We start from the raw sequence: 72,089 nt of genomic DNA on the forward strand, positions 1-72,089 counted from the left end.
GGAAATAAATTTCGTATTCTTATTCCGATATGGAATCTATAAAAATCGTAATTACAATAAATTTTTATTTTGTAATAAACCATGGGATGCAGGCTCATCAGACTTTTTTCGTAACCTGCTGTTTGTAACTACTTTAGCAAAATTTTGAAGGCACTTGTAAAGGTAAAACCACAGACGGCCAACCACACACCAAGATCAATTGCAATGGCATATAGGTACATTGCCTTTGTTGCAATAAAATTGAAAATTCTCCAAAAAACAAAAAAACAGCAATTCCATGACAACAAACAAAAAATGACAAAGAAGAAGAAGAAGAATACAACAGTAAAGTTAACACTTTACAATTGAACAATGCAGCTCTGTTAAATTTAACAATTCGAAATTTATTGACATCCGCCCCCAAAAACGTTCAAAACTGCTGATAAGATAGACTGCATCGTAAAATATTTGTTAGGAAAGCCCCCCTCCGATTTGTACTTAAACGAAACGGATTTTTTGTTGTTGTTGAGTTTTATTTTTCTTTAGAATTAATCGTCTAAACAGTGAATAAAATTTGATGTGGTATGAAAAACTCATAAGCAACAATGTAGGCGGAAGGCAGTACGTATTAGTGGCAATATGAACTAAGAAGACACGTTAACGTGGTGAAATGACTGGCATGGTCCTTACAACCCTATCTGAATGGTATATTAGTTTAGTTCAGATTAGGTTAGGCCTTGTGGCAGCCCGGTATTTCACGATCACTTAGAATATACAACCAATTGTGATATCACAAGTAACGAACTTCCACTTGCCATGAACGCTTAGGGATTATATGTTTGGCTCAATGGCAAGGCACTTGTCTTTTATAGCCGATTCGGAACGGTGTATCACATTATGTGTGAAACCACATGGCGAATTTTTGAGCAAATTAGTGATGTCTCTAACATTTTTAAGAGAAGATAAACCACAGGCAAAAAGAATTTCCAAATTAATGCTACAAACTAAGTTAGTTCAAATCACCAAATTATCTTAGTTTGTAGGAACTAACCGCTACGTTACTTTTCACCTTCAAATGATTCGTATCAAAATTTGACGTCTGTAAGTCAATTAGTTGGTGAGATAGAGCGTCTTTTGTGAAGCAACTTTTGTTATTGTGAAAAAAAAAAATTGAAAAAAGGAATTCCGTGTTTTGATAAAATACTGTTTTCTGAAGGGAAAAAATACGGTGGAAGCAAAAACTTGGCTTGATAATGAGTTTCCGGACTCTGCCCCAGGGAAATCAACAATTCAAGCGTGGTGAAAGGACCACGGAGGACGGTAAACGCAGTGGACGCCCGAAAGAGGTGGTTACCGACGAAAACATCAAAAAAATCCTCAAAATGATTTTGAATGACCATAAAATGAAGTTGATCGAGGCCTCTGCTATGCCTTAAAGATATCAAAGGAACGTGTTGGTCATATCATTCATCAATATTTGGATATGCGGAAGCACTGTGCAAAATGGGTGCGGCGCGAGCTCACATTTGAGCAAAAACAACAACGTGTTGATGATTCTGAGCGGTGTTTGCAGCTGTTAACTCGTAATACACCCGAGTTGTGACAATGGATGAAACATGGCTCCATCACTACACTCCTGAGTCCAATCGAGAGTCGGCTGAGTGGACGGCGACCGGTGAACCGTCTCCGAAGCGTGGAAAGACTCAAAAGTCCGCTGGCAAAGTAATGACCTCTGGTTTTTGGGATGCGCATGGAATAATTTTTATCGATTATCTTGAGAAGGGAAAAACCATCAACAGTGACTATTATTTGGCGTTATTGGAGGGTTTTGAAGGTCGAAATCGCGGCAAACCGGCCCCATATGAAGAAGAAACAAGTATATACAGCACTAAGTTCGGCCGGGCCGAATCTTAAATACCCACCACCATGAACCAAATATTAGGGTTTCCTTTGAAATTTCAGGAGGGCTTGAGGACTTGAGAACACTTCCCGAAGATAAATTTAAAGATTTCACCTATGAGGACTATATCAGATTCTGGATTTATAAGAACCACTTTTGTTTGAGTTTTAGAGGAATCATTAACATCTCTTGTAAGTGTGCAAGAAAATTATAAAATAACGTCTTGATTTGAAATCTTAAATCTGTAGAAGTAAAATCTGGAAATTTTACATTGAGTTTCAAGCAATTTTCATGATCAGTGCGCCTTCTACACCCTCAAGGAGTGAACTCGGTCTATATGGAGGCATTACCAAATGGACCGATAAAAACTTAATCCGACACACGTTTTTGTGAGCCTAAAATACCAGAATATTTACAATTTCAGGCAAACCAGATAAAAACTACGCTTTCTTGAAACCCAAGGAGATAAATCGAGAGATAATTGTTATGGGGGCTATACTAAAATATGGACCGATACTCACCGTTTTCGGCACACCTCTTTATGACCCGAAAATACCTCTAGATTTCCAATTTTAGGCAAATAGGATAAAAACTTCGGATTCTAGAAGCCCAAGAAGTAAAATCGGGGAATCGGTCTATATGGGGTCTATACCAAAATATGGACCGATACTCACCATTTTTGGCACACGTATTTGTGGTCCTACAATACCTCTAGATTTCCAATTTTAGGTAAATTGAATAAAAACTGCGGTTTCTATAAGAAGTAAAATCGGGAGATCGGTCTATATGGGGGCTATACCAAAACATGGACCGATACTCACCATTTTTGGCACACCTCTTTATGGTCATAAAATACCTTTAGATTTAAAATTTCAGGCAAATTGGATAAAAACTACGATTTCTATAAGCCCAAGACCCCAAATCGGGAGGTCGGTTTATATGGGGACTATATCAAAACCCATCTTCGAACTTGGCCTGCCTGCAGACAAAAGACGAGTTTGTGCAAAATTTCAGCATGATTGCTTCATTATTGAAGACTGTAGCGTGATTACAACAGACAGACAGACGGACAGACGGACATCGTTATATCATCTTAGAATTTCTCCCTGATCAAGAATATATATACTTTATATAGTCGGAAATCGATATTTCGATGTGTTACAAACGGAATGACAAACTTATTATACCCCCGTCACCATTCTATGGTGGTGGGTATAAAAAGTGTTGTTCCACCAAGACAACGCACCGTGCCACAAGTCATTGAGAACGATGGCAAAAATTCATGAATTGGGCTTCGAATTGCTTCCCCAACCACCGTATTCTCCACATCTGGCCTCCAGCGACTTTTTCTTGTTCTCAGACCTCAAAAGGATGCTCGCAGGGAAAAAAATTTGGCTGCAATGAAGAGGTGATCGCCGAAACTGAGGCCTATTTTGAGGCAAAACCGAAGGAGTACTACCAAAATGGTATCAAAAAATTGGAAAGTCGTTATAATCATTATATCTCTCTTGAAGGGAACTATGTTGAATAATAAAAACGAATTTTGACAAAAAAATGGGTATTTCTTTGTTAGACCGGGGACTTATCAGCCAACCTGTTATACACACCTCACTTACATACTCAGCAAAAAAAAGCGTCGCCAAAAAAGTAGTGAAAATATTCTTTTTGGATCCGGAAGTGGTGCAAACTAGGCGCAAAAGCGATGATTTTAACATGGGCTTGTCGATGTCCACCATTTCAACAGCCGTTGCACTGAATTTGCATCACTTCTTAAGGTGTGATGCGAATCCAGTGATTTGGATGTGAATAAAGAAATTTTGTGATATTTTGACGAATAAATAATTTCAAAATATTTTTTTATGATTTTTAATGCATTACAACGCTTGTCTGGAACGTTTGATATCGAATATTTTCAAAAATTCGCAATTTTTTTAGAAAGGATTCAGCTTTGTTTTCGACAAAATTTAAATGATTTGCACTATTTTATTAATTTTTAATCCTTTTTTATAACCTATTTGAAACAATAAAATTTTAAATTTTCTATTAAAAATATGAAAAAAAACGAGTTATAAAAAATTGACTCAAATGAACTTCTTGTGCAGTTAACATAAATAACATATTTGGGAGGTCATTTTTGGAAGTGCTTTTAAAGTTGTGCCTTAAGAAGAACTTCCAAATTTTTTTGCTGGGTATTTCAGCTCACCTTATGTTATCTGCTGAATTTTTTTTTTTTTTTTTTTTTTTTTATAAATATTTCCTTTATTCAGAAATTCATATAAATGAATATGGTTTAGTCTACATAAAATATTAAATTGCCTCAGCGCCGAAATGACTTTATAGAGGCTATTTGGCAACTAATTTAATTTATATCTATGTTAAAAATCACAAATTGATTAATAATTTCATATTTATGTTAAAAGTATTTCCACGTTGTTCAACAAGAATGTCTTTAGATTAAAAGTTGATAAACATTGATCACTTTTTAAATGAGGTGGTAAAAGGTTATACTCTGTAGGTCCCGCAAAACTAATTCGCTGCTTAGTCAATTCTAGTCTACATCGAACTGCAGCTAGGTCCATCGACTGCCTAGTGTCTCTTTGGGTATATTCAATATTTCTTCGGAAATCAATGGTTCGAAATCCTAACATACTTATAGATTTGCGAACAGAGGTAAGTAGTTTTTGGAGATAAAGACCTCTAATTGGAAGTACTTTCTCCCCATATACTTGGTATAAACGCCTTGTCGAATATCTGAGAGGTAAATTAAAAACTATTTTCAATGCTTTATTTTGATAAGATTGTAGACCTTTCAGAGCCAAACTTGATTTCCAGGCATAAACCATAGGGATATACGTTAAATGAGAATGTACCAAAGATTGATATAACAGCATTTTCACGTTGACACTTAATTTATTCTTAAATTTATACAATATTCTAATTCCCGATGAAACCTTCGCCTTCAAACTTTCAATGTGATTCTCCCAGCTTAAGTTTTGACTAAAGTTCATCCCAAGGTATTTAACACAATTTGTTTCCTCTATAACGCTCCCTCCTATGTTTACAGACATTTTTGACTCATTCTGTAAAATGCATGGCCTAAATCGAACAAATTTTGTCTTCTTAGCGTTGAAAACCAATTTATTGACACGCAAAAACTCAGAAAGAATAGATGCGTCGTACTCTATTTGTGTCTGCAAAACCTTTGGGTGATTGTAATTATAAAGTAAGCATATATCGTCCGCAAACATGAATAACTTCCCTCTAAAACCGACATTCTTGATGTCATCTATATATATTTTGAATAATAAAGGCCCAAGAACGCTTCCTTGAGGAACCCCACACAATACCGGGCACTTAGTACTCTTCGCCTCTCCTACCTGTACATATTGTTCCCTACCTTGAAGATATTCCCGAAACAAACCAACTGTGGATGGTGAAAAACCTATACATCTTAATTTCCTTATTAATATTTCGTGATCCACTAAATCGAACGCTTTCGTGAGATCGAAAAACACCCCGGCGACACCCTTATAACCTGCGTCCAATCCTCTACATATACACTCTACTACACTTGCAACAGCCTCATCTGTTCCCGTATTTCTCTTAAATCCATACTGACGGTCAAAAAGTAGTTTGTTAACCTCAAGGTATTCAGAGAGTTGCTCGAATAAAACCCTTTCAATTAATTTGTCAACAGTTGGCAAAACGGAAACAGGTCTAAAATTTTCAATTTTGTTGTTACCATTACATTTTAATTTGAATTTCGAGCAAGACATATTGCAACAATGTTTTCAGACACTTCTTGATATCTAATATCGTAATATATGAATATCTAAATGGTTGTATAAGATTCAAATAAGCGTAAAGATTCAATAAATGTATCTAGTTTACACCCAGTCTCACTACTGTAGCATATTACAAATAGGAGCATATGTTTGAATACCCAGAACCATCTTAAAATATCATCTTGACTGATGAGACCCATTTCCACTACGATGGCTACATGAATAAGCAAAATTGTCTGGGTCTCAAAAAACTCAAGAGATATTGTTTAGAAGCCTCTGGTCCGGCGGGTTACCTATATTATCTCGTGTGATGGCTTTGCCGGCGTGGTGGCGGTTGGCGCGGCTATTGGGCAGGATCCTGCCAACAGCGTGCAAAATTGGAGTACCGTGATCAAAAATCATAACAGACTTTAACCAGAAGGGGTTCGAAAGAAAGGACAAAGGAAACTGAAAGATGAACAATATACAGTTTACTTGGATCCAAAGATTTTGTTTGAGGATTTTGGTATTGATTCCGAGCCAAAGATGCAGCTTCATTAAAATAAAGAAATTTTTTAGCGAACTATCTGGCTTTAAATCTAGGACCAATAAAATTTAAATTAGGGTACATATCTCAATTATCAAATTTTCATTATCTTTTCGCAGTTTATTAATAAAGGTACTCACGTACAAACAAATGCCACCCAGCAAAAAAAGCATCGCCAAAAAAGTAATGAAAATGTTCTTTTTGGATCCAGATGTGGTGCAAAATTGACGCAGAAGCGATGAATTTAACATGGGCTTGTCATAGGACGGAAGTCCTCCATTTCAACAGCCGTTGCACTGAATTTGCATCACTTCTTTAGGTGTGATCCGAATTCAATGTTTTGGATGTAAATAAAGAAAATCTGTGATATTTTGAAAAATAAATAATTTTTAAAATTTTTTATGAGTTTTAATGCATTTTTCCCTTGTTTTTTCAGATTGGATTTAGCATTTTTTTCGACAAAATTTACATGATTTGCACCATTTTATAAATTCTTAGTCCATCTTTAACCTATTTGAAACAAAAAAAGTTAAAATAACCCAATAAAAATATGAAAAAACCAAGTTATAAAAAATTTAATCAAAAGAACTTCCTGGGTAGTTAAAATAAAGAACATCATTGGGAGTGCATCTTCTGGAAGTGCTTTTAAAGTTGTGCCTTTGGAAGAACTTCCAAATTTTTTTGCTGGGCACTTTAAAAATCCAAATTATAACGGATACTTAAAAGTAAAAAATGTTTTCGTAATTCCAAACAAAAAAAAAAAAAAAACTTTAAACCAAAGTCTCAATCCTATAAGTCCTAATAAGTCTTAGCCTATATTTGAAGCATTTTTATCTTAAATCTAAAGTTTCAATATTTCAGTTAATTTAAGGACAATTTATTTAAATCAAAAATGTGTTTTATTTACATTAAAGAAAATTAGCCTTAGTTCAAAGACATGCGACTTTAACGGAGGAACGCAAATTTACAAAATTTGTGTCCTAAATTTAATTAAAAATTTTTTTGAAGCAAAGATTATAAAGTTTATTTTAATTAAAATTTCTTTATTTTAAAGAAATCTTTCCTTAGTATTAGTATTAGTATTAGTAATCTTTAATATTACGTAAATATTTTTTTCAGTGTGCGTACAACCAAAAAGCAAACACTTACAAAACGACTGTTGGGCTGATGTCATGCCAATTTTCTTCCTCTCACTATAAACTTTGAGCCTCCATTTCATGATGTCCCAAATAAAGTTATGAGCATCCCAAAATTGCCTACCACTACACCCCCAAAAAATCGCTTCTGTAACATATACTCCCAAACAAATCCTCTTTCAAGCATATATAATTTCAGGATTGGTCCAAACTAAATATTGTTTGTTTTGCTCAAAAATATTATTATTCACTTTAAGCATATACTGGTAGAAAAAAACTTTTAGTGAAATTTTCTTTGTGTGTATATATTTTAAGGCTCCATTTGTTTACTTCCAATTTGACCGTGGTCGTGGGTTCGAACCCAGCTTCGACCAGACACCAAAAAGTTTTTCAGCTGGGGTTATTCCACATCAATGCAATGTGGAACGCCGTTCGGACACGGCTATAAAAAGCAGGTCCCTTGTCATTTAGCTTAACATAGAATCCGGCAGCACTCGGTGATAAGAAAGAAGTTCACTTCTGTGGTATCACAATGGACTGAATAGTCTAAGTGAGCTGCCGCTATACCTAACCTACTTCCATTTGTCTACTTTTAGCATACTCTCTCGGTCTCTCTTTCTAAACACATATTTTTTATAGACAACTTTGCAAACATGTTATGCTAGCTTATGAACATTATAGCTTGCACTTAAAAATAATGTGCTAACATTTTGTATTCCAAACATATAATTGTTACACCGAAGCATATGAAAAAGTATGAGTAGAAATTTTGGGAAGGGTCAGATCCGCATATCGTCACGTTAGTATATATTTAGCACTTTGCTCTGGCATTTATTTCATCTTTTGTTTTCAAAATATTTACAATTTTTCTTCTCCTCTTCGTTTAGGTTTAACACACGGATGATGGGCGAAAAAAGATTACCTAGCTGGATACGACCTCGGACGCCGGTGGCTAACTCGCAAATTAAACGGTAAGTTATATAAAATATTCAAACAAAAATCTTCTCCTAACGAAAGTTTGGAGATAAATATAGTCTACATTTAGGAGATATCCATTTATATGAGATTAATTTTAATATTGACATAGCAGACGTCTAACGACAACTGTTCACCTTTGAGGGGTGTTCGGTTTTCATAGTGTCCAAGTTTGAGAGTTTTCAATGAATATGTACATTTAGGTGCATTGATTTTAAAAATAATGATGTCGTGTCTTTTCAGGTCGTCCATTTATATCAGATATGCAGCTTACACTGCTGCAAGCCCGGAGGAGAATATTGATTCCTAAGCTCCCACAATGTATTTAAAACACTTTTTCAGAAAATAGATTGGATCAACAGATTTGGTGAATGTATTGCTGTATTGGGAGATAGTTAATGATTTTTGTACGGTCGAAAGACGGCGCTATGTGAAACAAAATCAACGAAACCATTGCTCTTTTACGAGAAAGTTGCCGTTCTACCATATATATCTCTCGAAAATGTGATCACATTTGTCCACCGATATGTTGGGATTTAACATCATGCTATTTCTTCCTTCGACGTCTACGCGAACAGCCCAGCGTTCATCCTAGACAACACAGATAGATAGACTATCGAGGACATAGTTCTGCCATTTTTCAATTTTGTTATACAAAATTTCATAAGAAAGCTATGACCCTGTTAACATGATAATGGACGAATACTTTCATAAAAAGTACATAATTTTATACTGTTACAAATAGTTGGATTAACAAACTATGCCAACATATTTGAATCTAAGGGTCTACCCCGAAATATGAAGATACAAAGTTAAGAACGGTTTTCCGCCTTAACGTTGGTAATTTGCAAACAAAACACAAATATTCAGCGATTCTTATGGAAACATGATAGGAAGGTAGCTGAGCAAGGAGTAATAGTAAATGAATTTGATGGAATATATTAAAATCTCATAAAATTCTCAAAAACAAAAAAAAAAACAATATCATTCACAAGTGGCATATAATAGAATGATTGTAAAGCAAAATCTCAGTTGAAATGTCTGTAGCAAACAATATTCTTACGAGTGTATGCAACTTGTGTAGCAACAGTATGCACATCATTATCAAATAATCACACAAACATATTTACCGACTTACATCAAGTGCTGGTAGTATGTCTGTCATTTCAATTCTCTTTCCATATAGTATATATGCAAAGCCCAACTCACCACCCACCAATATTGTAAATGAGTATATTGATCAATTCTCTGCTTTACTACTCAACTGTGAGAGTCTATGAGAATGATGTTAATGATGTTAATGATGCCTTAAGAATATGATTCCACCCATACCCACCCATCTCTTACACACACTATTAATGAGTTTGAGATTCGATCAACTGAAAATTTACGAGTACACATTCGGCCTCTGATGGCAATACAAATTTATTGACGGTCTTTTGGCTTGAATATAGAGGAAGAAGAACTACATCATTGTTACAGACGACAACAAAAACACAAAAAAAAACAAGCAGAATGTCTGCTAACTCAAAACGACTGGATTGTCGTCATCTGTTAACACGAATGTATAGATTTTCTCAGAGAGTTAACAACATTGGGGTAATTGCATAGAGATGGGAAAAATTAAGTTTTAGTACATTTTTGCTGGGAAATTTGGGTATAACGGTTCAATTTTATTAAGATGAATAAATACAAAAGTGATCTAAAAAGGGTTTTATTAAATCTCTTCGAAAAACCCGTTATTTTTTCCAAAACTGATGGACGGTGTTTTTATGGTAAAATGATCTGTTCAATTGGTAAAAAAGGAAATACATCGTTCAACAGTTTTGATCACTCTAATAAATACCTCACCGAATCGTTAGGAATTTATTAAAAATCGTAGCGTATATCTTGAGCTTTTAGGAAGTCTAAGAATCTGATCTTTGGGGCGGTTCACACACCCAGAGAAGGAATGTGATCACCTCAAATATGTTTCAAAAGCACCATGTTACTTTTTCACAGCAACCATGTAGCATTTTTGTCGCAAACATATTCTTTTCTAGTCAAACATAACATGCTTTCCGAAATCAGATACATAATTTCCAAGAAAAGAACATGGTTTCGACAAACATGCTACATGTTTTCCGTGAAAATGTAGCATTTTGCTCTTGGAACATGGTTGGGGTGACCATTTGATTTGAACGATTATAATATCATTAATAGAGGTTGAATATTAATATTGCGTACAACGATGCTCCCTTTGGAAAACTCCTCGTTTATTTACCAACAGTCTTCGTTTTATACAACACATTTAGCTTACGTATGCTCCAAAATATTAAACCAGTTTGAACAATACTTTTTATTGGGTCTCGCAAATTAGGCCTCCTTGTGGCTTTTGATAATGTCGGGAACGTGACTATATACAGGATAAAAGCACAAATACGAGTCCGATGTGGCTGAAATTTTGCCAGTAGCCAATTGCGAGAATGAAGCCATTTCTCTTGAACCCAGGGCAGCCAATTTTGCCGATTTATCGGCATTTTAACAATTTTTTACCCATAAAATAGCACATGCCGATTTTACGATTTTTGTCCCACACACTGAAAAAAAAGCATACTCGGTTCCAAAGATTGTGTCTTTACTTTAAAAAATTTGGTATTGATTCCGAGCCAAAGAAGCGGAGAATACAAGTAAGGATACTTTTAAGACACAATTCTCTTTTAAATTTAGGTTTTGTGTACTTGCTTCTAGGAAGCAAATTTTAATTTTTCGCTTTCTCAGCATTTTTACTTCATATGCTATCAAAGTCCTTTAAAAACGAGTTAACGGCAACTTTATTTTCCAATTTAGGACTCGACTTCCAGTAGAAATTATGCTATGTTTGAAGTAAAAAACTTCTTTAAAATAAAGTTTTGAAAAACATGTCCTATATTTTAACGATTTTTTGCTTTGTAGTCAAGATGCAAAAAGACAACAAATTTAAAGACAATTTCATTAAATTTAAAGAATTTTTCTGAATTATTAAAGTCAAGTTGACCTTAGCCTATAAATTTTTTCTTTCATGTTAAGATACCCATTTTTAAGTCAAATCACTTAATTATAAGGACAATACGACTTCATTGAAAAGTTTATCGACTTTTGGAGAAGGAAAATAACTTTATTTTAGAGAAATGCGTCTTCTATGCTAAGCAAAATTTGTATTCGTATTTTAAAGACATGAAATCTTTGACCTCACGACAATATTTTTTTCAGTGCAAATGACGATATTAGCTCCGCTCAAAAATTTTAAATAGAAGCACGTTTAGAGCCAGCAAAAGAGATTTTTTGTTAAAAATTTCATACAAGTAGGAGCTATACCTATGGAATTTTTATTTCTATAGAAATTTTTTTCAAAATTTTATTTCTATAGAAAATTTTGTCTAAATGTTATTTTTATAGAAAGTGCAAGTGATGTTGCGATAAAAGTTTAATTAATTAACAAAAATTATAAAACAATAATGTATGTAGTATTCGTATGTTGATTAAATGCATAGTTATGTATGTTAATTTTCTGTTCTTTATATGAAATTATTAAATTAGTTTGTTTTATTATTATTTACATTAAAAATTTCTTGGACGATTTTTCAAATAGAAGTGACGATTTTCACAATTTCTTCGGAAAAAAGTGACGATTTTTATTGAAATTTTATTGGCTGTCCTATTTTTGCCCCTCAAACAAATTTTAATTTAATCGTTTTTTCCATGTGCTTTCGAAGTCTTTTAACGACAACTTAAATTTCCCAATTCAGACCCAACGTTAAGTAGAAATGACGATGTTTCAAGTATAACATCTCCTATTTTTAAATGTTTTAAAGCCCTTCACCATTAATGTGAAAGAAATTTTAAGAGTTATTAAAGCCAAGTTGGCCATACACTGAAAAAATATTTACTTGATATTAAAGATTACGCGACCTAAATTTTAGGATTCGAAATTTACAAAATATTAAGGACAAATTTCTTTAAAATAATGAAATTTAAATTAAAATAAAGTTTATAATCTTTGCTACGAAAATTGTTTTCATTAAATTTAGGACACAAATTTTGTAAATATGCGTCCCTTCGCTAAAGTCGAATGTCTTGAACTAAGGCTATTTTTCCTTGAAGTAAAGAAACGCACTTTTGATTTAAAGAAATTGTCCTTAAATTAACTGAAATATTGAAACTTTAGATTTAAGATAGAAACGCTTCAAATATAGGCTAAGACTTATTTTGAGGATTTAGCGTCTTTGGTTTAAAGTTTTTTTTTTTTTGGAAAAAAAAAAAAAAACATTTTTTACTTTGAAGTATCCGTTATAATTTGGATTTTTGAGATCTGTATCCAAATTTTAATTTTATTGATCCTAGATTCAAAGCCAGATAGGTCGCTAAAAAATTTCTTTATTTTAAAGAAGCCGCATCTTTGGCTCGGAATGAATACCAAAATATTTAAGGGAAGGTCAAAATCTTTGGATCTAAGTAAACTTTTTTTGAGTGTAGACAAACAAAATTTTCTTTTATGTAAAGATACCCAGTTTTAATTCGAATAGCTTAGCTCAGTGAAAAGTTTATCGACTTTTGGACAAGGAAAAAGTTTATATCGCCTTCTTAGCAAAATTCTCAATCGTGTTTTAAGGAAATGAAATCGTTGGCCTCAGGACAATATTTGTTTCAGTGTGTCTTATCTATGTGTATTGCCCGATTCTATGTTTAGCTCAATAATAAGGCATCCACGAAAGGTGTGTCACGCTATATCTGAATCCTCATCCTAAAGCTATGAAACACTCAGAAATGTCACTACACTGCAAAAAATATATACATGAAATTAAAGGTTACGCACCCTAAATTTTTAGGATGCGCAATTTACATAATATTAAAGAAAAATTTCTTTAAAATAAAGAAATTTTAATTACGATAAAGTTTATAATCGCTGCTTCAAGAATTTATTTATTAAATTTTGGATACAAGTTTTGGAAATTAGTTAAAGTCGTATGTCTTTGAAGTAAGGAAAATTTTTCTTAAAAAAAGACAAACATTTTTGATTTAAGGAAATTGTCCTTAAAGTAACTGAAATATTGAATCTTTGGATTTAAGATTTTGAATCATAGATTTAACTTTTTTTAAACGAGATAAAAATTCTGTAAATTTTTTATCTCGTTTAAAAATTCTGTAAATTAGATCTGTATCCCAATTTTTATTAATTAATTTTAAAGAAGCTCGGAATCAATTAACACCAAAACCCATAAGGAAAGATCAAAATCTTTGGATCCAAGTCAACTTTTTTTAGTGTAGCATTATAGAAGAGATACGAGCCACTAACAAAAAAGTAGCTAAATAAACAAATTAAACAAAACAAGTATATACGGCCGTAAGTTCGGCCAGGCCGAAGCTTATGTACCCTCCACCATGGATTGCGTAGAAACTTCTACTGAAGACTGTCATCCACAATCGATTTACTTGGGTTGCGGTTACTTTTGCCGATCTTAAAACTTCATAATACCGTAATATATACCACGTAGTCCATACGTGGTATATATTAAACTTAAAATGGCCGATTAAATACGTATATAAATAAGTTTGACAAAATTTTCTATAGAAATAAAATTTTGACAAAATAAAATTTTGACAACATTTTCTATAGAAGTAAAATTTGGACAAAATTTTCTATAGAAATACGATTTTAACAAAATTTTCTATAGACATAACATTTTGAGAAAATTTTCTATAGAAATAAAATTTGTACTAAATTTTCAAAAGATTTAAAATTTTGACAACATTCTCTATAGAATTAAAATTTTGACAACATTTTCTACAGAAATAAAATTTTGCCAAAATTTTCTATAGAAATAAAATTTGACAAAATTTTCTATAGGAATAAAATTTCCACAAATTTTGCTAGATTATTTTTGCTCGAGTGGCAAGCATGATTATGAACCGATATGGACCAATTTTTGTGTGATTGGGGATCGGCTATATATAACTATAGACCGATATGGAGCAATTTTGGCATGGTTATTAGTGGCTATATATTAACACCACGTTACAAATTTAAACCGGATCGTATGAATTTTGCCCGTCCAAGTGGCTCCGGAGTTCAAATCTGGGGATCGGTTTATATAGGGGCTATATATAATTATGGACTGATATGGACCGATTTTTGAATGGTTCTTAGAGACTATATACTAATATCATGTACCAAATTTCAGTCTTCTCTTAGAGGATCCGCAAACCAAATCTGGGAATCGGTTTATATGGGGGCTATATATAATTATGGACCGATATGGACCAATTTTTGCATGGTTGTTAGAGACCATATACTAACACCACGTACCAAATTTCAACCGGATCGGATGAATTTTGCTCCTCTAAGAGGCTCCGGAGTTCAAATCTGGGGATCGGTTTATATGGGGGCTATATATAATTACGGACCGATATTGACCAATTTTTGCATGGTTATTAGAGACCATATATTAACACCACGTACCAAATTTCAGCCGGATCGGATGGAATTTGCTTCTCTTAGAGCAATCGCAAGCCAAATTTGGGGGTCCGTTTATATGGGGGCTATACGTAAAAGTGGACTGATATGGACCAATTTTTGCGTGGTTATTAGAGACCATATACTAACACCATGTACCAAATTTTAGCCGGATCGGATTAAATTTGCTTCTCTTAGAGCAATCGCAAGCCAAATTTGGGGGTCCGTTTATATGGGGGCTATACGTAAAAGTGGACCGATATGGACCAATTTTTGCACGGTTGTTAGAGACCATATACTAACACCCTGTACCAAATTTCAGCCTGATCGGGTGAAATTTGCTTCTTTTAGAGCAATCGCAATCCAAATTTGGGGGTCCATTTATATGGGGGCTATACGTAAAAGTGGACCGATATGGACCAATTTTTGCATGGTTGTTAGAGACCATATACTAACACCATGTACCAAATTTCAGCCGGATCGGATGAGATTTGCTTCTCTTAGAGCAATCGCAAGCCAAATTTGGGGGTCCGTTTATATGGGGGCTATACGTAAAAGTGGACTGATATGGACCAATTTTTGCAAGGTTATTAGAGACCATATACTAACACCATGTACCAAATTTCAGCCGGATCGGATTAAATTTGCTTCTCTTAGAGCAATCGCAAGCCAAATTTGGGGGTCCGTTTATATGGGGGCTATACGTAAAAGTGGACTGATATGGACCAATTTTTGCAAGGTTATTAGAGACCATATACTAACACCATGTACCAAATTTCAGCCGGATCGGATGAAATTTGCTTCTCTTAGAGCAATCACAAGCCAAATTTGGGGGTCCGTTTATATGGGGGCTATACGTAAAAGTGGACCGATATGACCCATTTGCAATACCACCGACCTACGTCAATAACAACTACTTGTGCCAAGTTTCAAGTCGATAGCTTGTTTCGTTCGGAAGTTAGCGTGATTTCAACAGACGGACGGACGGACGGACATGCTCAGATCGACTCAGAATTTCACCACGACCCAGAATATATATACTTTATGGGGTCTTAGAGCAATATTTCGATGTGTTACAAACGGAATGACAAAGTTAATATACCCCCATCCTATGGTGGAGGGTATAAAAATCTCCGATTTAATATACAAATAACTTTCGGATGTTCTATAGGTTTTCCCAACACTGATATATTCCCATACATTTTACAATTTATCTTTAGGGCTTTCAATGAGTGCCTCATCACTCACCATTAAAATGAAAATTGTAACATCAAATTTGGTTTCGATTTTTTGTTTGCATTCGGCTCATATCAATGCTAGCAAATTTAACATTTTTTGGGTTGGCAACTCAAAAATATAAACATAGCTTGTGTTTATTGAAGTTGGCATAGCAAATTCTTCCAAATGTCTCTGATGCTTATGCATGCCTCAAAATTTCCGTTCGTTGGGCGCCAACGAAACGAAAGAAAATGCAATTGCACACGAATAGCTGCTGCAACAGCAGCAACATCAACATTAACATCATCGTCATTGTCAATAAAACCAATTGGCAAAGGAGCGCGCGCGCATTCGCATTCGCTCAACAATAGAAAGAAATGAAAAATCGAAACGATTTTGAAAAATGTATAAAAGGCAGAGTACTTTGATGTTTGATGGCACATTAGTTTTAACAACAACACTCGATAGACAAACAACAAACCATTCTCGTTCACATCCCTTAGATTATTACAGCGAGTTGTGAACTACGAACTGTAGAAAAGAAATACAATCGCGCGAGATTTCCAAGTTCGATTACGCGATCTTGCAAAACCAGAACATTTGGAAATAATTAAAAGAAAAACACAAAAAAAAAATAGAAAAGATTTTGCAAGTGATGTTGCGATAAAAGTTTAATTAATTAACAAAAATTATAATACAATAACTGGAGTAAAAAGGATAACTACTACATACTCAATTAAAATGGCGCTCACTTATAAAGTGGTGAGTTTACAATGGTGTATTATAAATGGTGGTGAAAAGTGTTTCAAATAAAGAGGACAGTTATATTTAAAAAAAATTAAAAATCAATTATATATCAAACTTTTAAAACTCTTTAAGTGATAATGAGAACAATATTTGTACAAATAATAAAATAATACAGAATCAAATAAATTAAAAGAAACCCATGGAAAACAATTAAATAGAAGAACAATAAAATGATTCTAAAAACAACCATCCATTTCCCAAAGAATGTTCCAAAGCCAGATCACAAAAACATTATGTTATATGTTTTTAAAAATAAATAAAAAAGTGTGTCCAAAAGATAAAATCTCATAAACGAAATATTTTTGCATTGCGAGTAGGGATGACCTTTTACTAACGCATTTATTAAGCGGTGAATACAGCATTTTCCGTTCTGTGAAATGTATTAAAAGCATAAAAATACGTGGAAAATCTGATTGTATGCTACATGGTTTTCATGTACATATGAAAAGTCCGCTGTTAAACTAAAATATTATTTTTATTGCAAGAAAATTATTTTGTTTAAATTAAAAAAAAAATTTTTTGAAAATTTTCCTCAACAATGTGAATAATCTCACAAACAATTTATGAAGAAAAGCTGAAGAAAAATTTCGTATGATTTTCAAAAATATTAACAATGTCCTAAAAATATTATTTTTATTGCAAAAAAAAAATTATTTTGTTTAAATTGTTTAAAAATTATTTTTTGAGAAATTTTCCTCAACAATGAGAAAAATGTCTCAAACAATTTACGAACAAAAGCTGAAAAAAATTTCGTATAATTTTTAAAAATATTAAGAATGAACTAAAAATATTATTTTTATTGCAAAAAAAAATATTTTGTTTTAATTTTTTAAAAATTATGTTTTCCTCAACAATGAGAAAAAATTCTTCAACATTTTATGAACTAAAGCTGAAGAAATTTTTCGTATAATTTTCAGAAATATTAAGAATGAACTAAAAATATTATATTATGGATGTTTTTATTATATTCGACCTGTATATAGACTTTCCAATTGATAATTGTTGATAAAAACAGACCTCGAGCTCGTTTTTATCAACAATTATCAATTCTAAAAATATTATTTTTATTGCAAAAAAAACTATTTGGTTTAATTTTTTTAAAAATTATGTTTTGAAAATTTTCCCTCAACAATGAGAAAAAATTCTTAAACATTTTATGAAATAAAGCTGAAGAAATTTTTCGTATAATTTTCAAAAATATTAAGAATAAACTACAAATATTATTTTTATTGAAAAAAAATATTTTGTTTAAATTTTTTAGAAACTATGTTTTGAAAATTTTTCATCAACAATGAGAAAAAATTCTTAAACATTTTATGAACTAAAGCTGAAGAAATTTTTAGTATAATTTTCAAAAATATTAAGAATGAACTAAAAATATTGTAAAATAAAATAAAAAAAAATATTTTGTTTTAATTTTTTAAAAATTATTGTTTGAGAAATTTTCCTCAACAATGAGAAAAAATGCTCAAACAATTTATGAACAAAAACTGAAGAAAATTTTCGTATAATTTTCAAAAATATTAAGAATGAGCTATAGCATGGTTAATATGGTAACCCAGCAAAAAAAAAATTGGAAGTTCTTCCGAAGGCACAACTTTAAAAGTGTTGCAATTTAAGTGTAACGGCTGGAGGATTCCATCCTATGACAAGCCCATCGCTTCTGCGCCAATCTTGCACCACTTCCGGATCCAAAAAGAACATTTCCATTACTTTTTTCGAGACGCTTTTTTTGCTGGGAATGATTTGGCGACAATGATTTTTGCCTTTACTTTTAGTTCATTTTACAAAAATGAAAAATTTCGTAAATGACAACTAAAAATCCAACAATGTCAATAAACTTTCATTATGGAAATCTCAAAAAACGGAATACAATTTAATTCAATCTTCGCATGAGGTAGTTCAATTTTTTATTAATAAAATGATTCGAAAAATTTATAATAGATTCTTGTTTGGATGAAAAATAAATTTTTAGGATATATAACTTATCATGCAATTTGTCAAAATATTGGTCCATATAATCGTGGTCGTGATGACTCTGGCCATATCCATCCATCATCCGACTTTTGAATTCACGATAACTTCCGAATGAAAGAATATATCGCCTTAAAATTATACACAAGAAATTCTTAGTGCAGTAGGTAGACAGGCATTGCACAGAAAAAAAACTGTTTTATTGCACTGAAAAAAAAAGTGAACTATCTATTTCACTAAAGCCAATTTAACTTTATTTTAGTTTATGGAATTATTATGTTTGGATAAAATAAATTAACTATCGCCTTAAAATTATACACAAGAAATTCTTAGTGCAGTAGGTAGACAGGCATTGCACAGAAAAAAAACTGTTTTATTGCACTGAAAAAAAAAGTGAACTATCTATTTCACTAAAGCCAATTTAACTTTATTTTAGTTTATGGAATTATTATGTTTGGATAAAATAAATTAACTAAATCACGAGCAAAAATTATACGTAAATTAAGCATAAAAATTTACTAATTTCATATTTCTAACAACATACTCGTAGTTCTCATTATTTCTTTAAATTTGTACATTTTACTAGAAATGCCTTCATTATGAACTTCGTATGTCACTAAAGACATTCTTGCAATTTTTAACTGAATTTTTTTCCTTCAAACTACAAAATTTTCTTTAACAAGTGAAAAAACTTAATTATGTCTTATAAATTTTCTTGAATATTTATTTTTTTTTGTGATATCGGCGTGATGCCATCGTTTGTAATACTGGTTAGTTAAAATTTTCTAAAAATATTAAATATATTCTAAAATTAATCGAAAGTTTTCTTTCCTGGTGGGTTCACTGTTTTTTCAGTGTGTATAGCAATGCTTATCAAAACTTTGGAAAGTTGACTTTTGGTTTTTTCCAAGGTTTGAAAATTCGAATTATGGATGCTCATCAGAATCAAAAATTCGACCACTCAATATTTTTCAAAGCATGGAATTTTTCGAATTTTTTAAAATATGGAAAATTCCACATTTTTTTCCCTTTCATTTAGCGTCGATTTTAAGAATTTTTCGGTAAAACTCAATTAACCGATTTTCGCCAACATCGCCAATGTCGATTTAGGGACCTACAATGAAAAAAAAAATGTACGTGATATTAAAGATTACGCAACCTAAATTTTAGAATGCGAAATTTACAAAATATTCAGGACAAATTTCTTTAAAATAATGAAATTTTAACTAAAATAAAGTTTATAGTCTTTGCTTCAAAAATTTTTATACCCTGCGCCACACTGTGGAACAGGGTATTATAAGTTAGTACATATGTTTGTAACATCCAGAAGGAGACGAGATAGACACATGGTGTCTTTGGCAATAATGCTCGGGGTGGTTCCCTGAGTCGATATAACCATGTCCGTCAGTCCGTTCGTCCGTCTGTCTGTGAACACATTTTTGTGATCAAAGTCTAGGTCGCAGTTTAAGTCCAATCGACAAATCAAATTTGGCACATGTTCCTGTTTTGGGTCAGAATAGAACCCTATTGATTTTGGAAGACATCGGTTCAGATTTAGATATAGCTCCCATATGTATCTTTCGCCCGATATGCACTTATATGAATCCAGAAGCCAGAGTTTTGGCCCAATTTGGTTGAAATTTTGCACTTGGAGTACAACTAGTAGTGTAGTCAAGTGTGCCAAATTTGATTGAAATCGTTCAGATTTAGATATAGCTCCCATATATATCTTTCGCCCGATATTCACTTATATGAATGCAGAAGCCAGAGTTTTGGCCCAATTTGGTTGAAATTTTGCACTTGGTGTACAACTAGTAGTTTAGTTAAGTGTGCCAAATTTGATTGAAATCGGTTCAGATTTAGATATACCTCCCATATATATCTTTCGCCCGATATTGACTAATATGGTCCTAGAAGCCAGAGTTTTGGCCCAATTTGGTTGAAATTTTGCACTAGAAGTACAATTAGTAGTGTAGTCATGTGTACCTAATTTGGTTTGAAATCGGTTCAGATTTAGATATAGCTCCCATATATATCTTTCGCCCGATATGGACTAATATAGTCCTAGAAGCCAGAGGTTTGGCCCAAATTGATTGAAATTTTGCACTTGGAGTACAAATAGTAGTGTAGTCAAGTATGCCAAATTTGATTGAAATCGGTTCAGATTTAGATATAGCACCCATATATAGCTTTCGCCCAATTTACACTCATATGACCACAGAGGCCAATTTTTTACTGCGATGTAGTTGAAATTTTGCACAGGGAGTAGAATTAGCATTGTAGCTATGCGTGCCAAATTCGGTTGAAATCGGTTCAGATTTAGGTATAGCTCCCATATATATGTTTTTCATATTTCGACAAAAATGGTGAAAATACCAACATTTTCCTTGTAAAATCGCCACTGCTTAGTCGAAAAGTTGTAAACATTACTCTAATTTTCCTTAACTTCTAATACATATATATCGAGCGATAAATCATAAATAAAAATTTGTGAAGTTTCCTTAAAATTGCTTCATATTTAAATCTTTCCCATATTTTTTTACTATCATTGTGTTTCACCCTAGTGCATTAGCCGACTTAAATTTTGAGTCTATAGAATTTGTAGAAGTCTATCAAATTCTGTCCAGATCGAGTGATATCTAAATGTATGTATTTGGGACAAACCTCTATATATTCAGCACCCAACACATTTGACAGATGTGATATGATATCGAAAATTTAGATCTACAAGGTGGTGCAGGGTATAATATAGTCGGCCCCGCCGGACTTTAGACTTTCCTTACTTGTTTAAAATAGATGGTTTTGGAAAATTATAAAAATAAGCAATCGAAAAGGTCTATCACATTAATATTAAACACACCTTAAAAGTGTATTTTCGCTCTCCTGTAAAATTGAATTTTTTGACTTATGGGGTTTTGTCATAAGTCCACAGATAATTTATGGGGTCTTAAATCAATTCTTCTGGTAGGCACATTTTTTGGCAGATCAAAGATATTATACCCTGACCACTAAACGTGGTATGTGACTAGCAATCAACAAAAAATTGATTCATATAGGTCAACAAAATAATATATTTAGGTTCATATTAGGTATATGTCGATCTACAAATTTATTTGGTTCACTGTCCTTATCGACACACTATTGCCCCTATACAACCGTATCCATCAATATTAACTAACTATCAATTTAGGAAATACTGTTAAATAGTTTCGATCTATTATTGTTACCACAATACATTTAAATCAACTATGGACAACTGCCTTCAGTAACAATCCATTGAGGAGGGTAAATAACATTCATCCTGGCCGAATATGCTTGAATGCAGTTATCGATGTGTATTATGTCTACGAACTGATATAATCTGATAAAATCTCAAACTAAAATTTGCTAAGGATGTTATAAAGTTTTCAAATTCTAAAACCCGAAAACATGACCTAATTATAAGAAAAATTTCCAAACTCACGTTTTCATCATCCACCCATGATGATCAACTCCCAACCAATGCTGTAGTTAATTAAGATCATTCACCGACTAACGAAAGTGAATTAGGCTACAACTCAAATTGCCAATTACCTTGTAAGACAGGTAAAGATGTTACCTGATATAGCTAATCGAGATGAACAAGTTTGTAAACCAAGTGTCTGGAACAACAGAACTATTTGTAGCACAATAGATGAACTGATTTGCATGATTAATGATCTCTTGGTCAGCTTCATTGAGAATCAGTCATTGGAAACTAAAATCCATGAGACTATGTTAACACTGTATCCAACGAACTGCATAAAATTTTATAGAAACTTCTGTTTTACTTGGTCTAATTCCGAAAAAGAGGTGTTACTGGAAAATTGTGCAAAAAAAAAAAATACCACAGCCTTGTAGGCGTAATGCTTTGATGGGCAACTCATTTCACATAGCATTATGTGATTTTTTTAAACCTTAAGTCATACCCAAAACTAAAAGCCACAAAAAATGTTTTCAAAAAGATAGTTACAGGTCACGACTTCAGTGTAGCTTCTTGACTAAAGAAGCTGCAACAGCAGCAGCCAATAGCCTTAGGTATTCTGCCATACCATTGTCTCTAGTACGGGCAACAATGAACACCAACAGCTACGAACAAGAATAGCCTTTTTGGTTGAACATTTAAACCTGATTAAGAGCCTTCTGCCATGCCTAGATACACTGAAGAAATAAAACTTGATGAACTAAAAGTTTTTCGCGTACGCAATTATCGTCAGATTGAAATGTAACACATGAGAATAGTAATACACAAAAGTTGATGTAACATATATCAGTCTACAATTACAGGGTGGTTGGTACGTGATATAACAAATTAAAGTGGTATTTTTATACCCTTAACCATATAACAGGTTGGCTGATAAGTCCCCGGTCTAACAAAGAAAAACATATTTTTTTGTCAAAATTAGTTTTTATTATTCAACATAGTTCCCTTCAAGAGCGATACAACGATTATAACGACCTTCCAATTTTTATACCCTAAACCACATAGTGGTCAGGGTATAATAAGTTTGATCGGCCAAAAAATGTGCCTACCAGAAATATTGATTTTAGACCCCATAAAATATATACCGATCGACTCAGAATCACCTCCTGAGTCGATCTAGCGCTTGGTGTCCGTCCGTCCGTCTGTCCATGTATTTGTTGTTCACAGGATTCCGGTCGCAATTATTAACCGATTTGGATGAAATTTGGTACAGGGTGTTTTTTGGACACAAGGACGAACGCTATTGAATTTGGAAGAAATCGGATCAAATTTAGATATAGCACCCATATATATGTATCGCCCGATTTCGACATATGGAGTCACGTTGCGCTTTTTTACACACCGATTGTCATCAAATTTTGCACATGGTAAACTTTTTCATCACTCTTTAAGTCTGCAAAGTTTTATCGAAATCGGTTCAGATTTAGATATAGCTCCCATATATATGTATCGCCCGATTTCCACAAATTTGGCCATAAAAACCTTATTTATTAAGCGATCTTACTCAAACTTCGCTTACTATAATCTTTGATGGTACTGACAATATGTGCTAAAAATAATCGAAATCGGTTCAGATTTAGATATAGCTCCCATATATATGTATCGCCCGATTTTGCAAATTTGGCCGTAAAACCCTTATTTATCAACCGATAGTGCTCAAAGTTGGCTAAATATAATCTTCTATACCTCTTACTGTATATGCGCAATTTCATCGAAATCGGTTCAGATTTAGATATAGCTCCCATATATATGTATCGTCCGATTTTGCCAAATTTGGCCGTAAAACCCTTATTTATCAACCGATCGTAACCAAGGTTGGCTAAATGTAATCTTCTATAGCACTAACTGTATGTGCAAAATTTCATCGAAATCAGTTCAAATTTAGATATAGCTCCCATATATATGTATCGCCCGATTTTGAAAAATTTGCCCCTAATAACCTTATTTTTGACCATATGGGCCTCATTTATTAACTGATCGTACTCAAATTTTACACAAAGTGACCTTCTGTGGTATCAATCATACCTGCAAAATATTATACAAATTGGTTCAGATTTAGATATAGGTCCCATATATATGCATCGCTCGATTTTGTCATATTTGGCCATAATACTCTTATTTATTAACCTATGTTATTCAAATTTCAAATTTTGATGTACTAGCTGATCGTATTTAGACTTACATGTAGCTCTTACATAAATCTATTGCCCTATTTGCAGAAATTTGGATTTATTAGCCACAACTAATTGACCGATTTCCACTTTTTTAATAATGAACTCAATATTAGTGGCATACTAACTCTTTTGGTGCAAAATAAACTATAGCTCCTAATATTAGACATTTCTGCTCAGATTGTGACAAGACGCCCATAAACATGTACCCCCCTTTATGTTCACCAAAACCTATACCAATGATACCCCACAAATGCTTATGTTTACTAATTCAGTAGGGGTGATTTAGGGTATGATATAGTCGGCCCCGCCCGACTTTCTACTTTACTCACTTGTTTGATACCATTTTGGTAGTACTCCTTCGGTTTTGCCTCAAAATAGGCCTCAGTTTCGGCGATCACCTCTTCCTTGCAGCCAAATTTTTTCCCTGCGAGCATCCTTTTGAGGTCTGAGAACAAGTAAAAGTCACTGGGGGCCAGATCTGGAGAATACGGTGGGTGTGGAAGCAATTCGAAGCCCAATTCATGAATTTTTGCCATCGTTCTCAATGACTTGTGGCACGGTGCGTTGTCTTGGTGGAACAACACTTTTTTCTTCTTCATATGGGGGCGTTTTGCCGCGATTTCGACCTTCAAACGCTCCAATAACGCCATAAAATAGTCACTGTTGATGGTTTCTCCCTTCTCAAGATAATCGATAAAAATTATTCCCTGCGCATCCCAAAAAACAGAGGCCATTACTTTGCCAGCGGACTTTTGAGTCTTTCCACGCTTCGGAGACGGTTCACCGGTCGCTGTCCACTCAGCCGACTGTCGACTGGACTCAGGAGTGTAGTGATGGGTGTATTACGAGTTAACAGCTGCAAACACCGCTCAGAATCTTCAATACGTTGTTGTTTTTGCTCAAATGTGAGCTCGCGCGGCACCCATTTTGCACAGAGCTTCCGCATATCCAAATATTGATGAATGATATGACCAACACGTACCTTTTATATCTTTTTTGTCTCTGCTGTCTCGATCAACTTCATTTTACGGTCATTCAAAATCATTTTGTGGATTTTTTTGATGTTTTCGTCGGTAACCACCTCTTTCGGGCGTCCACTGCGTTCACCGTTCTCCGTGCTCATTTCACCGCGCTTGAATTTTGCAAACCAATCAATTATTGTTGATTTCCCTGGGGCAGAGTCCGGAAACTCTTTATCAAGCCAAGTTTTTGCTTCCACCGTATTTTTTCCCTTCAGAAAATAGTATTTTAGCAAAACACGAAATTCCTTTTTTTCCATTTTTTCACAATAACAAAAGTTGTTTCACAAAAAACGCTCTATCTCATAAACTAATTGACTTACAGACGTCAAATTTTGACACACGAATCATTTTAAGGTTGGTACTATATAAACATAACATGCATTTAATACTAGCGACGCCATCTATGTGTCAGACCGGGGACTTATCATCCAAACTGTTATATCAGTCTACAATTACAGTGTGGTTGATATGTAATATAAAGCGGTATTTTTACACCCTAAACCACATAGAGGTATAATAACTTTGATCTGCCAAAAAATGTGCCTACCAGAAATATTGATTTTAGACCCCTTAAAATATATACCGATCGACTCAGAATCACCTCCTGAGTCGATCTAGCGCTTGGTGTCCGTCCATGTATTTGTTGTTCGCAGGATTCCGGTCGCAATTATTAACCGATTTTGATGAAATTTGGTATGTGGCGTTTTTTGGTACAAGGACAAACGCTATTGAATTGGGAAAAAATTGGATCAAATTTAGATATAGCTCCCATATATATGTATCGCCCGATTTCGACAAATGGGGTTACGTTGTGCTTTTTTACTAACTGATTATCGTCAAATTTGGGACAAAGTAATCTTTTTCATCACCCTTGAAGTGTGCAAAATTTCATCGGAATCAGTTCAGATTTAGATATAGCTCCCATAATTTGGCCATAAAACCGTTATTTATTACACGATCTTATTCAAATTTAGCAAAAGGTAACCTTCTATCGTATCAACCAAACCTGCCAAATATCATCCAAATCGGTTCAGATTTAGATAAAGCTCCCATATATATGTATCGCCCGATTTTCACAAATCTGGCCATAAAACCATTATTTATTACCCGATCTTACTCAAATTTAGCAAAAGGTTACCTTCCAAAGTACCAACCAAATCTGCCAAATATCATCTAAATCGGTTAAGATTTAGATATAGCTCCCATATATATGTATTACACGATTTTGAAAAATTTGCCCCTAATAACCATATTTTTGACCATAGAGGGCTCATTTATTATCAGATCTTACTCAAATTTAGCACAAGGTAACCTTCTGTTGTATCAATCAAACTTGCCAAATATTATCCAAATTGGTTCAGATTTAGATATAGCTCCCATATATATGTATCGCTTGATTTTCCCAAATTTGGCCACAAGTCCCTTATTTATCTACCAATCGTACTCAAAGTTGGCCAAATGTAATTTTTTATAGTACTTACTATATGTGCAAAAATTGACCGTAATCGGTCCAGATTTAGCTATAGCTTCCATATATATGCATCGCCCGATTTTCGAAAATCTGGTCTTAATAGCCTTATTTTTTATCCGATCTTACTCAAATTTGGCACACAATAACCTTCTGAGATATCTACCAAACCTGCAAAATATCATCGAAATCGGTTTAGATTTAGATATATCTCTCATATATATGCAGCGCCCGATTTTGAAAACTTTGTCACCAATAACATTATTTTTGACCATAGTGGTCCAGATTTAGCTATAGCTTCCATATATATGCATCGCCAGATTTTCGAAAATCTGGTCTTAATAGCCTTATTTTTTATCCGATCTTACTCAAATTTGGCACACAATAACCTTCTGAGATATCTGCAAAACCTGCAAAATATCATCGAAATCGGTTTAGATTTAGATATAGCTCTCATATATATGCAGCGTCCGATTTTGAAAAATTTGTCCCCAATAACTTTATTTTTGACCATAGTGGCCTCATTTATTAAACGATCTTACTCCTCAAATTCAGCACAAGGTAATATGCTGTAATATCAACCAAATCTGCAAAATATCATTCAAATCGGTTCAAATTTAGATATAGCTATATGTAGTACCCAATTTTGAAAAATTTGTCCCTAATAACTTTATTTCTACCATAGTGGCCTCATTTATTAACCGATCTTATTCAAATTTAGCATAGTTTGGTATCAACCAAACCTGGAAAATATCCAAATCGGATCAGATTTATATATAGCTCCCATATATGTACATCGCTCAATTTTCCCAAATGTGGCCATAATACTCTTATTTATTAACCAGTGCTACTCAAGTTTAAAATTTTTATGTATTATCCGATCCTATGTAGACTTGCATGTAACTTTTTTTATAATAATATTGCGCGATTTTCCCGAATTTTGATTTATTACCCACATTATTTGAGCGATTACTTCTTTTTAAATAATGGACTCAATATTAGTTATACTCGTGACAAAACTCCCATAAAAATGTACCCCTTAATGTTCTTAAATATGGAAATGCTGTTTATCGCTCAAACTTATACCAATATTACCCTACAAATGCTTATGTTTACTAATTCAGTAGGGGTGGTTTAGGGTATGATATAGTCGGCCCCGCCCGACTTTCTACTTTACTTACATGTTTTAAACTATAGCCTTCTAAGACTAAGAGTCACCGTCCATACTATGCAAATGCTATTCGATTTGAATCATCGCCCGCATATTGCTCTAGAGTTCGTGGACTCTTCTCCTTACACTACCGCTTGTGTAAGGGGGGGAGGTGTCCACGAAAGCAAACCTAAATTCTAAAATTTTGACAGTAGTCGTTTACGAGAGTCTACTACGGAGAATGTATGGCCCCCATCCTCGTATAGCCGACTCTGGCTGACTTTATCTCTTTCTTCTTGTCTTTTATTAATAATTATTTAAATGTAAACCGCATGGATGTATGGATTTATTTAAACAACAAAGTCGTTCTTAGTGCTAGGGAGCCACCGTGGTGCAATGGTTAGCATGCCCGCCTTGCATACACAAGGTCGTGGGTTCGATTCCTGCTACGACCGAACACCAAAAAGTTTTTCAGCGGTGGATTATCCCACCTCAGTAATGCTGGTGACATTTCTGAGGGTTACAAAGCTTCTCTAAGTGGTTTCACTGCAATGTGGAACGCCGTTCGGACTCGGCTATAAAAAGGAGGTCCCTTGTCATTGAGCTTAACATGGAATCGGGCAGCACTCAGTGATAAGAGAGAAGTTCACCACTGTGGTATCACAATGGACTGAATAGTCTAAGTGAGCCTGATACATCGGGCTGCCACATAACCTAACCTAGTGCTAGTTTCATACAAAATGTTATCTTCATTTCATAAAAGTGGATTTCAGTTTAATTAAATCTATTATCAAATGCGAATTTTTCTCATTATGAAAATTCGATCAAAAATTTAATTTTATACAAAATGAATTTTGAACAATTTTGTTTCACTTTCAAAGGCCAAATCGTAAATATTTAAAGTCCTCAAGAAATTTCTCTCAGTATTTTTGCCTGTCAGTACCTTCTTAGGTATTCGCAATTCTTTTGAGATATACATGGCGGGGGTTTCAATGGCCTGAATTGTTATTTTAGTCTTATGGGAATATGGCTCTGCATTGAACTTTTTTCCGTCTCGAATTTAATAAAATCGTTGTTTTCCATTTTTTTAGTTTTATTCATTTCTTCATTTAATATAAATGGGGTTTTAAATGTCATCTATCTATCTATTGACTGAAGAAGCTATAAAAAATATTTCGTGTACATTTGGAGTTTTGTCGCTGCTGTTGCCATCCCAGCCTTTATATGTTTACTCGTCCATTGCAGTATGGTCTGCGGTGAGTCTATATCCCAAAGTGGATTTATTTGTATATCAAAGGTTTTTCTTGTAGCTCATATGCTCGAGGCGTTGCGAGTGTAGGTTCATGTATTTTTTATCACAAAAAAAAAACAAAAACATAAAACTATATAAAATGCAAATTTCCAACAGTTCTTAAGTCCATGCTACTGTACATTCTCTATGATTTTGAATATGTGAGAAAATTAGTTGTTATACGAAATTAATGGTAATGTAGATTTAATTAGTTGTTACATTCAATTAATGTTGCTATATGTTTTCTTCATAATATTCGTGGCATAATTTTTACATTAGCTGTGCTAAGATAAATATTGAAATATTTGCATTTGGGACGGCAAATCTAATCGTGATTTCTTTTCTGGGGATACTTATTAAAATTAAAGAAATTGATGGAAAATCTTCGGACTTCACAGGGAGTTAGACTATCGCCACTACTGAGGGTACCAACTATGCACGCCCTACAAAGGATTATAGCTAAGAAGGGATTTGAACGATGATTTAACGTATCTTAATGGATTATACAAGAGGTCAGAAAGGATTCTAAGAACGGTATATGACTGAGGAAGACCCAATATATCGAACCGAGTTTTGTGGGCAAGACAATTAATTGAAGTTCAGACTACAAATTAATTGAGGTTCAGATTACAAACGAAGCTGCCATGGCAACGATGAGATTGATATGTTGGAAAAATGGACGGAAACCACGCTTGCCCTAGAACCAAAAATAATCTACCAAAATTTGGAAAAAAAAACACCAAACAAAAAACTCTTATTTGTTTCTATATAAAATTTTGTCAAAATTTTATTTCTATAGTAAATTTTGTCAAAAATTTATTTCTATAGAAAATTTTGTCAAAGTTTTCTTTCTATAGAAAGTTTTGTCAAAATTTTACTTCTATAGACATTTTTGTCAAAATTTTTTTTCTATAGAAATTTTTATCAAAATTTTATTTCTATAGAAAATTTTGTCAAAATTTATTTTTGTAGAAAATTTTGTCAAAAAAATTTTTTTTTGTTAACAAAAAACTCTTATTTATTCCTATAGAAAATTTTGTCAAAATTTTATTTCTATAGAAAATTTTGTCAAAATTTTATTTCTATAGACATTTTTGTCAAAATTTTTTTCTATAGAAAATTTTATCAAAATTTTATTTCTATAGAAAATTTTGTCAAAATTTATTTTTTTAGAATTTTTTTAAAATTTTGTCAAAATTTTATTTCTATAGAAAATTTTGTCAAAATTTATTTTTTTAGAAAATTTTGTCAAAATTTAATTTTTTTTTGTTAACAAAAAACTCTTATTTATTCCTATAGAAAATTTTGTCAAAATTTTATTTCTATAGAGAATTTTGTCAAAATTTTATGTCTTTATATATTTTTGTCAAAATTTTATTTCTATATATAATTTTGTCAAAATTTTATTTCTATATAAAATTTTGTCAAAATTTTATTTCTATATATAATTTTGTCAAAATTTTATTTCTTTAGAAAATTTTGTCAAAATTTTATTCTTATAGTAAATTTTGTCAAAATTTTATTTCTATAGAAAATTTTGTCAAAATTTTCTTTCCATAGAAAGTTTTGTCAAAATTTTATTTCTATGAAAAATTGTGTCAAAATTTTACTTCTATAGAAAATTTTATCAAAATTTTATTTCTATAGGAAATTTTATTTCTATGGAAAATTTTGTTAAATTTTTATTTCTATAGAAAATTTTGTCAAACTTTTATTTCTATAGAAAATTTTATCAAAATTTCATTTCCGTAGAAAGTTTTATCACAATTTTATTTCTATAGAAAATTTTGTCAAAATTTTATTTCTATAGAAAATTTTGTCAAAATTTTCTTTCTATAGAAAGTTTTGTCAAAATTTTATTTCTATAGACATTTTTGTCAAATTTTTTTTTCTATAGAAAATTTTATCAAAATTTTATCAAAATTTTATTTCTATAGAAAATTTTGTCAAAATTTATTTATTTAGAAAATTTTGTCAAAATTTTATTTTTTTTTTTGTTAACAAAAAACTCTTATTTATTCCTATAGAAAATTTTGTCAAAATTTTATTTCTATAGAAAGTTTTGTCAAAATTTTATTTCTATAGAAAATTTTGTCAAAATTTCATTTCCGTAGAAAGTTTTATCACAATTTTATTTCTATAGAAAATTGTATCTAAATTTTATTTCTATGGAAAATTTTGTCAAACTGAATTATATGTATATGTATTTAATCGGTCTTTTTTTTTTGTTTAATATATACCCCGTATGAACTAACTTACAATTTAGAAGACGGTGTTAAGAAGATACCTTTGACAAATTTTTCTATAGAAATAAAACTTTAACAAAATTTTCTATAGAAATAAAATTGTAACAAAATTTTCTATAGAAATAAATTTTTTACAAAATTTTCTATTGACATAACATTTTGATAAAATTTTCTATAGAAATAAAATTTTGACAAAATATTCTATAGAAATAAAATTTAGACAAAATTTTCTATAGAAATAAAATGTTGACAAAATTTTTCTATAGAAATAAAACGTTGGTAGATTATTTTTGGCGATATGGACCAATATTTGTGTGATATATAATACAATAGACCGATATGGACCAACTTTGAAAGGCGGCCATATACTAGCGCAATGTACCAAATTTCAACTGAATCGGATGAATTTTGCTCCTCCAAGAGGTTCCGTAGGTCAAATCTAAGGATCGATTTATATAGGGGCAATATATAATTATGGACCGATATGGACCAATTTTTGCATGGTTTTAGAGACCATATTCTTACACCACGTACCAAATTTCAACCGGATCGGATGAAATTTGCTGTTTCAAAAGGCTCCGGAGTTCAAATCTGGGGATCGGTTTATATGGGGGCTACATATAATTATGGACCGATATGGACCAATTTTGGTTGTTTGGTTGTTAGAGACCATATACTAACACCACGTACCAAATTTCAACCAGATCGGATGAAATTTGATCTTCCAAGAGGCTCCGGAAGGGTGAATTGCTATAAGGAGTACTAATTTCCTATGACTACGACATGTAAAAGTCATTAGAGATGGTCTAAATTAGCACAACTTCTGAATCACAACTTGGAAATCCAAACTATTTTTTGGAAACTCTTTTTTCTATTCGAAACTAGGCATCGCAGACAAATAAAAACAAAAATTCGAATAAAACCCGGATCATAATCGGGGTAAAACTATTGAAAACATCGACCGCACTTGTAGAAAAAAACAGGAAGTACGCTATGTGATTCCTTCTTCGGTGCGAAGAAGGAATCATACTCACTCTCTAGGCATAAATATCAGTTGAATGAGGAGGTTATCGCTGAGGCCAAGTTTATAAATAAATAAATAAAAATATTTTCGCCAATATCCTTCTTTTTGGGCTATGTATTTATAGGACCATGTACGTATTAATGAATTGTTCCAGATTTGTTAATGAAATTCATTTGGAATTTAGAATGGCTTTACTTGATCTTAGATTTTGTAAAGCTTTACATGGCTTTTGGATTTCAATACCTATTGCATCCCGTCAAAAGGATATTTTTAGATCCTTAACCATTCCATTGCCTCGTTAATTTCGATCCTTTAATCGCTGATTCATTACTGGTGCCATAACAGTTTTTCTTACGACCACCACGACTATTGGAAATTCGACCCACTTTAATGTTTCCCCACATGCTAACAAAAATTTAAAATCCAATTAACTGACTCTTCTCATCAGTTCCGGCTGCTTTTAATAAACAAACCTAATTCAATTACATGGTATTTATGAATGAAATCTAGTTGAACTTTTTTTCATCCAATTCTCGAAGAGGATTTCAATGGCAATTTAGACAAGTGAAGGCATTCAACAGAGAACTTGCTATTATTCTTAACAATTTAATTTAGATTACAATCGAACAATAAACAAATGACCTTTCGAACGGCTTCGACTAGACCATTTGTGGCATAGTGGTTACATTGCAATGGACATGCATCCATGTCTATTGAAAGTTTGCAAGGCGATTGTTAAGTCTCTAGCGAAGATGTCTGAAGAAGCAACTGAACTTCAACTTGACATCCAGCAGATAGTTTACACAGTCACATTTTGAACAGCATAATCAATGATGATGTTTTAACACTTTTGAAATGATGCGAGAGTCAGAAGAAACCATGATATGGCTAAAATCGAATGAAGGCATTCAATTTTGCCATCACCTAGTCTATCTATAGAAGTGGTAGTCAATGATTCCCATTTTGTTTGGCCATCTATATGTGGTAAAATCAATTTTGAGAAAAATATTCGCACGATTTTATTTTTTTGTTTTTGTATTTTTGTCCAATAATGAATGAATTTTCTGGTGATGATGTTGTGACCACCACCGTAGTTGTTGAACAAATTCAACGACATTTATGGATGCCAAGACATTTCATAGCACAATTCAATGATTGTGCTCTTTGGCAAAAGGAAGAAGATCACCGCCAACATGCTGTGATATTTGTTGAGTACATCCCAATCTTATGAAACGAAAACCACAAACAAGTTAAAAAGTAATGTCATAGGTCTTCATTGGCAGATGTTTAGGTTTGTTTGCACTTTTCCAATTGTTTGGTTTTCTTCTTCTTTATTAGTATTTTTTTTTAATATATATTTGATTTATTTCTATGTCTCTTTTAAAGCTGTTGGTTTTTGTTCTTGTGTTCTCTTGAAAATTTTAAACACTTTATTTAAACGAGCTATTTAATTTTTATTTGTTTTTTTTTTCCTGACTTCTGATGGTGTTACCCAAGTACTTATGTTTGATGAATGAGAATGATCTTTAAGCTGTCAGAAGTTGCACTAAATCATTGCAAAATGTTTCTAAGATAAATTGGTTGGTTGGTTAATGTTGCCGATGAATGTTTCCATGACATGCAATGCAACAACGAAGATGATAGCCTTCTGACGGCTGAACATGAATCTCGAATTCCAGTGATGAGAAAACTTGTAATAGCAAAGACAAAGTAAGAAAAATGCATTGATTGTTTAAATGTCGAAGTATTGTGAATAGCATAACAGATCTTAGAGATTTCTTATTCGAAGAATATTAGTCTTAGAGATACACCTCCATTGCTCCATTGCTAATAAAACGGATTTATGGGGATTGTATGAAAAAGATCATCAGGGCTAATGTAAAAGAATTTAATTGAATTAATTGTATATAAGATAATTTCCACTCATATCAGTAAAAGATTTGAAATATCTGATGACAGTTATCAAGTTTTAGGGTTTAATTAATAACATACTTGAAGCATTTCCGAACAGAGAAATTATGATCATATAGACTATCCATTTGTATTTATACTGCAATTTCCGCAACTGCACGCAAAAAAATAATTCTTTCCTCGCAAACGAAATTTTAGACAAACAAAGTTCGTTTCTCATTTGCTTTTCGCTGTAAGGAAGTGTATTTGGAAAAGTATATACCTTTTGTGATAAACGTTTATTCTTTACCAGGATGTAAAAACAATTTCGTAAAGACTAACTCAAAAAAATTGTTTTCTTGCTAATTGCATTTTCCCTCACATCTTCCTCACATCGACGAGTTTTTTTAGTTTTTATACCTTTTCCTGTAATACCAACAATATAGAAGAAATTATACGATTTTATAAATTTTTAAAATTTTTTGTACCTTTCGCCTGGATGGAGAATCGAACCGCGGACCATGCACTTTGTAAGCCAACACACTAACCACTGAGCTATGTACCTGTTATGGTCATCAATAGATAATTATCCATATAAGTTATATTTATATAGCATAGCTTGCGGCGCCCACGAACCGAATAAACAAAGTTTATTTAACAGAAACAAACATTTACTTTGGCACCGTGGAGCAGTGGTTGCTACGTCCGACTTGCATGCCAAGGGTCGTGGGTTCGATCCCTGTTTCACCAAATTTTTTTTTGTTTTTTTTTTACATATATTCCAGATATGTTCGGAATATTCCGAAAAAATGTTCAACATTACATTGTACTATATTAAATTTTGAAGTGTAAAATGTGTCTTATTAAAGACCTAAAGTCAGAAAAGAACAGTGTTTGATATAAACGAAATGGACTGTGTTGTTGTTTAAAAAATAACTTTTTTTTTTTGAAAAAATAAAAATTTTTTAACAAACGAATTTTTTTGGTGATAAAAGTTTAATATTTTGGAAGCAATTCAAAAAACTCTAACAAAAGAAAAACGTTTTCGGTACACGTTTTCAAAACGTTTTTTTTTTTCTTTGCGTGTGAAGACTGCCACATTTGACGAAAAGAAATTGATGCTTCACCGAGATAATAAATCATTTTGGAAATTTGTTATGATTTCCGCTATTTTAAATCATTCTTTAATTCATTGTCGTCTTATGGATATTTTACGAATAGTTTTCTTCAATTTTTTTCCCCCGAAACTACACTGAAAAAATGTCCGTAATTAAACCCACGCTAATTTTAAGAAGTAACAAGAATATACGGCCGTAAGTTCGGTCAGACCGAATCTTATGTACCCTCCACCATGGATTGCGTAGAAACTTCTACTAAAGACTGTCGTCCACAATCGAATTACTTGGGTTGTGGTAATACTTGCCGATGACCTTGCCATCTTAAAACTTCTAAGGTTAGGTTAGGTTAGGTGGCAGCCCGATGTATCAGACCCACTTCGACTATTCAGTTCATTGTAATACCACAGTGGTGAATTTCTCTCTTATCTCTGAGTGCTGCCCGATTCCATGTTAAGCTCAATGACAAGAGACCTCCTTTTTATAGCCGAGTCCGAACGGCGTTCCACATTGCAGTGAAACCACTTAGAGAGGCTTTGAAACCCTCATAAATGTCACCAGCATTACTGAGGTGGGATAATCCACCTCTGAAAAACTTTTTGGTTTTAGGTCGAAGCAGGAATCGAACCCACGACCTTGTGTATGCCAGGCGGGCATGCTAACCATTGCACCACGGTGGCTCCCCGTTCTCTAAATTGTAATAAGTACTAACGGATATGAAGTTTTGAGCGGTAATTAGAGAGCCGAATTCAAACATGGGGGGTCGCCTTATAAGGGGGCTGTATACATTTACCAATCGATATGGACAAATTTTTGTGTGATTGGGGATATGTTTATCTGGGTGCTATATACAACTATCGACCGATATGGACCACTTTTGGCATGGTTGTTAGCCGTCATATACTAACACCACGTACCAAATTTCAACCTAATCGGCTGAATTTTGCTCCTCCAATTGGCTATGGAGGATCGGTTTATATGGGGGCTATATATAATTATGGACCGATATGGAAGAATTTTTGCATGGGGTTTGAAGACTAAATACTGAGACCACATACCAAATTTCATCCGGATTGGATGAAATTTGCTACTCCAAGAGGCTCCGGAGGTCAAATCTGGGAATCGGTTTATATGGGGACTATATATAATTATAGACCGATATGGATAAATTTTTGCATAGTTGTTAGGGACCATATACTAACACCACATACCAAATTTCAACCGGATTGAATGAGTTCTGCTTCTCCAATGGGCTTCGGAGATCAAAACTGGGGATCGGTTTATATATATATATATGGACCGATATAGGGCTATATATAATTATGGACCGATATAGACCATTTTTTGCATTATATTTGCAGACCATATACTAACACCATGCACCAAATTTCAACCGGATCGGATGAGTTGTGCTCCTCCAATAGGCTGCGGAGGTCAAATCTGGGAATCGGTTTATATGGGGACTATATATAGTTATAGACCGATATGGATAAATTTTTGCATAGTTGTTAGGGACCATATAGTAACACCACATACCAAATTTCAACCGGATCGGATGAGTTGTGCTCCTCCAATAGGCTCCGGAGGTCAAATCTGGGAATCGGTTTATATGGGGACTATATATAGTTAAAGACCGATATGGATAAATTTTTGCATAGTTGTTAGGGACCATATAGTAACACCACGTACCAAATTTCAACCATATCGAATGAGTTCTGCTTCCCCAATGGACCCCGGAGGTCAAAACTGGGGATCAGTTTATATGGGGACTATATATAATTATAGACAGATATAGAAAAATTTTGCATAGTTGTTAGGGACCATATACTTACACCACGTACCAAATGTCAACCGGATCGGATGAAATTTGCTTCGCTAAGAGGCTCCGCAAGCCAAAACTGGGGGTCGGTTTATATGGGGGCTATATATAATTATGGACCGATATGGACCAATTTTTGCATTATTGTTGCAAACCATATACTTACACCACGTTCCAAATTTCAACCGGATCGGATGAGTTCTGCTTCTCCAATAGGCTCCGGAGGTCAAAATAGGGGATCACTTTATATGGGGACTATATATAATTATAGACCGATATGGATAAATTTTTGCATAGTTGTTAGGGGCCATATACTAACACCACGTACCAAATGTCAACCGGATCGGATGAAATTTGCTTCGCTAAGAGGCTCCGAAAGCCAAAACTGGGGGTCGGTTTATATGGGGGCTATACGTAAAAGTGATCCCATAACAACTATTTATGCCATGTTTCAAGTCGATAGCTTGTTTAGCTGTATGAGTGAAAATCTGGGGAAAAATATATGGCAGCTATATCTAAATATGAACCGATTTCAACCAAATTTAGCATGCGTAGCTACGATGTTAATTCTAATTCCCGTGCAAAATTTTCGGATTACAAATTTGAGCTCTGTTGTCATATGAGTGTAAATCGAACTAGGTATATATAGGTGCTATATCTAAATCTGAACCGATTTCAACCAAAATGGGCATGTATATCAAAAACGTTTATTCAACACCCAATACAAGGTTTCACGTAAATCAGAGTAAAACTTTGGCCTCTGTGGTTATATGAGTGTAAATCGGACGAAGGATATATATGAGAGCTATATCTAAATCTGAACCGCTTTCAACCAAAATTGCCATGCATAGCTAGAACGTTAATTCTACACCCTATGCGAAGTTTCACGTAAATCAGAGTAAAACTTAGACTTCTGGGCCATATAAGTGCATGTCGTGCGAAAGATATATATGGGAGCTATATCTAAATCTGAACCGATTTCAACCAAATTCGGCACACTTAACGACACTATCAATTGCATTCTTTGTGCAAAATTTAAAGAAAATCAGGATTTCAGCCAGCCCAGCCCTGCTTGGCTTCTGGGGCCATATTAGTACACGCTCACAAAAAATCGCTTCTGTAACATATACTCCCAAACATATTTTGCTTCAAGCATATACATTTTTGGGTATTGCCCAAACATTTATATGTTTGATCTCTTCCAATATATAATATGTTTGAAAGCATATTAGTCTAAACAATATATGTTTGGGTAGTCTAAGTTCCAAACATTTTGTATTTTTGCATCCAAATTCAATAATGTTGTCTTCCAAAAAACAATATGTTATTATGTGAACATATAATATGTTTGGAAGCATTTTGCACCCAAAAATATTATATGCTTAAAAAAAATTCTCCCAAACAATATTGTGCTCAAAATTATATGTATTTATTTATATATTTACAATCATAACGAATTATGAAAATACACAGGTAATATAGGTGCTAACAACATAGGTTTTCGACCTGAATGCTCAAAATTTTGTTTCTGCCCAATTGTATATTCCCCCACATCTTTCTCACTTCCACGAGATTTTTTAGTTCTTAGCACCTTTTTCTGTAATATAAACATTGTAGAAGAAATTATTCAATTGTATGATTTTTTTATTTTAATTTTACCTTTTGCCGGACGGGGAACCACACAGCGGACCACACAGTTTGTAAGGATCAAAGAAGTAGCTGCTCAATTGCCCAAGGAAAAATAAAATGTTAATTTTGTAATAACAAGCAACAACCACCAACTTAATTCAATATCGCTCCCTGTTAAATAGCGATCCAAGCTACTAAACACATATATGTTTATAGGCTATTTCTAAATTAATATATGCATCCAAGCATATTATATTTACAAACATTGTATGTCCCAAACATAATATGTTCTAACATATTAACATATATGTCCCAAACATGTTATGCTAGTTTATGAACATTATATGATTGCACTCAAAAATATTGTGTTTAAAAATTTGTGTTCCAAACATATAATGTTTATAGCCAAACATATGAAAAACAGCCTTTTTCATCCGTGTAGATATCGGGCGAAAGATATATATTGGAGCTATGTCTAAAACTCAACCGATTTCTTCCAAAATCAACAGGGTTCTATTCTGACCCAAAATACATGCTTTTGGCAAATTTGAAGTCGATTGGACTAAAACTGCGATCTAGACTTTGATGAGAAAAATGGGTTCACAGACAAACGGAGGGACAGACGGACATGGCTAGATCGACTAAGGGGCCGACCCTGAGCAATATTGCCAAAGAAATCATATGTCTATATCATCCCCTTCTGGGTGTTGCAAACATATGCACTAACTTATAATACCACAGTGTTGCGCAGGGTATAAATACCCCAAAGCATTAAATTTTCCTGGTTTTAACGATTCTTTATGGAAACCTAAAAATGTGGAATGAAATATTGTTACATTTTTGGTAGTTAGTTCTTATTATAAAACAGTTCACTTTTTTCTGTGTATTAAGAACACTCTACTTTAGACGTGTAGAGGTTATGTGAGGTCGACTTCCTTCGACTTTAACTCTTTCCCACCATTTTTGAATTATAATTACATTGTCTTAAATCTCATGTCGCTGAAAAATGTAAATTAAATATAAATAAAAAAAGTCAAATTTAATTTTCTCAATAAATTAAAAAGTAATAATAATTCTAAAACAGAATAAATCACCATTATCTCATCATCAAAGGTACAATTAACTAACTAGCGGATATCTACCAAGTAAATATTCAATAGATGATCATCACAAATATCGCCCTCATCAGAAGTACTAACTAACGTTTGCCTGACAATATAAAAACGCATAAAAATCCAAATGAGAAATAAAAAGTGAAGGGAATTTCCGACATATACGAGACAATGATGCTAAATGCAAAGCCGGATTAGTAATAGACTGCATATTTTTAGACTGGGTCATCATCGTCATCACCATCCCCTTAGTCTGTGTCATTATTGTGAAGAAAACGCCGCCACCACCCCTCCATCCTAGCATTACCATAGCCAATTGGCAGTGGTTTTAGCAAAATGGCCAAACAACAAAGCTGGTTAAAGATCTTGAACGTGCCACTACTTTTGATGCTCCAATGCATTTTGTTGGTACTGCACATAATTGCAATCATACGAAGAAGTACCAGAATTTCCATCTCGTAAGGTGGGGCAAAGACTTTGAATGATGCATTTCATGGTAGATAATGGTATATTCACTATTTTTGTTCAATATCATATATATGTTAGTTCTGTCTATCATAAGAAACTTAGGTACTCTCCTCTAGTCATTTTAAAATTTTTTTTTTTTTTTTTGGGTTCAGTAAAAAAGGTTAAATCCATTAGCACTGTTTTCCTTAAGCCTCTGGAAAGAAAAAGGGCTGAAGGCAATATGATTCAATTATATGATACAGTTAGGTGCATTACCCATACACTACATACATATTATACACTGAAAGATTTTTTTTTCTTTTTTAAGGAATGACATTTTAGAGTTTCATTTTGATGCTAAAAAAAATTTCTTTTAAAGCAAATAAAAACGATTTCGTTGCTATTAGCAAATGCGGGTTTATTTACTCTTAAAGTAAATACTTTCTATCGAATGGAATATTCTTTTTCTAAAATTTCGATCTGGAGGAAAGTACTTTTTATACCCTGCGCCACACTGTGGAACAGGGTATTATAAGTTAGTGCATATGTTTGTAGCACCCAGAAGGAGACGACATAGACACATGGTGTCTTTGGCAATAATGCTCAGGGTGGGTCCCTGAGTCGGTATAACCATGTCCGTCTGTCCATCTGTCTGTGAACACATTTTTGTGATCAAAGTCTAGGTCGCAATTTAAGTCCAATCGCCTTCAAATTTGGCACATGTTCCTAATTTGGGTCAGAATAGAACCCTATTGATTTTGAAAGAAATCGGTTCAGATTTAGGTATAGCTCCCATATATATCTTTCGCCCGATATGCACTAATATGGACCCAGCAGCCAGAGTTTTACACCGATTTGCTTGAAATTTTGTACGAACATAACACTTAGTCGTATAGTCAAGTGTGCAAAATTTGATTGAAATCGGTTCAGATTTAGAAATAGCTCCCATATATACCTTTCGCCCGATATGGACTTATATGGCCCCGGAAGCCAGATTTTTGGCCGAATTTGGATGAAATTTTGCACAGGGAGTGGATTTAGCATTGTAGCTACACGCTCACAAAAAATCGCTTCTGTAACATATACTCCCAAACATATTTTGCTTCAAGCATATACATTTTTGGGTATTGCCCAAACATTTATATGTTTGATCTCTTCCGATATATAATATGTTTGAAAGCATATTGGTCTAAACAATATATGTTTGGGTAGTCTAAGTTCCAAACATTTTATATTTTTGCATCCAAATTCAATAATGTTGTCTTCCAAAAAACAATATGTTATTATGTGAACAATAATATGTTTGGAAGCATTTTGCACCCAAAAATATTATATGCTTAAAAAAAATTCTCCCAAACAATATTGTACTCAAAATTTTATTTATTTATTTATATATTTAAAATCATAATGAATTATGAAAATAAACAGGTAATATAGGTGCTAACAACATAGGTTTTCGACCTGAATGCTCAAAATTTTGTTTCTGCCCAATTGTATATTCCCCCACATCTTTCTCACTTCCACGAGATTTTTTAGTTCTTAGCACCTTTTTCTGTAATATAAACATTGTAGAAGAAATTATTCAATTGTATGATTTTTTTATTTTAATTTTACCTTTTGCCGGACGGGGATTCGAACAGCGGACCACACAGTTTGTAAGGATCAAAGAAGTAGCTGATCAATTGCCCAAGGAAAAATAAAATGTTAATTTTGTAATAACAAGCAACAACCACCAACTTAATTCAGTATCGCTCCCTGTTAAATAGCGCTCCAAGCTACTAAACACATATATGTTTATAGGCTATTTCTAAATTAATATATGTTTGCATCCACGCATATTATATTTACAAACATTTTATGTCCCAAACATAATATGTTCTAACATATTAACATATATGTCCCAAACATGTTATGCTAGTTTATGAACATTATATGCTTACACTCAAAAATATTGTGTTTAAAAATTTGTGTTCCAAACATATAATGTTTATAGCCAAACATATGAAAAACAGTCTTTTTCATCCGTGTATGCGTGCCAAATTTGGTTGAAATCAATTCAGATTTAGATATAGCTCCCATATATATCTTTCGCCCGATATGCACTTATATGGACCCAGAAGCCAGAGTTTTATCCCGATTAGCTTTAAATTTTGCACAAGGAGTACAATTGGTAGTATAGTCATGTGTGCCAAATTTGATTGAAATCGGTTCAGATTTAGATATAGCTTCCATATATATTTTTCGCCCGATATGGACTTATATGGCGCCAGAAGCCAGAGTTTTGGCCCAATTTGGTTGCACTAGGAGTACAATTAGTAATATAGTCATGTGTGCTAAATTTGATTGAAATCGGTTCAGATTTAGATATAGCTCCCATATATATGTTTTTCTGATTTCGACAAAAATGGTCAAAATACCAACATTTTCCTTGTTAAATCGCCACTGCTTAGTGGAAAAGTTGTAAAAATTACTCTAATTTTCCTAAACTTCTGATACATTATATCGGGCGATAAATCATAAATAAACTTTTGCGAAATTTCCTTAAAATTGCTTCAGATTTAAATGTTTCCCATATTTTTTTACTAAAATTGTGTTCCACCCTAGTGCATTAGCCAACTTAAATTTTGAGTCTATAGATTTTGTAAAAGTCTATCAAATTCTGTCCAAATCGAGTGATATTTAAATGTATGTATTTGGGACAAACCTTTATATATAGCACCCAACACATTTGACGGATGTGATATGGTATCGAAAATTTAGATCTATAAAGTGGTGCAGGGTATAATATAGTCGGCCCCACCCGACTTTAGACATTCCTTATTTGTTCTTTATGTATAGTAGGTGTAAAGATTTATTTCTTAATATTAGATTGTTTCACATATCAATTATGAATATTCAAATATTTAAAGGGATTTCATATGCTATACGCAAAAAATAACTCTTTCCTCCCAAACGAAATTTTAGACAAACAAATATCGCTTAGCATTTGTTTTTCGCTGTAAGGAAGTTTGTTTGGAAGAAAAGTGTGATAAACGTTGATTCCTTTAGAGGATGTTAAAACAATTTCATAAAGACTAATTCAAAAAAAAAAATAATTATTTTTTTAGCTATTTCCATCTTCCTTCAAATTTTGTCTCACATCCACGTGAGCTTTTAGTTCTTAGCACCTTTATCTGTAATACAAACAATGTAGAATAAATTATTTGATTTTATGATTTTTTTAATTTTACCTTTCGCCTGGACGGAGAATCGAACCGCAGACCATACAGTTTGTAAGCCGACATACTATAAACTGGGCTATGTAGCTATTATTGTCATCGCTATAGCCATCAACTCACAAGGAACCCATACATTCATTCAGTTATATTTATAGAGCATAGTTTTGGGCGCCCACGAGACGATGTAAAGAAACTTTATTTAACGGAAACATACTTTTAGTTGGCCACTTTCTTAAAAATACAACTGTTGGAAACGGAAAAAATGTAATTTTACATAAAATCCAAAAATGTTCGCAAGATTTCGAAAAGAGGTACAGCATTACATACATTCAAAATGTGTCTTATTACACTGAAAAAAATATTGTCGTAAGGTCAAAGATTTCATGTCTTTAAAATACGAATGAAAATTTTGCTTAGCATAGAAGACACATTTCTCTAATATAAAGATTTTTTTTCCTTGTCCAAAAGTCAATAAAATTTTCAAAGAAGTCGTATTGTCCCTATAATTAAGTGATTTCACTTAAAAATGGGTATCATAACATGAAAGAAAAAAATTATAGGCTAAGGTCAACTTGACTTTAATAATTCAGAAAAATTCTTTAAATTTAATGAAATTGTCTTTAAATTTGTTGTCCTTTTGCATCTTGGTTACAAAAGAAAAAATCGTTCAAATATAGGACATGTTTTTCAACACTTTATTTTAAAGACGTTTTTTACTTGAAACATAGCATAATTTCTATTGGAAGTCGAGTCTGAATTTGGAAAATAAAGTTGTAGTTAACTCGTTTTTAAAGGACTTTAATAGCATATGAAGAAAAAAAAGCTGAAAAAGCGAAAAATTAAAATTTGCTTCCTAGAAGCAAATACACAAAACCCAAATTTAAAAGAGAATTGTGTCTTAAAAGTATCCTTACTTGTCTTCTCCGCTTCTTTGGCTCGCAATCAATAACAAAATTTTTAAAGTAGAGACAAAATCTTTAGAATCGGGCATGATTTTCTTCAGTGTAATGACTTAATATCAGAAAAAGATTAGTGTTTTATATAAGCGAAATGCACTGTGATTTTGAAAAATAATTTTTTTTACCGCAAACATAAACATTTCTTAGCAAAAATTGTTTTGGTGATAAAACTTTGAAATTTTCGAAAAAATTAAAAAAAAACTGTAACAAAAGAACAACGTTCGATACACTTTTTCTAAAGTTTTTTTTTTTCTTTGTGTGTAATATTTAAAAATTCTCATGGAAATGGTGCTCCATTCGGCTAAGATAAAGAATAACAAAAATTTACTTTACGCCATCCAAATCCATTCATGTTACATCGACATTTACTAAGATGTGAATTCATGTGCATTTTTTGTGCTTTTGGAAAATTGTTAAAATGAAAAATTTCAGAGGTCATTGTTGCTCATCAAATTTGACAAACGTTGATTCTACCAAAAGCGGTAAAGCTAAGGTTGTATAAGGTCAAACGATTTTAAATCAACATTGATCAAGCATAGGCATCAAACGGGAAGTAATATTTATTTGAACATAGCCATTGGAAATCTAAGATTATTTTCGAATTCATTAGCAAATTATAGGAAAAATAAAATGGAACCTAAAGATTTTCCGGCCCTAATTTTTGTATCATCCTCAATCGGCCATATTCCAGTAATACACAAAAAATTATCACCAAAATATTTCCAATTAAAAAATTGATTGAAATTGAAACCGTAATATATTAAAAAAAATACTGATACAATTTGTTTATTCAATTTAAAAAAATAAAGTCAAACATTTACATTAAAAAAAATCCGAAATGAACATTTTATTCGGAAATAATTAGATTCATACTATTAATTGGTTCAATAAATTTTGATACAAATTAAGAGAGAAAAATCCAAATATAACTATAATCGTAATACTTGTAGGAAGAATAAACACATGTAAAATTACAAGAAAATTCATTGGCGGAATAGGAAACTTCTCTGAAGGGACATAGCCCTCAAGGACATTTTGAAATTTTCGACTCAAAAATTTAAAACGAAAACAAGTTAGGAAAGTCTGAAGTCGGGCGGGCCAACTATAATTTTGACAAAATCTAATCTTCTATAGAAATAAAATTTTGACAACATTTTGTATAGAAATAAAATGTGACAAAATTTTCTATAGAAATACAATTTTGATAAAAATTTGACAAAATTGTACTATAGAAGTAAAATTTTCACAAAATTTTCTATAGAATTTTCAATAGATATTGATAAAATTTTGACAAAATTTTCTATAGAAATAAAATTTTGACAAAATTTTCTATAGAAGTAAAATTCTGACAAAATTTCTTATAGAAATATAATATTGATAAAATTTTCTATAAAAATACAATTTTGACGAAAATTTCAATAGAAATAACATTTTTACGAAATTTTCAATAGAAATAAACTTTTTACAAATTTTTCTACAGAAATAAAATTTTGACAAAACTTTCTTTAGAAATAAACTAAAATTTTCATAGAAATGAAATTTTGACAAAATTTTCATAGAAATGAAATTTTGAAAAAATTTTCATAGAAATGAAATTTTGAAAAAATTTTCAATAGAAATAAATTTTTGGCAAAATTTTCTATAGAAATAAAATTTTGATAAAATTTTCAATAAATACAATTTTTTTTATAGAAATAAAAATTTTATTGTTGTTTTTGATTTCAGCTTAAAACCATGCATTGACTAAACTACAAGTGTAGCTTAACCAACAGAGGAAAAGTATGCTTGTCAAATTTATTTGGACAAAGCCCTATAGACTGCAAGATGGTTGGATGTACAGCTGTTTCGGAATTACCACATTCCTCATCAGCATCCTCTACTTGCAGCAAAAGTATCAACCAATTATCAGAATAAATTCGGTTTATTCACTCAACCCAAAGTGAACTACACTTGAACCTCCCGAAAAAAATTTGATATTCGGCTACTGCCTAAACAAATTTGCAAGCATATCTCTTTTCCTTTGCCAAACTCAAATCATCGATTTGAATGTAGTTGCAGTCTATAGGGCTTTCTCCAACTAAATTTGACAAGCATACTTTTGCTCCGTTGGTTAAGCTACACTTGTAGTTTAATCAATGCATGGTTTTAAGCTGAAATCAAAAACAACAATAATGATTGAAGAATAAACCAACAATAACAAACAAAACGAAAGAAAATTTTGACAAAAATGTTTATAAAAAAAAATTGACAAAACTTTCTATAGAAGTACAATTTTGACCAAATTTTCTATAGAAATAAAGTTTTTACAAAATGTTCTATAAAAATAAAATTTTAACAGTTTTGTAAAAAAATAAAATTGCGACAAAATTTTGTATAAAAATAAAATTCTGATAAAATTTTCTTTAGAAACAAAATTTTGACAAAAATTTTCTATAGAAATAATATTTTGATAAAATATTCTATGGAAATAAAATATTGACAAAATTTTCTATAGAAATAAAATCTTGACAAAATTGTCTATAGAAATACAATTTTTAAAAATTAAAAATTTTAAAATAAAAAATTTAAAAATTTTGACAAAATTTTCTATAGAAATAAAATTTTGACCAATTTTTTTTTAAAATGTTGACAACTTTTTCTATAGAAATAAAATTTTGACAAAACTTTCTATGGAAATAGCATTTTGACAAAATTTTCTATAGTAATAAAATTTTGACAAAATTTTATATAGAAATAAAATTTTGACAAAATTTTCTAAAGAAATAAAATTTTGACAAAATTTTCTATAGAAATAAAATTTTGACAAAATTTTCTATAGAAATAAAATTTTGACAAAATTTCTATAAAAATAAAATTTTGACAAAATATTCTATAGAAATAAACTAAAATTTTCATGGAAATGAACTTTTGCCAAATTTTTCAAATTTTTCGACAAAAATATCTGTAGAAATAAAATTTTGACAAAATTTTCTATAGAAATCAAATTTTAACAAAAGTTTCTATAGATATAAAATTTTGATAAAATTTTCAATAAATTTGACAAAATTTTGTATAGAAATAAAATTTTGACAAATTTTCTTATAACAAAAATGTTAAAAAAATTTTCTATAGAAATAAAATTTTGACAAAATTTTCTATAGAAATAATATTTTGACAAAATTTTCTATAGAAATAAAACTTTGACAAAATTTTCTATAGAAATAAAATTTTGACAAAATTTTTTATAGAAATAAAGTTTTGACAAAATTTTTTATAGAAAAACGAATTGACAAAATTTTCTAGATTGATAAAATCTTTGATGTTTTAACATGACATAGTAGATTTTGCAAATTATTCCTCTCCAACTAAAAGGTACTTCACAAATTTCTCTAGATATAAAATTTTCTATAGACATAAAACTTTGACACATTTTTGTATAGAACTAAATTTTGTATAGATAACATTTTCTATAGAAATAAAACTTTGACAAAATTTTCTATAGAAATAAAATTTTGACAACATTTTCAATAGAAATAAAATTTTGACAAAATTTTCTATAGAAATAAAATTTTGACCAAATTTTTGTATAGAAATAAAATTTTTACAAAATTTTCTATAGACATAAAATTTTGATAAAACTTTCTATAGAAATAAAATTTTGACACATTTTTGTATAAAAAAATTACAAAATTTTCTAAAGAAGTAAAACAAAACTTTTCTTTCGAAGAAACATTTTTAATAATAAAATATTTTTATTTGGTAGTTTTTTGGTAAAATTTTCTTTAAATTTGTGGCAGATTATTTTTGGCTTTAGTGGCAACCGTGCTTTATAAAGCTGGACAATTGCCCGGTGTGGCGGAATTTTATACCTTTTGTTACGGTACATTAATTGTAATAAAAGATTTTTTATAAATATATTTTTTTAATTTTTATTATACTAATTATTAGATTTAACTTATCATATAATAATTATAGTGTTTACTCCTAAGGTATTATTTTTGAAAATTATTTATGTCCGATAATTGTTGACTGCATATTGTCCCCATAAAATTTTATTCACACAATTATTACAATGGCCAAGTTAGTCATAGCGTTTCATTGGCATTTGCGAACAATTTTATGCAACATCTGATTTTAGATAGCATAGAGTATTCTCCTCCTCGTTCTTTTGATCATGGATCATATGCATGTTATTGCCATTCAGATATTGTGGTCATATACATTGGTATGGTATGGTATGGTATGGGATAAAAAATAAAAAAACAATAAATGCTGCATTCCGGTTACCACTAAATGCCGTTCAACATGGTAAACGTGGCCAAAACATCAACAATTTATAGACTGACTAATCTTGTTGCCTGACTATGGGACTGTAGATGAAACTATAACATGGAGTACATGACTATCAATATGGTAATCTAATGGTTTTGGCTTATTTTTTCTGATTTCAGACATGGCTGATGACGTTTGTGTTGATGGCTCATGCTGCTCGCCTAGACAATAGATACTTACCACCCCCGCCCAATGCTGCCACAGCGGGTGGAGGTCCTGGTTTACAGGGGCCTGGTGGAGGTGGTGGACCTGGAAGACCTGGTGGTTCAGGAGGCTATGGTGGTGCGGGAGCTGGGGGAGGAGGAGGTGGAGGTGGTAATAATGGTCTAGGAGGTTTCTCCGGAGCCGGTGGTCCAAGTAGACCATTCGGTCCCTCTAGTGCTGGTGGTCCAGCACCACGACCAGCAGCCCCCTCGGGTCCAGCGGCACCCTCAGGCCCAGTCATTCCCATTTTGTCGTTTGTCAATGAAAACGATGGTGATGGAAATTATCGTTTCAGCTATGAAACTGGAAATGGCATAAAGGCTCAAGAAGAGGGCACTGTGAAAAATAAGGGATCCGACAACGAAATACCATCTGTTATGGGTACCTACACATATACTGCCCCAGATGGACAGGTGATAGAAGTAGCATATACTGCCGATGAGAATGGATTCCAACCTTCTGGTGATTTGTTGCCTACCCCACCACCTATACCAGAAGCTATAGCAAAGGCTTTGGCTGCCCAGGGTATACAACCAGCACCAGGTGGTGGTTTTATAGGTGGAGGAGGTACGGGTGCAGGTGGTGGTGGTGGAGCAGGACGTGGCGGAGGTGCTGGAAGTAAGATCTATATATATGCTTTATACCGTATATTCGATAAATTTAAATGTTTGCTTTTCTTCGTAGGTTATGGTGGAGCTGGTGGCGGCGCTGGAGCCGGAGGATATGGTGGTGGTGGCGCTGGCGGCAGAGGTGGAGGAGCAGGAGGAGGTGGAGGTTACGGTGGTGGAGCAGGAGGAGCCGGAGGTTTTGGTGGAGGTGCTGGTGGCAGAGGTGGTGGTGCGGGAGGAGCTGGAGGTTATGGTGGTGCTGGTGGTAAAGGCGGTGGCACAGGAGGAGCTGGAGGTTTTGGTGGTGGTGCCGGTGGAGCTGGAGGTGCCGGAGGTTATGGAGGTGCTGGTGCTGGAGGTAGAGGTGGCGGAGCGGGAGGAGGTGGAGGATTTGGTGGTGGCGCCGGAGGTGCTGGTGGAAAAGCCGGTGGCTCTGGAGGTTTTGGTGGTGGTGCCGGTGGAGCTGGAGGTTATGGTGGTGCTGGTGCTGGAGGTAGTGGTGGCGGAGCAGGAGGAGGTGGAGGATTCGGTGGTGGTGCAGGTGGTGCTGGTGGAAAAGGCGGTGGCTCTGGAGGTTTCGGTGGTGGTGCCGGTGGAGCTGGAGGTTATGGTGGAGCTGATGCTGGAGGTAGAGGTGGCGGAGCAGGAGGTGGTGGAGGATTTGGTGGTGGCGCCGGAGGTGCTGGTGGAAAAGGCGGTGGCTCTGGTGGTTATGGTGGTGGTGCTGGTTCTGGAGGTAGAGGTGGCGGAGCAGGAGGTGCCGGAGGTTATGGTGGTGGTGCCGGAGGTGCTGGTGGAAAAGGCGGTGGCTCTGGAGGTTTTGGCGGTGGAGCTGGAGGTTTTGGTGGTGGTGCCGGAGGTGCTGGTGGAAAAGGCGGTGGCTCTGGAGGTTTCGGTGGTGGTGCCGGTGGAGCTGGAGGTTATGGTGGGGCTGGTGGTAAAGGCGGTGGCGCAGGAGGAGCCGGAGGATATGGTGGTGGTGCCGGAGGTGCTGGCGGTTACGGTGGTGGTGCCGGAGGTGGTGGTACTGGAGGATTCGGAGGTGGCGCCGGAGGTGCTGGTGGTAAAGGCGGTGGCTCTGGAGGTGCCGGAGGCTATGGTGGTGCCGGTGGAGGGGCTGGAGGTAAAGGCGGCGGAGCTGGAGGATTTGGTGCAGGAGGCGGAGGAGGTTTTGGTGGTGGTGCCGGAGGTGCTGGTGGAAAAGGCGGTGGCTCTGGAGGTGCTGGAGGTTTCGGTGGTGGTGCCGGTGGAGCTGGAGGTTATGGTGGGGCTGGTGGTAAAGGCGGTGGTGCAGGAGGAGCCGGAGGATATGGTGGTGGTGCCGGAGGTGCTGGCGGTTACGGTGGTGGTGCCGGAGGTGGTGGTACTGGAGGATTCGGAGGTGGCGCCGGAGGTGCTGGTGGTAAAGGCGGTGGCTCTGGAGGCGCCGGTGGTTTTGGAGGAACCGGTGCTGGTGGTAAAGGTGGAGGCGCAGGAGGAGCCGGAGGATACGGTGGTGGTGCTGGTGGTAAAGGCGGTGGCTCTGGAGGTGCCGGAGGCTATGGTGGTGCCGGTGGAGGGGCTGGAGGTAAAGGCGGCGGAGCTGGAGGATTTGGTGCAGGAGGCGGAGGAGGTTTTGGTGGTGGTAAAGGAGGTGGTGCAGGTGGAGCTGGTGGTGCCGGCGGCGGTGCAGGAGGAGGCGGAGGATTCGGTGGTGGCGCCGGAGGTGCTGGTGGTAAAGGCGGCTTTGGAGGAGGTACAGGCGGATCCGGTGGCGCAGGTGGAGCCGGAGGATTTGGTGGTGGTGCCGGAGGGGCAGGTGGTAAAGGCGGTGGCTCTGGAGGCGCCGGCGGTTTCGGAGGTGGTGCAGGAGGAGCTGGTGGTTTTGGAGGAGGCGGTGCTGGTGGTAAAGGTGGTGGCGCAGGAGGAGCTGGAGGATATGGTGGTGGCGCCGGTGGTGGTGCTGGAGGTTTTGGTGCCGGTGGTAAAGGAGGTGGTGCAGGAGGAGCCGGAGGATTTAGTGGTGGAGCTGGCGGTGCCGGTGGTTATAGTGGTGCTGGTGGTAAGGGAGGCGGAGCTGGAGGTTATGGAGGAGGTGCCGGCGGGGCTGGAGGTAAAGGCGGTGGAGCTGGAGGATTTGGTGCGGGAGGCGCAGGAGGTTTTGGTGGTGGTAAAGGCGCTGGTGCAGGTGGAGCTGGCGGTTTCGGTGGTGGTGCCGGCGGAGGATTCGGTGGCGGCGCCGGAGGTTCTGGTGGTAAAGGCGGTTTTGGAGGAGGTGCAGGCGGAGCCGGTGGTTTTGGAGGAGGTGCAGGCGGAGCCGGTGGGTTTGGAGGAGGCGGTGCTGGTACTGCTGGCGGTTACGGTGGTGGTGCTGGTGGTAAAGGCGGTGGGGCCGGAGGTTTTGGTGGTGGAGCTGGAGCCGGAGGGTTCGGTGGTGGCGCCGGCGGAGCAGGTGGTAAAGGCGGTGGCTCTAGTGGAGCCGGCGGTTTTGGAGGAGGTGCAGGCGGAGCCGGTGGTTATGGTGGCGGCGGTGCTGGTGGTAAAGGTGGTGGCGCAGGAGGTGCCGGCGGTTTTGGAGGTGGTGCCGGTGGAAGTGGCGGCTATGGTGGTGCTGGCGGTAAAGGTGGAGCTGGCGGTGGCGGTGGAGGAGCAGGAGGTTTCGGTGGTGGAGGTTCTGGTGGAGGTGCTGGTGGTTTTGGTCCAGCCCCTGGATTACCTGGTCGTGGCCATCCTAGTGGTGATTTTAATCCCCAAACAGGTTACAGTTATTAAGTCTCATTCATTTACGTCTCAGTTCTCAATGCAACGATATCTGCCACAAATACTCGTAGCATCTAAGTTTTCATAGATTTCTATCACTCCATTTTGTACATCTCTTACCTTATTATTTCTATAACCTATCATGCTGTTTTCTACAATATGTTATTTATCTATACTGGACTCTATTAATATTTCTATTAAAACAATTCATGTATTTTAAAATAATTTAAGTGTTTTCCCCATTTCATTTTATGATCATGTCTCTTCCTATAAAAAAAAAACAACTCATAAGATATTTTTTATTTTCTACTAAGGATAAGTGAAATAAGTTGTCATTATTAAATGTAATGAAAATTCAAAATTTCTCTTTAGATAGCTAGTGAGTGATTTGATAATAACTTTGAACCATACTTATATATTTACTAAGAAGATCCTATTCAACTTAAATAGAAAAAAACTTTAAAAAATAAATACACAAATAAACTCTTTTAATAGCAGCATTTGCCAAATTCTATGTAAATATATTTAAGTTTGAATGTAAAAACAAATGCAACTAAATAAAAAAAACACTTTTTTGTATTAAATTGTAATCAATTACTTTGAAAAAAATGATACCGTTTACCCAATCCATATGGGAATGCATTGAATTTACATTAAAAGTATCAGGAGCTTCAAAATATTCTTCGAATGTATTTCAATTGTTTTTATATCTACAAACTGCTACCCTGTTCATTCAACTATTTGAGCCTAAATGTATGCTATAAAATAGCATTGAATACGATAGATATGGTAAAATAAAAAGTTTTCCAATAAATGGTGTTATTTTGAATCACTCGTTACTTCGTTCAGAAATTTAATGATACCATTACTTTTTTATGGAAAAATTTTTGCAATTGGACTCCGAGACCTTGTGATTTCAAACCTTGCCGATTCATCATTTGAGGCCACGCCTCAAAAATGGAATCGAGAACATTGGACAGCCTTTTTGCGATTTGTTTATGAAAAACTTCATGAAAAGTATATGGTTTTATCTTAATGGGTTCTAGATATTTTCACTTACTTAACTATAAGGACAACAATTGACATCTGCTTAATTTGTGTTTCATAAAATTTAAGACATTAATCTCTGAAATTTTCCGAGCTCCCATAACCTATACATTTTCCCGATTGTTGTGAATTTCTAAGACAATTGGACTCTGTAGGTCCGTCTATTGAAATTGCGCTAACTATGGAATATATACCGTGGAAAACACTGCTATCGAGAAGCTTTATAATTCATTTATCCGTTTTTAACCCCGACAAATATGTGCACAGTGTGACCACACCATATGATACATTTAGTCCAGCGTTTTACCAATCGTCTAAACACCTTTAAACATGATTTTAGGCATCGCCAATAGCTCCTGCTTTGCCTTTTATTTTATCTCCTCAAGCGTAACAAAACGCTTTTCTTTCATCAGCGGTTGCCAAGTCAAGTGAATACAGAACTTTCTGTGGTAATCTAGATCATCGTTGGTAAAGTTCAACAACTCAATGCGACGTTGGTTTCCCTAAAAATCTAGATTTTCTGGACTAATCTTTGCAACTTGAATGTCTATAGCATCAGTAACAATTGCTTGTCATGAACCGAACTATATGCCAATATCATCAGCAACTTTCCACTCAGAAATATCGCCACCATCACTGAGAAAGGATAATACACCGCTGATAAATTGTTTGGTGTTCGGTCAAAACTGAGATTGAACCCTTTACACTTTGTATGCAAGGTGGAATTGCTAACATGGTTTTTACCAAAAAACACAAAACAAAAAAGTCTCTTTTATTTCCATAGAAAAGTTGATCAAAATTTCATATTTATAGAATATTTTGTCAGAATTTAATTACTATAGAAAAATTTGTAAAAACTTGATTTCTATAGAAAATTTATCAAAATTTTATTTCTATAGAAAATTTTGTCAAAATTTTATTTCTATAAAAAATTTTCAAATTTTATTTCTATAGCAAAATTTGTCAAAATTGTATTTCTATACAAAATTTTGTCAAAATTTTATTCCTATAGAAAATTTTGACAAAATTTTATTCCTATAGAAAATTTTGTCAAAATTTTATTTCTATAGAAAATTTCGTCAAAATTTTATTTCTATAGAATATTTTGTCAAAATTTTATTTCTATAGAAAATTTTGTCAAAATTTTATTTCTATAGAAAATTTTGTCAAAATTTTATTTCTATAGTTCTATAGAAAATTTTGTCAAAATTTGATTTCTATAGAAATTTTGTTAAAATTTTGTTTCTATAGAAATGTCAAAATTTTATTCCTATAGAAAATTTTGTCAAAATGTTATTTCTGTAGAAAATTTTGTCAAAATTTTATTCCTATAGAAAATTGTCAAAATTTCATTTCGTTAGAAAATTGTATTTCTATAGTTCTATAGAAAATTTTGTCAAAATTTTATTTCTATAGAAAATTTTGTCAAAATTTAATTTCGATAGAAAATTTTGGCAAAATTTTATTCTATAGAAAATGTTGTCAAAATTTTATTTCTATACAAAATTTTGTCAAAATTTTATTTCTATACAAAATTTTCAAATTTTATTCCTATAGCAAAATTTGTCAAATTTTGTTTCTATAGAAAATTTTGTCAAAGTTGTATTTCTGTAGAAAATTTTGTCAACTATTTATTCCTATAGAAAATTTTGTCAAAATTTTATTCCTATAGAAAAATTTTGTCAAAATTTTATTCCTATAGAAAATTTTGTCAAAATTTTGTTTCTATAGCAAAATTTTTCAACATTTTATTTCTACAGTAAATTTCGTATAAATTTGATTTCTATAGAAAATTTTGCAAAATTTTATTCTATAAAAAATTTTCAAATTTTATTCCTATAGCAAAATTTATCAAAATCTTATTTCTATAGAAAATTTTGTCAAAATTTTATTTCTATACAAAATTTTGTCAAAATTTTATACCTATAGAAAATTTTGTCAAAATGTTATTTCTGTAGAAAGTTTTGTCAAGATTTTATTTCTATAGAAAATTTTTTCAAAATTTTATTTCTATAGAAAATTTTGTCAAAATGTTATTTCTGTAGAAATTTTTGTCAAAATGTTATTTCTGTAGAAAATTTTGTCAAAATTTTATTCCAATAGAAAATTTTGTCAACATTTTATTTCTATAGAACATTTTGCCAATATTTTATTTCTATAGAACATTTTACTGACAATTTTATTTGTGTAGAAAATTTTGTCAAAATTGTATTTCTATCGAAAATTTTGTCAAAATTTGATTTCTATAGAAAACTTTGTCCAAATTTGATTTCGATAGAAAATTTTGGCAAAATTTTATTCTATAGAAAATTTTGTCAAAATTTTATTTCTATTGTCAAAATTTTATTTCTATAAAAAATTTTCAAATTTTATTCCTATAGAAAATTTTGTCAAAATGTTATTTCTGTATAAATTTTTGTTAAAATTTAATTCCAATAGAAAATTTTGTCAATATTTTATTTCTATAGAACATTTTGCCAATATTTTATTTCTATAGATCATTTTATTGAAAATTTTATTTGTGAAGAAAATTTTGTCAAAATTGTATTTCTATCGAAAATTTTTTCAAAATTATAGTTCTATAGAAAATGTTGTGAAAATTTTATATTCTGTAGAAAATTTTGTTTCTATAGAAAATTTTGTCAAAACCTTATTTGTATAGAAAATGTTTACAAAATGTTATTTCAAAAATTTTGTCAAAATTTTATTCTATAGACATTCATAGCATCAAGAATTCTACCAATCTAGAAAACAATAAAAAATCTACCATCGGTAGAATTCTTCCAACTATGGCATCCGTGCTTGCTAACCATTGCATCACGATGGCTCTCCAGATAGTACATGAAAAGATTTCCACAGAACCGGAAATTAGAGTTGACCCTAAAACTATACTTCATAATGTATAAATATTTGCTTTATTTTATTTGGAACTACCTTGTTTATTGAAATACACACGTCTTAACGTATGCAACAAAATATTTGAAAAAAATAGTATATTAACCGTTAAATGTAATTTCAAATGCCAGAATAACGCAGAAACTATTTCAAGATGTTCTTCATATAGGACAATTTCTTTTTAATTCTAACACCAATTTTTTCTTCAAGATATGAAATTTCCTATTAACATAGAACAAATTTTTTTGATGAATAAATATTATTCAATTATCAATAAATATATTCTTTTATTTACCCTATCGCGTTTGTAATATATTTTGGTTAAATATTGTTTTTTTTTTTTTTGTTTAAATTTCAAAAACTAACCAACGTTTTCTTTCCTGGTGGGTTCCTATTTTTGTTTGACTCGTGGGCTATAGAATAGTGTCATTTTTCAATAACGCAATAAAAAATATAAATAGGCTAATAAATAACCCTATACATTATATGTTCAAAGGTACGTTCTCTTCCCCAAACATGTCTCAAGAGCAAAATGTTATTTTTAGACGTTGAATATGAAACATTTTTGTTGCCAAAATGTTGGTTTCTCTTTAAACATATACATGATAGCCGAAATCAGATACATAATTTCGTATGACTTCAGTTTATCAACGGAAGGACGGAAATGGCAAATACACTCATAAACAGAGATTAGCAACCCAGCAAAAAAAAATTTAAGTAGTTCTAAAGGCACAATTTTAAAAGCACTTCAACAAATGTCCTCCCAAAGATCTAATTTATTTTTAAAACATGCATATTTTTAATGCTTAGTTTTATTTTTTAAATAGGATAAACAGAGTAAGAATTAATAGAATGGTACAAATTTAATTTTTTCGAAAACAATGCTAATTTTATTCATTTTGAAAATATTTGATTCGATATTTAGAATGCCTTTTCCAAAAATCTTATTTCCATAGAAAATTTTGTCAAAATTTTATTTCTATAGACAATTTTGTCAAAATTTTAATTCTATAGAAAATTTTGTCACAATTTTAATTTTATAGAAAATTTTATCAAAATTTTATTTCTATGAAAAATTTTGTCAAATTTTATTTCTATGAAAATTTTTTTTCAAAATTTTATTTCCATAGAAAATTTTGTCAAAATTATATTTCTATAGAAAATTTTATCAAAATTTTATTTTTATGAAAAATTTTGTCAAAATGTTATTTCTATGAAATTTTTTTTTTAAATTTTATTTCCATAGAAAATTTTGTCAAAATTTTATTTCTATAGAAAATTTTGTCAAAATTTTATTTCTATGGAAGATTTTGTCAAAATTTTATTTTGTTAAAATTTTAATTCTATAGAAAATTTTATCAAAATTTTATTTCTATGAAAAATTTTTGTCAAAAATATATTTCTATGAAAAATTTTGTCAAAACTTTATTTTCATAGAAAATTTTATCAAAATTTTATTCCTATAGAAAATTTTGTAAAAATTTTATTTCTATAGCAAAATTTGTCAAAAATTTATTTCTATAGAAAATTTTGTCAAAATTTTATTCCTATAGAAAATTTTGTCAAAAAAAAACCAAACAAAAAAATCTCTTTTATCTCCATAGAAAAGTTGATCAAAATTTTATATTTATAGAACATTTTGTCAGAATTTTATTTCTACAGAAAAAGATATCAAAATTTGATTTCTATAGAAACTTATGGCAAAATTTTATTTCTATAGAAAATTTTGTCAAAATTTTTTTTCTATAGAAAATTTTGTCAAAATTTTTTTTCTATAAAAAATTTTGTAAAAATTTTATTCCTATAGAAAATTTTGTCGAAATTTTATTTCTATAGTAAATTTTGTCAAAATTTTATTTCTATAGAAAATTTTGTCAAAATTTTATTTCTATAGAAAATTTTGTTAAAATTTTATTTCTATAGAAAATTTTGTCAACATTTTAATTCTATAGAAAATTTTGTCAACATTTTAATTCTATAGAAAATTTTGTCAAAATTTTAATTTTGTAGAACATTTTGTCAAAATTTTAATTCTATAGAAAATGTTGTCAAAATTTAATATCTATAGAAAATTTTGTCAAAATTTTTAATCCTATAGAAAAATTTGTCAAAATTTTTAATCCTATAGAAAATGTTGTCAAATTTTTTAATCCTATAGAAAATTTTGTCAAAATTTTTAATTCTATAGAAAATTTTGTCAAAATTTTTAATTCTATAGAAAATTTTGTCAAAATTTTAATTCTATAGAAAATTTTGTCAAAATTTTATTTCAATAGAAAATTTTGTCAAAATTTTAATTCTATAGAAAATTTAATTTCTATAGAAAATTTTGTCAAAATCTTATTCTATAGAAAATTTTGTCAACATTTTAATTCTATAGAAAATTTTGTCAATATTTTAATTTTATAGAAAATTTTGTCAAAGTTTTATTTCTAAAGAAAATTTCTATAGGAAGGAAAGGAAATAAGGAAATAAGAAAATCAAAATTTTATTTCTATAGAAAATTTTGTCAACATTTTAATTCTATAAAAAATTTTGTCAACATTTTAATTCTATAAAAAATTTTGTCAAAATTTAAATTTTATAGAAAATTTTGTCAAAATTTTATTTCATGAAAAATTTTGTCAAAATTTTATTCATAGAAAATTTTGTTAAAATTTTATTTCTATGGAAAATTTTGTCAAAATTTTAATTCTATAGAAAATGTTGTCAATATTTAATATCTATAGAAAATTTTGTCAAAATTTTTAATCCTATAGAAAAATTTGTCAAAATTTTTAATCCTATAGAAAATGTTGTTAAATTTTTTAATCCTATAGGAAATTTTGTCAAAATTTTCAATAGAAAATTTTGTCAAAATTTTAATTCTATAGAAAATTTAATTTCTATAGAAAATTTTGTCAAAATCTTATTCTATAGAAAATTTTGTCAACATTTTTTTTCAATAGAAAATTTTGCCAAAATTTAAATTTTATAGAAAATTTTGTCAAAATTTTATTTCATGAAAAATTTTGTCAAAATTTTATTTATAGAAAATTTTGTTAAAATTTTATTTCTATGGAAAATTTTGTCAAAATTTTATTTCCATAGAAAATGTTGTCAAAATTTAATTTCTATAGAAAATTTTGTCAACATTTTAATTCCATAGAAAATTTTGTCAACATTTTAATTTTATAGAAAATTTTGTCAAAATATTAATTCTATAGTAAATGTTGTCAACATTTTATTTCTATAGAAAATTTTTTCAAAATTTTAATTCTATGGTAAATTTTGTCAAAATTTTTATTTTTTTATTTCTATAGAAAATTTTGTAAAATTTTTATTTCTATAGAAAATTTTGTTTCAATAGAAAATTTTGTCAAAATTTTAATTCTATGGTAAATTTTGTAAAATTTTTATTTCTATTGGAAATTTTGTCAAATTTTTATTTCTATAGAAAATTTTGGCAAATTTTTTTCTGTGGAAAATTTTGCCTATTTTTTTTTGAAAATTTTATAAAAATTTTAATTCTATAGAAAATTGTCAGACAAGTGTTATAATGCATTAAAAAATCTTAACAAATTATTAAAATTATTAATTTGCAACAACCGTTTTTGAAATGGTGCACACCCGCCGTATGAGAAACTCATGTTAAATTCATCGCTTCAGCGCCAATTTTGCCCCACTTCCGGATCCAAAAAGAACATTTTACTACTTTTTTTAGTGACTATTTTTTGCTGGGTTAGTACATCCCATCCTATATTAGAGATTGTAAATGATACACATTTTTTGTATTTTTTTTTACATGTATTTCATGTGATTGTTGCAATGATAATATATCCTAAGACTAAATTCGATTAAAATAGAAAAACACAAACTTATTTAATTGATATTATAAAACAACATTCTGGTTTCATCTTATGATATTTCTTTTAAAAATATATATAAAACACGTGACAGACATACATACATACATACAAACGAGGTCGGTATTATCAGGTCTTCATTTTTAATTCTTCTTCGATTTTGTTACGGATTTCTTAAATCTCCTATAGGGATTATAACCAAAAGGATTCACCAATTGATTTGGTCTTGAACGCAACTCCTGGGTAGCCAACTGTTGCTGTTGTTGTTGCTGCTGCTGTTGTTGTTGTTGCTGTTGATTCTGCTGCTGATCATTTTGTTGTTGCTGCTGATGTTGTTGTTTATTCAAATGATGTTGTTGTTGATGTAAATTTTGCTGTTGCTGCAAAAAATTTCCCTGCGTATTAATCTGTTGTGAATTCGGAAATTGATTGGCGCCCGAGCCCAGAGGGGATTGAGGAAAACCAAATGGTGATTCCGGTTGATATTGTCCAGAATTTTGTTGTTGCTGTAAAAATCGCTGTTGTTGTTGCAATTGCAATGGTGTCAATTGATTTTGTCCGGGTCTCAAAACATTTGAGAATTGCCGATAAGGAGTTTGATAGGGATTCAAATTAGGGCTAATACCATCCTGATAGGGTTGGGTACTTGCAATAAATTGCAAAGATTTAGCAATAGCATCGGGAATTGGTGGCGGTGTGGGTATATGGGCTCCTTCAGCTCGAAAACCTAAAATAATTTACACAAAATATTTTTTTTTGAATTTTTATAATAAATCGCTCTTAAATCACTTACCATTTTCATCGGCTATATAACGCACAGTTATCGGTGTACCCTCGGGTGAGGTATACGAATAAGATCCCTGCACAACTTGAGCCTCAACAGCTTCACCTAAACCTAAATTCTTGACATAACCTTGAGCCTGAGCCGTTGTTCCATCACCAGCTGCATAGCCATATTGAAAGCTACCATCATAATTCAATTCATTTTGATAGGCCGTTATGGGTACAAAATTTTGATTATAGTTACGATAGACACCCTAAAAAGAAATGAGCCACACGGAACTGTAAACATTTCCATATGATTGCGATGTCATCTTACCTGTGATAAAATCGGTGATATAGGTTGTAGGGGATTAATTGCCCCCAATGGATTGTTTGGGAATATCTGTGGTTGTTGTGGCTGCTGCAGCTGTAATTGTTGACGCTGCAGTAACTGTTGACGTTGAAAATTCTGCGGCGCACGCTGAAAAGGGGATTGATTGAAGAGCGGATTTTGTTGAGATTGACAAGTTTTCAATAGCACCGCCAATGTAACCATAAAGTAGGCAATGAACTAAAAAAAAATATAAAATATAAAAAAAAAATATAAAAAAATATAAAAAAAATGTATGTATAAATTTATATTAACATCTTCCAAATTTATTGATGGATGATTCTATATACACGCAAAGAAAAAAAAACGTTTGGAAAACGTGTACCGAAAACGTTTTTCTTTTGTTAGAGTTTTTTGAATTGCCTCGAAAAGTATACACTTTTATCACCAAAAAAATTCGTTTGTTACAAAATGTTTATTTTTTTTAATAAAAAAAAATATTTTTGAACCAACAACACAGTCCATTTCGTTTATATCAAACACTGTTCTTTTAGGTTTTTAATAAGACACATTTTACAGTTCATAGTAAAAATTTTATATAGTAGAATATAATGTTGAACATTTTTTTTGGAATCTTTCGAACATATCTGGATATATGTAAAAAAAAAAACTTTGGTCGAAGCAGGGATCGAACCCACGACCCTTGGCATGCAAGTCGGACGTAGCAACCACTGCTCCACGGTGCCCAACTAAATGTATTTTTCTGTTAAATAAACTTTGTTTAATCGTCTCGTGGGCGCCGCAAGCTATGCTATATGAATATAACTTATATGGATAGTTAGCTATTGATGACAATAATGGCTACATAGCTCAGTGGATAGTGTGTTGGCTTACAAATTGCATGGTCCGCGGTTCGATTCTCCCTCCAGATGAAAGGTAAAAAAAAATTAAAAATTTATAAAATCGTATAATTTCTTCTACATTGTTTGTATTACAGAAAAAGGTGCTAAGAACTCAAAAACTTCGTGGAAGTGAGAAAGATGTGAGGGAAAATGCAATTAGCCAGAAAAAAAATTTTGGAGTCAGTCTTTTTGAAATTGTTTTTACATCCTGGAAAAGAATAAACGTTTATCACAAAAAGTATATACTTTTCTTCCAAATACACTTCCTTTCAACGAAAATCAAATGAGAAACGATCTTTGTTTGTCTAAAATTTCGTTTGGGAGGAAAGAATTATTTATTTGCGTGTAGTGGCCCTATAGACTCCACTTTGAGTCTATGGGAGGAATTCACTTCTTGGTAGCATTAAAACTGCACTCACATGAAGGTTTTAACAGTTTTTATTTGTTCGATTAATGAGATCCGTATTCTAATGTGAATTTTATATAACGTAGATTTAAAGATGTTTGCTGTCAACAAGAAAAAAATCAGTAGTAAATTTGATGCTAAAATTAGCTTTTATATATTGAAAAAATTTATTTTGTTATTGTTAAAATTTTGCAAGATGTTTTCCCTAGCACAACGAATTTTTCTTTATTTCAAGTATGTCTCAAAAATTTTATGAGATTTTTTAAATTGCAATGGCATACACATCTCAAGAATGATAATAATGCACTACACACTGAAAAAAATATTGTCGTGAGGTCAAAGATTTCATGTCTTTAAAATACGAATACAAATTTTGCTTAGCATAGAAGACGCATTTCTCTAAAATAAAGTTATTTTCCTTGTCCAAAAGTCGATAAACTATTCAATGAAGTCGTATTGTCCTTATAATTAAGTGATTTGAGTTAAAAATGGATATCTTAACATGAAAGAAAAAATTTATAGGCTAAGGTCAACTTGACTTTAATAATTCAGAAAAATTCTTTAAATTTAATGAAATTGTCTTTAAATTTGTTGTCTTTTTGCATTGCAAGCAAAAAATCGTTCAAATATAGGACATGTTTTTCAAAACTTTATTTTAAAGAAGTTTTTTACTTCAAACATAGCATAATTTCTACTGGAAGTCGAGTCCTAATTTGGAAAATAAAGTTGCCGTTAATTCGTTTTAAAGGACTTTGATAGCATATGAAGAAAAAAAGCTGAGAAAGCGAAAAATTAAAATTTGCTTCCTAAAAGGAAGCACACAAAACCCAAATTTAAAAGAGAACTTTGCCTTAAAAGTATCCTTATTTGTATTCTATGCTTCTTTGGCTCGGAATCAATACCAAATTTTTTAAAGTAAAGACAAAATCTTTGGAACCGAGTATGCTTTTTTTTCAGTGCAGCGTGGTTAAAATGGTAATGATTTTTTTTATACCCTCCACCATAGGATGGGGGTATATTAACTTTGTCATGCCGTTTGTAACACATCGAAATATTGCTCTAAGACCCTATAAAGTATATATATTCTGGGTCGTGGTGAAATTCTGAGTCGATCTGAGCATGTCTGTCCGACCGTCCGTCTGTTGAAATGACGCTAACTTCCGAATGAAACAAGCTATCGACTTGAAACATGGCACAAGTAGTTGTTATTGATGTAAGTCGGATGGTATTGCAAATGGGACATATCGATCCACTTTTACGTATAGCCCCCATATGAAAGGACCGCCAAATTTGGCTTGCAGATCTTCTAAGAGAAGCAAATTTCATCCGATCCGGCTGAAATTTGGTACATAGTGTTAGTATATGGTCTCTAACAACCATGCAAGAATTGGTCCAAATTGGTCCCCTTTTACGTATAGCCCCCATATAAACCGATCCCCCGATTTGTCTTGCGGAGCCTCTAAGAGAAGCAAATTTCATCCGATCCGGCTGAAATTTGGTACATAGTGTTAGTGGATCTCTAACAAATATGCAAAAAATGGTCTACATCGGTCCATAATTATATATAGCCCCCATATAAACCGATCCCCATATTTGGCTTGTGGAGCCTCTAAGAGAAGCAAAGTTCATCCGATCCGGCTGAAATTTGGTACGTGGTGTATGTGTATGGTCTCTAATGACCATGCAAAAATTGGTCTATAAACCGATCACCAGATTTGTCCTCCGGAGCCTCTTAGAAGACCAAAATTCATCCGATTCGGTTGAAATTTGGTACGTGGAATTAGTATATGGTATCCAACAATCATGCAAGAATTGGTTCATATCAGTCCCTAATTATATATAATATAATTTAGTCATAAGCGTAGGAAGGCCTCTTAGACCCCCCCCAGAAAAATTTTAGCCCCCCCCCCCAGAATTTGAAAACCTATTTATGATTTTACATTTTTCTAAAAAGTAAACAAGTTAATACAACCGCACAAAGTTCCGCTAAAGACTTTCATGCACAATCGAATTACTTTGGTTGTCGTAGCAGTTGCCGATGGCAATGTTTTAAATCTGATATTTATAAAATAAATCTGTGGTTGAACTTTTGATTTAGTTGCATAACTAAAGCTCCTTTATTATTTTGTTTAGTCTGGTTTAGTCAATTTAACTAAAAAAATAGTAATTGATACTATTCTCTCATAAATTAATATCTTAATAATGCTACAAAAAACCATAGCCAAAAAGAAGTGAAAATGTTCTTTTTGGGTCCGGAAGTGGTGCAAAATTGGCCGAGAAGCGATGAATGTAATATGAAATTGTCATAGAACGAATGTCCACCGTTTCAACAGCCGTTGCACTGAATTTGCATCACTTCTTAAGTTGTGATCCAAATTCAGTGTTTTGAATGTGCATTAAAAAATTTTGTTATATTTTCCCAAATAATTAATTTTTATATTTTTTATGATTTTTAATGCATTCTAACGCTTGTTTGAAACGTTTTCCCTCGAATATTTTCAAAAATTCTATAAAAATTTCTATAATGAATTTAGCATTTTTGTGGCAAAATTTGAATAATTTGTACCATTTTATTTATTTTTACTAAAAAAAAAAAAAAAAAAAAAAAAAATTACGCATTAAAATATGGAAAAAATGAAGTAAAAAAACTTCATGTGTAGTTAAAATAATTAACTTCTTTGTGAGGACATTTTTGGAAGTGCTTTTAAAGTTGTGCCTTTAGAACAACTCCCAATTTTTTTGCTGGGAAAAGTGTGGAACTACTTTTAGTTGCTTTATTAGTCGAGTTATTTTGATACCTATATTGTTATTCATTTTTATGAAATAAAACATTAATTGAACCTATAAGTTCAGTCTATACATTTTCAGCTAGGGGGGCTATAGCCCCCCCCCTAGGAAAATTGTCTAGCTACGCTAATGAATTTAGTTCAATTCTCACGCGAGATAGTTAATTTTTCCCACAACATAGTTTAGTTTTTTTTTTTTGCAATCAATAACTAAAACGATTAACTAAAGTCAAAATCATCCAACTTAACTTTTTTGGGTGTAAGTTCCCAAAAATTTTTTTCATGTACATTAGATGAGATTTGACTTTTTGATCTGCTGAATTCAAAAACATTTTTTTAAAAAATTTTATGGAACAGTTTGTGAGATATCCCGTTATTTTTAGTTTTTTTCGCTCTGTTTTCACTAAACAAATTATATCTCGAGTTAGAAATGTCCGATTATATCATTGTTGGTATTTAAATTAAAGGTATTGAAATGAATAATCGTGCATAATTGGATTTGTGATAAGTTAAGTGGTTCAAAAAATGCTAAACGGGCAAATTTTCAAAACAAAAATTATGTTTTACAGTGGCCCTTTTCCGCCAGAAAAGTACAAACTATACAAAAAATTTCTCTCCATGGTCTACATGGTATAGATGATACTCTAAGTAATAAGACCAACTAGAAGAAAAACGACCAAAAAATTACATAGGTATAAGCAATTGAGAGAACAAATCCGATGTCATATCATGAAAATATGAGCAACTCACCCCCACAAAAATGCCACTCGGCCACACAAAAATTCACTTCTAACTCGAGATATAATTTTTTTTAGTGAAAAAAGAGTGAAAAACTGAAAATGACGGGATATCTTAAAACCTGTTCCATAAATTTTTTTTTCACATGTTTTTCGAATTCAGCAGATGCATAAGAAAAATCGCCTCTCATCAAATGTACATTTTCAGTGTAAACTAGTGTTACCTGTGATCACTCAAAACACAATGACCCCGCCAGAAAAATTTGGTGAATTTAAAAAAATGCTAACTGAACTATAACACGCAGATGCCACGCCGATTTCGCAAAAAACAAGTAAATATTTTTCAAGAAATTCAAGAAAATTTATTAGACATATTTATATTTTCACCTGTAAAAGAAAATTTTGTAATGTAAAGAAAGGAATTGGAAAAATGCAAAAATGTCTTTAGTGCCTTACGAAGTTGAAGATAGGTGCTTTATTGGCAAAATTTACAAATTGTAAGCAATTCCGTCTGTTGAAATCACGCTAACTTCCGAACGAAACAAGCTATCGACTTGAAACTTGGCACAAGTAGTTGTTATTGATGTAGGTCGGATGGTATTGCAAATGGGCCATATCGGTCCACTTTTACGTATAGCCCCCATATAAACGGTCCCCCAAATTTGGCTTTCGATTGCTCTAAGAGAAGCAAATTTCATCCGATCCGATGAAATTTGGTACATGGTGTTAGTATATGGTCTCTAACAACCATGCAAAAATTGGTCCATATCGGTCCACTTTTACGTATAGCCCCCATATAAACGGACCCCCAAATTTGGCTTGCGATTGCTCTAAAAGAAGCTAATTTCATCCGATCAGGCTGAAATTTGGTACATGGTGTTAGTATATGGTCTCTAACAACCATGCAAAAATTGGTGCACATCGGTCCATAATTATATATAGCCCAAATATAAACCGATCCCCAGATTTGGCGTGCGGAGCCTCAAAGAGAAGCAAATTTCATCCGATACGGCTGAAATTTGGTACATAGTATTAGTATATGGTCTATAACAACCGTGCAAAAATTGGTCCATATCGGTACATAATTATATATAGCACCCATATAAACCGATATCCAGATTTGAACTCCGGAGCCTCTTAGAGGAGCAAAATTCATCCGATCTGGTTGAAATTTGGTACGTGGTGTTAGTATATGGTCTCTAACAACCATTCAAAAATTGGTCCATATCGGTCCATAATTATATATAGCCCCCATATAAACCGATTCCCAGATTTGATTTGCGGATCCTCTAAGAGAAGCAAATTTCATCCGATACGGCTGAAATTTGGTACATAGTATTAGTATATGGTCTATAACAACCGTGCAAAAATTGGTCCATATCGGTACATAATTATATATAGCACCCATATAAACCGATATCCAGATTTGAACTCCGGAGCCTCTTAGAGGAGCAAAATTCATCCGATCAGGCTGAAATTTGGTACATGGTATTAGTATATAGTCTCTAAGAACCATTCGAAAATTGGTCCATATCAGTCCATAATTATATATAGCCCCTATATAAACCGATCCCCAGATTTGAACTCCGGGGCCACTTGGACGAGCAAAATTCATCCGATCCGGTTGAAGTTTGCAACGTGGTGTTAATATATGGCCGCTAATAACCATGCGAAAATTGGTCCATATCGGTCTATAGTTATATATAGCCGATCACAATCACACAAAAATTGGTCCATATCGGTTCATTATCATGCTTGCCACTCGAGCAAAAATAATCTAGCAAAATGTTATTTCTATAGAAAATTTTGTCGAAATTTTATTCCTATAGAAAATTTTGTCAAATTTTATTTCTATAGAAAATGTTGGCAAAATTTTATTTCTATAGAAAATGTTGTCAAAATTTTAATTCTATAGAGAATGTTGTCAAAATTTTTAATCCTTTGAAAATTTTGTAAAAACTTTATTTCTATAGAAAATTTTGTCAAAATTTTACTTCTATAGAAAATGTTGTCAAAATTTTATTTTGTCAAAATTTTATTTCTATAGACAATTTTGTCAAACTTAATTATATACGTATTTAATCGGCCATTTTAAGTTTAATATATACCACGTATGGACTACGTGGTATATATTACGGTATTAGGAAGTTTTAAGATACCTTGTCATCGGCAAAAGTTACCGCAACCCAAGTAATTGGATTGTGGATGACAGTCTTCAGTAGAAGTTTCTACGCAATCCATGGTGGAGGGTACATAAGCTTCGGCCTGGCCGAACTTACGGCCGTATAAACTTGTTTTTTTTTGTGTTTTTTTTTTTCATTTTATGAAACTCTAAACTAATTGATGGAAAATTCAAAGTTTAGCAAAATGTTAAGCTTCATTGTGCTCTTGATTAGATCGTTTTACTACACTCAAAAATAAGTTTACTTGGATCCAAAGATTTTAACCTTCCTTTAAGGATTTTGGTATTGATTCCGAGCCAAAGATGCGGGTTCGTTAAAATAAGGAAATTTTTTTGCGACCTATCTGGCTTTAAATCTAGTATCTATAAAATTAAATTTATTATACAGATCTCATTTATCGAAATTTCACAACTTAAAAAAAATATATTCATATAATCTCATGTGTAGAAAATTTTATTTATGCATAGGTATGTATACAATATTTTTATAATATTAAATTGAGCCGACGGGCTTTTTGGGCAGCAAATAAATCGAAGTAATTGATTTATTTATTTCAGTCGGCACATTTATTCGGCGATGAACCGACATTAATGCCAATCCAGTGAGTCTACTCTCGCTAGTCGAATTTCTAAGATACGTCTTTAATCTCTTCATTGTTGAAAATGAAAGTTCGGATGAGTACGTAGTAACCGCAGGGATGGAAAATGCAGTACTATAGTACTTTTTTCAATACTTTTTCACCCCGGTCAGTACCGTAGTGCCCCCGCGAATGATTTAGTACCTTTTGTGTAGACATTTTTGAGTCGATATCAGATTTATGGTACAATAGCTTTGACAAAATATTTTAATATTTTGAGAAAGTCCTTATCAACTTTATTTGCTAATAGTCTTTTACAAATATGGCAAAACAAACATGTTCATGTGGGAAGAAAATCTCGATTTTGTAAAAGACATAGTCAAAACCCGGATTTTATTGAACTTCAAGAATGTTTTAGTCGAAAAAAGAATGTGGTTGGTTAACGTTAACGTTCGATTGTATTGAGATTCTTTCTTTATTGATTTTCTTTTATTTCTTTATCACATCCAACAGTAATCACATATTTAAGGCACTAAATGCTCTTCATTAACTTCACATTTTTCTCACACATATTTATTTATATACTTAATCCATACATGTTTTCTTTTCCCCGTACAAACCACACCAAACAGTGCATTTTTCGGGATGCATGGGCAGTTCTTGAACGGCTTCTGGTTGCTCTTCACTCCAAATGCGGCAATTTTGCTTATTTACGTAGCCATTCAACCAGAAATGAGCCTCATCGCTGAACAAAATTTGTCGATAAAAAAGCGGATTTTCTGCCAACTTTTCTAGGGCCCATTCACTGAAAATTCGACGTTGTGGCAGATCGTAAGTCTATTCATGATGAAATGTCAAAGCATACTGAGCATCTTTCTCTTTGACACCATGTCTGAAATCCCACGTGATCTGTCAAATACTAATGCATGAAAATCCTAACCTCAAAAGAATCACCCTTTATTAAATTGAGCCGACGGGCTTTTTGGGCAGCAAATAAATCGTAGTAATTGATTTATTTATTTCAGTCGGCACATTTATTCGGCGATGAACCGACATTAATGCCAATCCATTGAGTCTACTCTCGCTAGTCGAATTTCTAAGATACGTCTTTAATCTCTTCATTGTTGAAAATGAAAGTTCGGATGAGTACGTAGTAACCGCAGGGATGGAAAATGCAGTACTATAGTACTTTTTTCAATACTTTATCACCCCGGTCAGTACCGTAGTGCCCCCGCGAATGATTTAGTACCTTTTGTGTAGACATTTTTGAGTCGATATCAGATTTATGGTACAATAGCTTTGACAAAATATTTTAATATTTTGAGAAAGTCCTTATCAACCTTATTTGCTAATGGTCTTTTACAAATATGGCAAAACAAACATGTTCATGTGGGAAGAAAAATCTCGATTTTGTAAAAGACATAGTCAAAAACCGGATTTTATTGAACTTCAAGAATGTTTTAGTCGAAAAAAGAATGTGATTCTATATTATCGATTTTTAATTTCGGTAGAAAATGTTGTCAAAATTTTATTTCTATATAGAATTTTTGCAAAATTTTATTTTTATAGAAAATTTTGTCAAAAATTTATTTCCATTGAAAATTTTGTACAAATTTTATTTCTATAGGAAATTTTTGCAAAATTTTATTTCTATAGAAAAAATTTTGCAACATTTTTTTTTTCTACAGATTTTTTTGCAAAATTTTATTTCTATAGAAAATTTTTGCAAAATTTTATTTATATACAAAATTTTGTCAAAATTTTATTTTCTTTAAAATTTAGTCTCTTGACAATAATTTTCCAGTGAAATTTTTGTTGAAATTTAGTAACAAGTACCTTTCCTCTCAAAAAATTCCTTTTTTGTACTTTCTTAAAAATTGTATTTTCCATCCCTGAGTAACTGCCAAAGTGACCAAAATTTTTAAAAGAATATGCACGTTTGGAAATATCTCTTTATTGCACTCTCCAAGTGCTTCCATCGCTGAATTAGGCAGGTTCTTTTCGCAGGTTTTGCGCCATTTCATTTACACATGTGTGTTTGGCTGTTTCGTTGTTGTTGCTATGGCCAAACAAAGCGAGTCATGTTCACAAAAAGAACAACAAACACAAATAAAAAGCAGAAAGACATTTTCCAAAAATGAAATTTGTGGTACGAGAACAAAAACAATTTGTTTTTTTTTTTTTTGGACCGTCGTTTGACGGGCTTTTCAACTAGTATTCTATGATTTGTGCAAGTTTTATAGGTAAGCGTTTTTCAAAATAAAACCTCCAGCTTTTCTTCAACATCTTCGATAAGATTTTTCTATGCAGCTAAAAATATATATTTATTTATATAAAAATGAATATTCATTTCGGGAGGGGGGTTTGATCCCCCTCATCCCCCCCCCCCTGAATACGGCCTTGGTTTAAAGACATGCAACTTTAACGAATCAATGGAAATTTTCAAAATGTCTGTAATGAAAAAAATTTTTGAAGCAAAGATTATAGACTTTATTTTAATTAAAATATCATTATTTTAAAGAAATTTGCCTTTAATAATATGTCAATTACGCATCCTAAAATTGAGGTTGCGTAATATTTAATATCATGTATATATTTTTTTCAGTGTAAAGTAAATTTTAATGAAAATATAATAATTTCCATGAACAAAAATAAAGTTAAATTGGCTTGTGTGCCCTCTTATCGGAGTGTAGATTTAAAGTTCGGTTGCTTCCTCCAAATCTTTATTTCAAGAAGGCGCGTCATTGGCTCAGCAAAAATACAAACTTCCTTAAGAGAAGGTCGAAATAATATATTATCTTGTTTTGGGTGTATGACGGAACCCCAGATTTTTTATATGCAGTCCATTATAGAGTTATCGTCCAAATATATTTCTCAATTTAAACGTTCGATTGTATTGAGTTTCTTTCTTTATTGAT

General features: G+C 32.5%; 2 protein-coding genes across 8 annotated transcripts in view; one reads left to right on the top strand and one right to left on the bottom strand.

Moving 5' to 3' along the window:
• The first annotated feature begins 16,414 nt into the window (after positions 1-16,414).
• Cpr47Ef (Cuticular protein 47Ef) lies at positions 16,415-53,290 on the top strand. 7 transcript variants are annotated; one of them, XM_075313471.1, is made up of 5 exons: positions 16,416-16,753; positions 49,269-49,971; positions 50,038-50,295; positions 50,431-50,454; positions 50,800-53,290. In XM_075313471.1, exons 1-5 carry the CDS (start codon positions 16,733-16,735, stop codon positions 52,710-52,712), a joined length of 2,919 nt encoding a protein of 972 aa, XP_075169586.1. In that variant the 5' UTR covers positions 16,416-16,732; the 3' UTR covers positions 52,713-53,290. The 7 variants fall into 7 exon arrangements, with proteins under 7 accessions (XP_075169581.1, XP_075169582.1, XP_075169584.1 ...); XM_075313466.1 differs by having other exon boundaries at positions 16,415-16,753; positions 50,038-52,245; positions 52,276-53,290; XM_075313467.1 differs by having other exon boundaries at positions 16,415-16,753; positions 50,038-50,940; positions 51,016-53,290.
• Positions 53,291-60,406: 7,116 nt separating this feature from the next.
• The window catches only part of Cpr47Ee (Cuticular protein 47Ee), a 12,215-nt gene continuing 532 nt past the window's right edge, over positions 60,407-72,089 (bottom strand). Inside the window, exons 2-4 of the mRNA XM_075313472.1 lie at positions 61,587-61,820; positions 61,281-61,524; positions 60,407-61,214 (exon numbers count right to left, since the gene is read on the bottom strand). Coding sequence (XP_075169587.1) covers positions 60,631-61,214; positions 61,281-61,524; positions 61,587-61,820 — 1,062 coding nt within the window. The 3' untranslated portion in view covers positions 60,407-60,630. The remainder of the gene's footprint in view (positions 61,215-61,280; positions 61,525-61,586; positions 61,821-72,089) is intronic.

The sequence above is a fragment of the Haematobia irritans genome, chromosome 5, assembly GCF_050003625.1.
Source record: "Haematobia irritans isolate KBUSLIRL chromosome 5, ASM5000362v1, whole genome shotgun sequence".
Taxonomy (NCBI): Eukaryota; Metazoa; Arthropoda; class Insecta; order Diptera; family Muscidae; genus Haematobia; species Haematobia irritans.

Excerpts from the sequence above, each read along its gene's own strand:
- Cpr47Ef (XM_075313465.1), top strand. The coding sequence starts at position 16,733 with ATGGCGCTCACTTATAAAGTG. Across the intron at positions 16,754-49,268 it reads TGGCGCTCACTTATAAAGTG|ACATGGCTGATGACGTTTGT; the intron begins GTGAGTTTACAA and ends TTCTGATTTCAG. Across the intron at positions 49,972-50,037 it reads ACGTGGCGGAGGTGCTGGAA|GTTATGGTGGAGCTGGTGGC; the intron begins GTAAGATCTATA and ends TTTTCTTCGTAG.